Raw genomic sequence first — 72,089 nt, forward strand, 5'->3', positions numbered from 1 at the left:
TTCACAAGCAGAATCCGACATTAGAAACCAACGGGCTAGCCTTCAAAAGATTGAAAAACAAATAAGCCAACTAGCCCAAAGTTTCTCCGAGAGACCACAAGGTGCATTACCTAGCAATACCGAAACCAATCCAAAGGCGCAAGTACACTTCATAACATTAAGAAACCGGAAAGTAGGTCCCGAAGAAACATCACTACCCCCCACCAATAACAATCCACCCAAAGAAACCACAAACCCACCTCCAACTTACCAAGAAACAACTACCCCATAAAATTCCGAACCAACCGAAAACCCCTCGGTACCCTACCCCGGTCGGTTACTTCGCCAAAAGACCGATGAGCAATTCACAAAATTCATAAGCTTACTAAAACAATTGCATATCAATCTTCCATTTGTAGAAGTCCTAACTTAAATGCCAAAATATTCAAAATTCATGAAAGACTTTCTTACCCACAAAAGAAAAATTGAAACATTGCATTTGGTCAACCTAAGTGAAGAATGCTCAGTCGTACTCCTCAACAAACTCCCACAAAAGAAGATCGACCCCGGAAGCTTCACTATCCCTTGCTCCATCGGGGGGTCACCTATACGAAATGCATTAGCCGACCTTGGGGCTAGTATTAACCTCATGCCCGCATCAATTTTTGACCGACTTGGACTAGGAAAACCAAGCCCCACAAAAATGAGCATACAACTCGCCGATAGGTCGGTCAAATACCCACAAGGTGTCACCGAGAATCTCTTGGTAAAAGTCGGACAATTTGTCTTCCCGGCCGACTTTGTCATACTCGACATGGAAGAAGACACCGAAGTTCCGCTCATTTTAGTAAGGCCATTCCTCGCCACCGCTCGTGCCATGGTGGATATGAGTGACAGAAAACTGACATTGAGAGTAGGAGACAAGGAGATGAAGTTCGGGGTTGGAAAAAGAGTAGAGGATGATCCGGTCAACTACATGGATGTCATAGACTCAAGCTTGGATGACGTTCTCCGACGATGCAACACGGGATGCGAGACATCCCGCTCGGGTAACATGTGACAGGCTTTGGGTCCAGCCAAGGACCCTTATAAACGTGGCGCATTACGGAGGCATTCCGCGGAACTATCCTTAATATTATTTTAGTTTAACTTTTATGTTTTCTAGTCTAGTCTTACTTTTCAGGAATAAAACACACTCGAAAAAATGAAAACTGCCGAAGGGACGTTAAAACCACACCCCATTCACGTAATCAATGCCTCCCGACAACTTTTTTCAGCTTCCCAGCATGTGCAGCACGGGGCCGTGCCCAGCCCAACACGCCCCGTGCCCAGGATCCTGCATAATTTTTTTTTATCAGGTAACTGACCACGGGCCGTGTTCACTGAACACGCCCCGTGGTTAACCTTCTGTTCAATTTTGATACTGGCACTCTGACCACGGGGCCGTGCCCGGACAACACGGGCCCGTGGCCAGGTGCCCAGTAACACAAAATCCTGTTTTTTAAACACTTTTACACATTTAAATCAACCGAAAAACATATTTTTGGACACATTGAGGACAATGTGTAATTTAAGTGTGTGTGGGGGGGGGGGGAGCTAAAACCTTGAATCTTTCAAGCTCTAATAACAAGCCTTATACAAAACTCGTATTGGAACCGCTAATCACCCCAAATCTTTAAAAAAAAATTTACTTGTCTGGTTTAATTTGGGAATAACAAGTTCTAAAAAGGTTATGTTTTTATGAATTTACAACCGATAGCTTCGTGATAAAAAGAACCAAACAAGAAAATTATAAAAAGGGCATGACAAATCTTTTTTAAAATTTGATTATACATACTTGTTCACACTATAAACCCATTCCCACAATAAGTGAATTTTGAGCCTTTATTGAGCATACATGCATGCATCTTTAAACTAAATGCTCATTTTCGTTTCTTGTGTGAATAGTCGCTTGCTTCTTACGACTCTAGAACTTGCCAAGACGATACATTCCCGGTCCTTACCAACTTAAACCCAAGTAAGTAAATGATGGAGGCATTAGGACTAACTCATTTTCATTCAAAACCATTGTTTTCCTTCTTTTTACTCCACCACCTAAAATCCCCCTAGTTAACCCCTCTGACCCTAAACCTTTACGTTTCAAAAACCTGCAAAACAAACATCCATTACCCACCTAAACCTTTTTCTTTCAAAACCCATTTATTTTAGTAAAAAGCTCGGTTATCTTGTGACAAAAAAAACATAGTTCTTACAATAACCAAACAAGTTCCTCAAAAATCTTGTTTGAAAGTATTTAGTTTGAATAAATGTCACTAAAACAAAAAGTTTTACGACAACCAACGCTTTTTACACTTTCACCATTTTTGCTAACTACTAACCCAAAAATCACCTACCCTTAGCCCGAGCCTAACCCTTTCCAAAGTCCAATTGATATTTACAAATGTTTATAGTTAAAAAGGAGGAGGTTTGATCGCTTGGCAAGTATATGGTAGAAGTAAGTTCCATGCCGGAATCGAGTGTTATCACAAAAATACATCTTCAGCCGAGTATTGAGTGATCTCTTATGAGGTACGTAAACTTGTATATAAATAAATAGAATTTTAGAGAGGCAAGTTATGCCTAAATAAATCATGACAAATAGGATTGTAAATAAAATAAAAACGAAATTAAAATAAAGATCTTGGATTTCCGACACTCAAGACAAGCCACAAAACTTCTTCTCTACATATTCCATTTGGGTGTGTAAGTCACATTTAAAGAGTTTTTCTTGAGGACAAGCAAAGATTCAAGTGTGGGGATATTTGATGTGTACAAAATGCAACATATAAATTTCATCAAGTAAGGCATAAAACTAACCCTTTTTTAGTATTAATGTTGAAAAAAATACATTTCTTTGATCCTTTTGAATTTACAGGACCAAATGAGCTTAAAAGAACAAAAGAAGCAAATAAGCAGCCAAAACAACATAAATACAAAAAGAAGGAATAACGTGGCATGCCCGACCCCTCAGCAACACCCCGAACACAAAAAAAAAAAAAAAAGAAAACAGAAGCTGACCAAGGGGTCGTGCCCAGCCGGGCATGGGGCGTGGTCAGACCCTACCCTTAAATACAAAGCCTGCAGAAACTTCTAAGCCCACAACGGTGTAGGTCCCCTTGTTCGTATGGATCTTCACAGAATTGTCAATCCAATCAAGAGTGCGGAATCCTCTTGATCAGAATGTCACAGAAACGAGTAGAAACAGAAACAACAATTCACAATCAACCCGATCTTTATTGATTATCTATCAAACTGATTACAATCAATCAAGATCCCTCTCACACACACCAAATTCGTCCAAAGCCCTAATGCCTCTCACGAATTCTCTCTAAAACTGTTTTGGCTGATTAACCTAAACCCTATAGCAAAGCCTTGTTTATATAACACAAGGTTGCAACATTAGGCTAGGGTTTCCTACATGGGCTAGGCCCAATTCGTCCCCCCATCACCCAATGTGGGTGGGTTTGGTTAGCCCAAACATTACAACTAACTATTAAAAAGCTAAACCCGCTAACCGTTTATCATTTAACTAATTACAAGATATCCAAAGACCAAATCTAAGCTGTTGTCACAAATATGCACCAACAAAATCCCCCTTGACAATAGCTTCAAAAAATAACTTTGTCTTCAGTCATCTTGCAATCTTCATGTAATCTTGTACTGTCTTGCAATCTTCATGTAATCTTGTACTGTCTTTGGTCTTTGGATAGCTTCAGCTTCAATAGCTTCTGTCAGCAACAGACTCCCCCTACGATGATGCATCCAATTACCAAATCTTCAAAACGTTAGCACTTGAGTAAACTCCAGTTTAGCATTTGCATCGCAATCTTCAAACTCTTCAATCTTGTCTGCAATGTAGAAATGAGGTTCTACCATGCATCCAATCAAACTCTCATCTTCTCAGCAACTTCACAGCAACATACTGCTTCAATCTGTAGACTATAAAACAAACATCTCGAGAAACCAGAAGAATTTTTCAACAAAGTTAAATAAATTATTATTATTCAAGAGATAGTTAAACTGTATCACAGATTAAGCAATTTCCAATTTTATCACCAACACGCAAAACTTTTGTCCAACACACAAGAACCTGCATGATTTAAAATTTTGAGAGTGAATTGCAAATTTTGTCCTTTATCTTTATACCCTTTTGCAGGCGGTGTCCTTTATGTTTAAAATTGACGAGTTTTGTACTTTAGGTTTTAAAATCCTGCACGTTATGTCCTTTGAGCCAAACTCAGTTAATTTTTTCTGTTAAATCTGATCACTCAAGGGCAATTTAGTCTTTTTACCAATTACTTTAAAATATGTTAATAAATAAAACAAAAACAAATTTAAAAATAATACAATATGTGTATATACATTTATATATAAAGAAACAACACCCTCTTTCTCTCTAGCTCTTTCTCTCTCTCTCTACCTCTCTCCAGCCACCACCAACAACCACCTCCGACCACCACCCTCAACCACCTCCGATCCCCTCTACTTCTCTCAATCGTCGCCGCCAACCATCACCACCACCCACTAACCAAATCATCTCATTTGAACAAATAAAAAATCCCCAAATCCCCAATCTTTTATTCCCACTCCAGTTCATTCCCAATCCATCTATATAATACTTTCCGTATCCAACTATTCAGATTACTACAAAAGCAGAGCTACATAAATCCACAACACCCTCTAAACTCTCTTAAATTCACTCTGTTTAAATCAGAATTTCTCAACATCGGCATTGAACCGATTTGTTCCAGAACTCATGTTTGTTGACAGATCTAGATCCGCGATCCGGTAGATTTCACCGATTGACGCTGGAATTTCTCTGGTTCAGTAACGCTCTGCATATTCAGATGTAGTTGCAAGTTATTGATTGTGTGATTTCTGAATTAGTTTTTGGTGTAGTTTGGTAGTTTAGAGATGGTTGGGATTAGGATAATGGATTTTGAGTTTATTTAACAAAAACATTACTGAATAGTGAATGCTAATTTAGTTTTATTCTTACTTGTTGATTGAGCAGGGTTCGCATAAATATACAGGATTTGTTGAGGATTGTTGTTGTGATTATGAGACAGTTGATAGTGTTAATGAAGTTTTACATCCATTGTTACAGGAACTGGTTAAAACTCCTTTCTTCAGAATTCAGATACTTCAAGGTATTCTTTAAATTGGTATATGCTGTTGAGTAGAATATTTTTAATTAAATAAGTGTTCTTAAAATAAAGCTCATGTGTGGCTATGCTATATCATCATTTTTTAGGGCTTGTTGAATTGAAGACTGCAGAGGTTTTTTGAGAGAGAGAGAGAGAGAGAGAGAGAGAGAGAGAGAGAGAGAGAGAGAAGACGAGAGAAAGAGCGTGAGATTTGTTTAATCAAATATTATTATTTATTTTTACAAAGTAGTCCTTGTATATAAGTTTTTTACACAATAACCCCTGAAAAGGTGAAAAGACAAGGATACCCTCATGTGCAAGACACGTGACAATAGTTAACTGAAGAAACTAACTAGGTTAGGCCTAAAGGACATAACGTGCAGGATTTTAAAACCTGAAGTACAAAACTCATCAATTTTAAAGATAAAGGACACCGCCTGCAAAAGGGTATAAAGATAAAGGACAAAATTTGCAATTCACTCAAATTTTGAACTCACTTTCTAGCACTGTCTCCCCCTATCAGTAACAATTCCTCCAAGAATAACAGTTTTCCATACATTAAGAATTGTAAACAGAAAAAAGACACTATTTTTGGATTTTTATACTTTCTAAAAGCAAGTAAATACAAAAGCAATAAACACTCAATTTTTGTGAGAATCGCCGGTAAGAAGATCATATCAGCACAATCAAACTGTTTCACACTATTAGATAATTCTTTATTTAATTTTTCATGAAAAGTAGTCCAAGACGATTACCAGTATGTTTGTCCACTTAAACAAAATGCATGAACATTTCAAGTACCATTACCATATGATACGTTAAGGTAATTTTATTACTGATATACTAGTGTGTCCCACTTCAGGATATACCCCCGCGATCAAGGTATGCACAAAGATTCATCGTAGTAGGTGAATATACTGAATTCATCCGTTTTGTTTTTCAACGATAGATAATTGGTGATCAGGTCAGTACTTCCGTACAGCAAAGAGACCAAAATATCTAACGAGGGCTAAGACAAATACCATTTTTGATACGAATTATGCATTTTGCGCATTTTGAATGACTCTTTAGGAGAGCTTCTTCATTTATGGGATTGGACTTTTTTTTTGCTCTTTTAAGATATCCTGGTTATGCCTAGGTCAGCATGTATCTGGATGCAACAGAAGGACAACCCTGATATCCCCAGATGAAATAACAGTATAAAGACCCAAAACCTCAGATTTTGGCAATCTATCAACCCAAGATTTAAGGTCATTAAACCATACACCACTGTTGTGTTCCCCACTCACACACAGTTCATTTAGGTTTATATCACATTGGTAAGTTGATTATTTCATGCTTTTTGCCTACTAATACATCGTATGATGAAGCTGCTATCACACTTAAGCAATTTAATTCATTTTCAGTGTGACAGTCTAACTTGCTGATGTATTATCATTTCTTCTTTTTCACACAGTGATAACTCATTTTTTATTTTCTACTTTTTTATGTTTTTGATTTTTCAATGTTTTTGTATTTTTAATGTAACAACTCTCACCAAAACTATTAATTATTATTTTAATTGTCTAATAGGAAACCCTAATTGAGACCCCCAAATGATCCTGCATAAGCCCTAAAATTTTCAGAACAATCAAAATCAGGATCAGAGCCCCTAAAACTCAGGGGGGGGGGTATTCCCTGTTGACGATTATCCACATAATTTGCTATCAAAATCGAATTTTATCATTCCGTCAACTCAGCTAAGCTAGTTAGGGACGTGGCTACCCTATGGTAGAGTGAGACCCCTCGCGTCACGCGAGGCACCTATGTGACCCCTCGCGTCACACGAGGGTGCCAAGTTTTCAGTATAAATAGAGGGGTGTGGGACTTGAATTCTGGCACTTGTTCGACGAAAAAATTCATTATACACACTGAGATATCGTTTAATTACTACAAAACACACACAATCACTAAACGCTGCCGCGAAAAACAGGGTAATAACTCGATCGCTATTACGATTCAATGTCTGATCGATTGAAACTATCCAACGGATGTTTAAGTGCTGCTTAAATTGGGTTTATACTTTGTCATTCGTCGTAAACTCGATGGATGTTTAAGTATTGCACTTTGTCATTCGTCGTGAGGGTTTAATCTCGTGAGTTATCGTAAATGTTGTATTAGTTACTGACCTAGTTTCGTGTGCATTTTTATTTGAATTTAGGTTAATCAGGCTATAATCAGTAGGTTAAACGCTGCCCGTCTAAACTTGCAATGTGAGTCATTCTCTTTTTATCAAATGTTTTACAATACCTCAAATTATTTCAAAGGTTATAAAACATGAATGATTCACTCAGTATTTCCCCGCTGACAAAAAATATTTTTAAAACATGTTTCAGGCGACCTGTTGTAAATCAAGGAAAACGTGCTACGGAGCACTAACAAGCTTGAAGAGGTGGCTCAGTTAAAATGAATAAACATGTTTTAAATAAATCAGGGAATTTCCTAGTAAAATTCCTCTATTGTAAATTACGGGGTTTATCCCGAATTATGAAATAAAATAATCGGGCATTTCAAGTTTTTAAAAGATCCTGTTAAAATATTCCGCTGTCGCATCAATTAAATACCACGGGTTCCTGTCCCGCGGCTCCTGACCGGGTCAAACCGGGGCTGGGGCCGTGACAGGAAAATGTGGTATCAGAGCCACTGATTTAAGCCAATTAAGTATTTAAGAGAATACTTAATTTTACTGATTGCCATTTTGTGATTACATGTTTTATTATTTGAATATTTGTTTACAGTATGGGTAAACAAAGACTTTCGGACATCTACCATAAATTAGATACTTCACCAAAAGAAAAAGGAACTTCATCCTCAAAATACCCAGCACTGAGGACGGAATATTTGTCCGTAAGGCACAGTTTGAGAAACCACTTTCTCCTAATAAAAGAAGTTTGATTATTAGTAAAAGTCAGGAGAAAAGAAAGAAATCACAACCAAAAGAAGTGAGGGTTAATCAGGAAATCCAGGAAATAGGCAATAATCCACCATGGGAAGACGAATTAGATGAAAAATGGGCAGATCTCTATATGTTAGCCACTGTAGCAGTAAATACTAACCTTTAAACTATCAATACCCTTACCCAGTATTAGCACCCATATCAGCTACAATCCAAAAACTCTCAAGAAAATTTTTACCCAGTAAATAAATAAGTTTACAATAAACCCTAGTATGTTTTAATTTTTAGTTGTCCTTTGTATTAAATTAGTCCCACGGTATGCAATAATACTTGAATGTTTATCTGTGAAATTTTATTATAAAATTTTAACTTAGCATTTTGTGTGCATTTTTGCATATATGCTAAACAGCATGAATGAGTTATCTGAAGCCCTAGAGAATCTCAATCTCTATCCTGTGAACATATCCAAAGACTTTACTGGTTACATCGCCAATGTGGAGGAACATATGGAATTTCAAGCTCCACCTCCGGAGAAATCAAAGCCTAGGAAAAGGAGAAGATTTGTAGGATGGAGGAAAGTTCGTAGGAGGAACCCAGCAACTAGAAAAGTTCCCAAAATTGAAAATCCCATTGATAAAGGAAAAGGGATCGAGATTAAGGAAAATGCTAGGCAAGTAGAAATAGAAATTGGGGAAAGTTCTAGGCAAGTCGAGGAATTGCCACTACAGGAGGAATTAGATCGAGTACTGGCAAGTTGCGATATTCTCAGGCCTATCAATAATAACCTCTACCCATATCCTGCTGAAACTCAACTTCCAATAAACTTAGAACCAGCCATTCCAGACCCTCTAATCCACACCCAACCTTTAGGAGAAATGGACGAGTGGTGGACTAACGACTGGCAGTTTCAAAACCTCCTTAATAACCCTTATACCTTTTTCCCTCAATTTGACCCAGAACCTATACCAAACCCACCGATGAGTAATGAAAACCTAGCTGAACTCCGCCATTTTGGCGAGGAGCTGGTGACTGCAAGGAATAGGATCCGTGAGGTAGGAGAAGAAATCTCCTGGAAGTACGACGAGAGGGAACGTCGCTTCTAAAATGCCAGCTGACAAGGGATAGTGTGGTTGGGAGGTTGTGTTTGTATAATAAACAATAGTAATAAAAATAGTACTCTGTAAAATAACTAAAAAATAAAACTTTGTAAAATAACAGTGTGTACGGATGCCTAATATAATCTATAAAAATGGAAGTCAAGAAATCGAAAATTTTGGCTATACATGTGTTGTAAAATTAGTGTGAATATGTGTAATTGTTTTGTTATATTTGGTTATCAATTATTTTATGCTAATTATTTATATAAATTAATTATCAGATGGCAAACGCTAGTAATGAACCAGTTAACGAAGTTAACCAATCAGAGCAAAATCCGGAAGGTCAATTTATGACTAGGCAAGATATCGAAAATATCGTTGTTCAAGGGATAGCCAATGCTATTCCAGCAATTCTGGCTGCTACCCAGAAACCTGTTGAACCTCAAGAAATTATCCTAGTAAACGTACTCAAGAAGATAACTTCAGTAATAGTGTAAACGGAGGCGGCAACCATACGAATCACGATAATGATCCACAGCAGGCCCTACTTCTTAAGAAAATGAAAGCTGCAATGCCTGGTTGCACTTACAAAGAATTATTTGCTTGTAAACCAGCTGGATTTGCAGGCAATGAAGGGGCGACTGCGACACTACGTTGGTTGGAGAAAAGCGAAGCAGTAATTATGATAAGTAAATGTACTGAGGAGGACAAGGTCATGTATGCGTCGCATCTTTTTAAAGAAGGGGCGCTAGAGTGGTGGAATACGGTACTTCAAGCCAAAGGAAGAAATATGGCCTATGCCATGAATTGGGAGGAATTTAAGCAGCTAATGGAAACAAAATTCTGTCCCGAATATGAAAAGGAACAAATGGCAAATAAGTTCCTGAACCATCAGATGATGGGGGTAGATTGTCGAGGATATACTTCGACGTTCTTCGAGTATGCGAGAGTGGTACCAACGCTGGCTTCGCCGGAACCGATGCTTATTTCCCGCTATATTTGGGGGTTGATTGGCGAAATCCGTAATATCGTTAAAGCTGCGAGACCTCGCACTATTGACGATGCGGTAGAATTAGCTAACACCCTAACTGACGAACTGGTACGCACAAGTGAAGAAAATCGGAAAAAGGAAGTAGCCCAAAAGATTACCCAAGGATTCCGTGTGGGTAACCGTAATAATTTTCGGAAAAAGGGAATTTGGCAATCTTCCACTGTTCCATTTTGCAATGCTTGTAAAAGGAAGCATTTTGGAAGATGCAAGGGGTATTGCAATTTCTGTAAAATTCCAGGGCATCAAGAAGAAGATTGCAGAAAGAAGAAAGCCATGGTCTGCTATAATTGTGGAGAGGCTGGACATCTTAGGCCAGACTGCCCAAAATTGGTCAAACCAGCAGACAACAAAGCCAAGACAGCCGATGGAGTTACTAAGAAGAATGCCAGAGCATTCCAGCTGACCACTCAAGAAGCAGAACTCATTCCAGATGTGATAGCTGGTACGTTCCTAGTGCACAACGTGTATGCAAAAGTATTATTTGACTCTGGTGCAAACCAAAGTTTTATAAATACTTCATTCTGCCAAGCTCTTAATTTACCCTTAACCAACCTTAGGCAGATTTTTACAGTCGAAACGGCAGATGGAAATTCTGTTAACATAGATAAGGTTTTGCGAGAAGGAAAGATAGAACTCTTAGGTCATAAATTTTCTGCAAACTTGTTACCTATGAATTTAGCCGGATTCGATGTAGTATTAGGAATGGATTGGTTAGTAGCCAACATGCTCGAATTCTCAGCGATAAAAATTCCATAGAAATCATACACCCACAGGAGAGGTAATCTCAATTACAGGAGATAAGCCACGAAAGCCACTGAAATTTATTTCAGTAATGAAATTGGCCAGTTATTCAAGAAAACAAGAAGTAGTGTATATGATTTCAGTAATCAATAACACGAAAAGTAAGGAGCTTAAGGAAATTCCAGTAATCTCAGAATACCCTGATGTATTCCCAGAAGAACTACCTGGATTACCACCCGACAGGGAAGTAGAGTTTAGGATTCATCTGATTCCTGGAACTACACCAATAGCTAAAGCACCTTACCGGTTAGCACCCACTGAAATGCTAGAATTGAAAAAGCAGTTAGATGAATTGCTAAGTAAAAGATTCATACAACCTAGTTCATCCCCGTGGGGAGCTCCAGTATTGTTTGTGAAAAAGAAAGATGGGTCAATGAGAATGTGTATTGATTATAGGGAATTGAATAAGGTTCCAATTAAGAATCGATACCCATTACCTAGGATTGATGATCTTTTTGATCAACTCCAGGGAGCTAGGTATTTTTCTAAGATAGACTTACGCTCCGGATACCATCAGTTGAAAGTACAAGAAGAAGACATACCTAAAACTGCTTTCAGAACTAGGTATGGTCATTACGAGTTTACAGTCATGCCCTTTGGACTAACGAATGCACCTGCGGCATTCATGGACATGATGAATAGGATCTGTAAACCGTATTTGGATAAATTTGTAATTGTCTTCATCGACGATATACTTATTTATTCCAAAAGTCAGGATGAACACTGTCAGCACTTGCATGCACTCTTAACTTTGTTAAGAAGGGAAAAGCTTTATGCCAAATTCTCGAAATGTGAATTTTGGCTACAGGAGGTGCAATTTTTGGGGCATATGGTAAATCACGAATGTGTTCACGTAGTTCCCTCCAAAATAGAAGCAATTACCAAATGGAAGGTCCTGCAATTGGCTACGGAAGTTAGAAGTTTTCTAGGGTTAGCCGGATATTATAGGCGATTCATTAAGGATTTTTCTAAGATAGCCGTGCCATTAACTAAGTTAACCTGTAAATCAGTTAACTTTGAATGAGGACCTAAGCAAGAAGAGGCTTTTAATATTTTAAAGCAAAAGTTAACAAATGCTCCAATTCTAGCTTTGCCAGAAGGAACAGAAGATTTTGAGGTTTACTGTGATGCTTCTAAGCTAGGATTAGGATGTGTGTTAATGCAACGCAAGAAGGTAATTGCATATGCATCCAGGCAATTGAAAAAGCATGAGGAAAATTATACAACTCATGACTTAGGGTTAGGAGCCATAATTTTTGCCCTTAAGATTTGGAGACATTACCTGTATGGAAGTAAGTTTACTGTCTATACGGATCATAAAAGTTTAAGATACATATTTGGGCAAAAAGAATTAAAAATGAGACAAAGGAGATGGATGGAAATCCTAAGTGACTACGACTGTGATATTCAATATCACGAAGGAAAAGCAAATGTAGTCGCATATGCTTTAAGTTGTAAGTATCATGAAAAGCAAAAGCGAGTTCGTGCTCTTAGATTAAATCTGCAGTTAGATTTAATGGAACAACTAAAGAAAGTTCAAGAAACAGCAATCGAAGACAATACTGAAGGAATGAAAGGACGAATAAAAGAGTTAGAGCAAGGAAATGATGGAATTTGGAGATTCCATAAGAAAAGAATTTGGGTACCTAAGCAAGGAGAATTAAGAAATAAGATTTTAGAGGAAGCTCGTAAATCTAGGTATACCATACATCCCGGAAACAATAAAATGTACCAAGATTTAAGAAATAATTTCTGGTGGATAGGAATGAAAAAGGATATAGCAAAATATGTTTCTAAGTGTCTTACTTATTCGCAAGTAAAGGCAGAACATCAGAAACTTTCGGGACTACTACAACAATTAGAAATGCCTGTATGGAAATGGGAACTCATAACAATGGACTTTGTTACTAAGTTACCCAAAACCAGAAAAGGTAATGATGTGATTTGGGTAATTGTGGATCGATTAGCCAAATCAGCTCATTTTCTACCCATGAAAGAAACCTTTAGTATGGAGAGGTTAGCCAAGTTGTATGTAGACGAAGTAGTATCCTTACATGTAGTTCCACTTTCCATTGTCTCGGATAGAGATAGTCGTTTCACTTCCCATTTCTGGACGAGTTTCCAGGAAGCAATGGGAACCCGACTAAATTTAAGTACTGCATATCATCCACAAACAGACGGACAAAGTGAAAGGACGATACAAACTTTGGAAGATATGCTCCGGGCATGTGTGATAGATTTTGGTGAAAACTGGGATGATCACCTACCTTTGATCGAATTCTCCTATAATAATAGTTATCATACAAGCATCAAAGCTTCCCCATTCGAAGCACTGTATGGAAACAAGTGTAGAACTCCAGTTTGTTGGGCAGAAATAGGAGAAAGTCAATTATCAGGTCCTGAAATTGTACAAGAAACTACCGACAAGACCACTCAAATCAAGGAAAGACTGAAAACGGCTCGAGATCGCCAGAAGAGTTACGCAGACAATCAACGCAAGCCACTAGAGTTTCAAGTTGGAGACAAGGTACTCTTGAAAGTTTCTCCTTTGAAAGGAGTAGTACGGTTTGGTAAGAAAGGAAAGCTGAGTCCAAGGTACGTAGGACCATTTCCCGTAATCCAACAAATAGGACCCGTTGCTTATCGTTTACAACTACCAGAAGAACTAGCTGGAGTACATGATGTGTTTCATGTATCCAATCTCAAGAAATGTCTATCTGACGAATCCCTGGTAGTACCTCTTCAAGATGTAAAGGTAAATGAAAAGTTGAAATTTGTTGAGAAGACACTGTAGATAGAAGACAGAAAGGTTAAGTTTCTCAAACACAAACGACTAGTGCTAGTCAAAGTCAAATGGGATTCAAAGAGAGGACCAGAATACACTTGGGAGCTAGAATCAGAAATGAGCGGAAATATCCTCATTTATTTCAGTAAATCTCGAGGACGAGATTTTAATTAAGGTGGGGAGGATGTAACAACTCTCACCAAAACTATTAATTATTGTTTTAATTGTCTAATAGGAAACCCTAATTGAGACCCACAAATGATCCTGCATAAGCCCTAAAATTTTCAGAACAATCAAAATCAGGATCAGGGCCCCTAAAACTCAGGGGGGGGGGGGGGTATTCCCTGTTGACGATTATCCACATAATTTGCTGTCAAAATCGAATTTTATCATTCTGTCAACTCAGCTAAGCTAGTTAGGGACGTGGCTACCCTATGGTAGAGTGAGACCCCTCGCGTCACGCGACGCACCTATGTGACCCCTCGCGTCACGTGAGGGTGCCAAGTTTTCAGTATAAATAGAGAGGTGTGGGAGTTGAATTCTGGCACTTGTTCAATGAAAAAATTCGTTATACACACTGAGATATCGTTCAATTACTACAAAACACACAAAATCACTAAACGCTGCCGCGACAAACAGGGTAATAACTCGATCGCTATTACGATTCAATGTCTGATCGATTGAAACTATCCAACGGATGTTTAAGTGTTGCTCAAATTGGGTTTATACTTTGTCATTCGTCGTAAACTCGATCGATGTTTAAGTATTGCACTTTGTCATTCGTCGTGAGGGTTTAATCTCGTGAGTTATCGTAAATGCTGTATTAGTTACTGACCTAGTTTCGTGTGCATTGTTATTTGAATTTAGGTTAATCAGGCTATAATCAGTAGGCTAAACGCTGCCCGTCTAAACTTGCAATGTGAGTCATTCTCTTTTTATCAACTGTTTTACAATACCTCAAATTATTTTCAAAGGTTATAATTACAACGATTAAGTCGTGGTTATCTTAATCACTGGCTAGTGGGGTATTGTGCACATTACTAATTTCTCACGGGTTAGGCTAATAAATCCTCACCGTGATAAATGTCACTACTTGGGGAAAGACCCAATAGTGGTATCGCCATTGTCAGCAAGTGACAAAGTGCCATATAAAAATAAGATAGAAGCCATTGTAATCGCTCTTATGCTGTAATTTATAACTATGTGTCATTTTATCAAAATGAATGATTCACTCAGTATTTCCCCGCTGACAAAAAATATTTTCAAAACATGTTTCAGGCGACCTGCTGTAAATCAAGGAAAACGTGCTACGGAGCACTAACAAGCTTGAAGAGGTGGCTCAGTTAAAATGAATAAACATGTTTTAAATAAATCAGGGAATTTCCTAGTAAAATTCCTATATTGTAAATTACGGGGTTTATCCCGAATTATGAAATAAAATAATCGGGAATTTCAAGTTTTTAAAAGATCCTGTTAAAATCTTCCGTTGTCGCATCAATTAAATACCACGCGTTCCTGTCCCGCGGCTCCTGATCGAGTCAAACCGGGGCTGGGGCCATGACATTTTATTTTTAAGAAAGCAGTAAACTATTTACAAAATTCTTATGAAAAACCAGTTATTCAGGATTCCTCATCCCGTTGAGTTCAACTAAATGTTCAAAGCGAGCCCTGTCAAATGCTTTAGTATAAAGATCTGCCAGGTTATCTTGTGTGTCGACTTTATGAAGTTCAATTAGTTTCTTTCAACACTTTGAACTTCATTTTAAATCATTTAATATTCACATGTCCATCATCATAATTTTCAAACTCTGTCAACAATCTCACATCCCCCGTCATCTGCCTAGAGCAGCCACTATCAACATACCATAAGTTGATAATCCTCCTTAGTAGCTCCTGCACACACCAACTAAGAAATAAGTTAGATTGGGGGACCCAAGCCTTCATGGTCTTGGGTCGTCCAAATTCACCAACCACTGGAACATCCATCCAATATCCATTACTCCTAACTAGAGTCTTGGATCTCAGACCTGTTGATGGAATTTGATTTTGATTTCCACTAGGTCTTTGGTCCTGAGGGTTCCTATATGTGTTTGGACTATTTGACCTTTGAAAATTTTGATTTTGATACCTTGAATTTTGATTCCAAGAAGCTTGATTGTTATAATTTCTAAAGCCATTGTTATAAAAAGTTCAACCACCATTATTTTGGTATCGATTTTGATATTGACCTTGACTCCTGAAATTATTAGAATTATAATTGTTCATTCTTGGTGAACTGCTTCTAGGTCTCTCATATCTGCCTGGTGGAGATTTAGGCTGAAATCTTGGTTGATTTCTTTGAAAACGTGGAACTTGTGGAGTTCCTGTTCCAGCCTTATCTACACCAACAGCAACATTCTCTGGTTGCTGAGGAGCAGATTTCTTTGGAGAGTTTGACTCTCTCTCCTTTTTATCACCACTATTCTCTGGTGAATTCTCTCTCTTCCTCTCACTAACTTGTGCTTCACTCTTTTTGTTAGGAAAGCAGCTAGCTACATGTCCCTTTGTGTGACACTTGAAGCACGATCCCCTTTTCAAAGACTTCTTAGCTGGAGTCTTTGAGGTAGATCCCTCATCAGATGGTGATGATGCCTTGGATGAATCTTGTTCAGTTTGCCTAATTTCAGATTTTTCTATGTTCTTATTTTTTGCAAACTCTACATTCGATTCATTTTCAATAACAGTGGTTTCGTTTTTCATATCACTACCTTGAACAAAATTAATCTTTTTAACAAAAGTTTGATTTTTACTCTTAGGAGGTGAATTTTTCCTTTTCAAAGATTCCCTGTTATTGTTCTTGTTAGCATCATCACTCTCAGGCCCATCACTTTGACTTGATGCGAAACTACTTGGTGCAGTTGACATAAAGTCTGTTAGATCATCTTCATCAGGCAGGAATGAATAGTCATGACTAAGAGGAGGTGGGACTTCATTAAAGCCCTGGAAGCCCACACTGGTCTTGTCATTACTCTTCTTTAACCCACCCATCATGTGCTTCATAACAAAAGTAGAGTCCCTGAATTGACCTAATTTCTTTTCAAGTTCAACAATTTTGAGTTGTGCATCTAACAACTCTTTGCTTTTTCAGAAATCTCTTTTGTTTTCTCAGCCATCATGTCATGAGCTAAGTCTATAACTTGAAGTTTTTCATTTAGTTTGCATGTTAAAGCTTCAAGTATAAAGATTCGTTTCTTTTAGCAAAAAAGTTTGATTCTTTTATGTTAGACGTCTCGCTTACCAGACTTTGGTTTTGTGTTGTCAACCTATCAACCTCACCCTGTAATTCACGACATTTTAAACATACAGAATTAGATTGTACCTCTTCCTCATGAACTTCTGTAGTTTGATCAGCAACGATCTGTTCAGCTTCACTCTCTTTCTCTACTTCAACATCCACTTTTGCTTCAGCATTCTCCACTTTAACCTCAGCATCATTCACAGTAGTTTCAGCCTCATCAACTGGCACTATCTCTGCCATGAATGCCTGGGTGGCATTCTCATTATCTTCCAGATGAACACTCCAATCATATGGCCCTTCTCGTGCTGTAGAGATCGCAACTTTATTGCTTTTGACATCTTCATTTCCTTGATACCTCTTTTGTAATGCATCCCACATATCCTTTGAATTAGTGTACTTATTGAAGGTATGCTTGATGCTATCAGGTAAGGAAATTTTTATCGCAGCCAAGGCTCTCTATTCAGCCTCATACATCCTTTTATCATTCTCTTGCATGTTACATTCTAGATTTTGAGACAAAAACGATATGGTTTGACCCGTTTCGGCTAATATATGCAAATTATATGCTGATCCGAACGCGAAAAGTGCGTAACGGGTAACCAAATGAGTCATATGTAAGTTTTCTAAGTTAATATGCCTTAAATATGTTGTGACATCAGTAAGATATCTTCTATTCTGCCCAAAACGGATTTAAACTCAAATTACGCCCCGTAGGGGTATTTTAGTCATTTTAAAGGTTTAAAAGAGTTTAAATATAATTCTAAGTTTCGGGTCTGATGTAAAAAATTACTTAGTTTACTAAGTTTTATCAGTATGGTATAACTTATACGTGAAATTTATTACTTATAACCAAACTATGTACCGAAAGGGCATTTTGGTAATTTCGCATAGGCTTAAAATGTCAAAACTGGAAATCTGAGTTTAAGACTTTTGCTTACTGTTAAAACATAAAAATTTACTGAATATATCAGTAGGCATCAACCCTTATATGTTTAAAATAGTTTTAATACATACTATGCGTTAAAAACGCTTAAAAAGGCGATTTTGGGCTAATTCCGGGTTCTACATCGAAAGCTGATATTTTTATTATTCCAGAAGGCTTAAAATATCCTATTTATCATATTGGATCAGTAGAAAAAGGTTTGGGGTCAAAAGGATTTGTAAAACTCATTTTATAGCCCAAAAGGGCAAAACCGGTAACTACCGAATCAAGCTTAGTACTCTAGGTTATGCTCAGTCTAAAAATAAATAAAAATCTCTAAATATCCCAAAATATTATTTTATATCAATGGGTAAAAAGTTTGGTATCAAAATCGGGTTTAAATAGGCTGTACGCTAATTACGCCATTTAATTAATAAAAAAGCTCCTCCTTTACGCTAATGAGCATAACTCCTAATCTAGACCTCAAACTGATGTCAAATTTTAGGGACAAGTTTATAAATCAGTAGTGAAGGTTTCTATTCTTTCACTTTTTCAAAAATCACATTTTGAGGTGATAAGTGCATAATAGTCAACATTTAGAAGATTAACAGAAACATACATATAAATCGGATAACTAATGAACCAAGTTGTATAATCACAACGGGTTATACTTATAGGTAACTTGGTCCTATTAAGGCTCTAAGGCATTTCTAAATCATGCTTAAATTGGTCAGAACTAAAAGTCAAAGCAGAAGTCAAACTATGCGACTTTCGGTCCCAAACCGAGCCTAAACTGAAAATTGTCGAGTTGAACATGTTTAGACATGTTCTTACATTAATTACCAAGTTATATTAGTGTCAAAACAGGTTGCATAGCTTCTACATTGCTAATTATGCATTAATTTGAAAATTAGCTTTCTGTTGACTTTTTAATATCAAGTTTGACTCGACAATTGACCTAGTTAGAGTGGGAATCAGAGGGTGCCCTTTTAAGGGTTTATTGCCCACATAATTACCAACTCATAGGTACTTTCAATTTGAAATTTGACTGGACAAGTTAAGATTAATGACGACGTCAAATCTTAATTACGACGGTTTGACTTTACGCTAATAAACTAAGCAAAACTGAATTAATGAAGGTTAAGTACACTTACAATAGTCCTAAGCACGACTAATGATCACTAGGAATGAGTCTTGAGCTCCAGGAACCTCCAGGAAGTGAGTTATGAAAGTTTCAAGTGAATGAGCAATTAACCCCTTTTAAAACCATCAAACAAGCCCCTTGAATCGAAAAATGGTAAGTTTAGTCGGTTAAACCGGCTGTAACAGGCAGCTGTGATGAAATTCTGCATCTGGCAGTGCCAGGCGGCCCACGTAAGGGTCCTGCCTGGGCTTACGCGGCCCGTGTGAGGCCTGGGTCCAGGTAACAACTTTCAAATATTGCACATTTGGTCCCTGGTCCTTCCAAACTTGATTTCCACATGGTTTCTTGCACTTTTAACCCCCAAACTTGACTTTTAAGGACCCCATGTCATAACCCAACTTTGTTTAGTCCCTGGTTATTCATACGTTCACCGAAAAGTCTTAAATTTCAACGTTGACGCTTTTAACCCCTCGCATACGAATATTGTCATAACTTTCTCATACGATAACGAAACTTGGTGAAATTTTTATCACACATTCTCATGAGTATAATTTATCATTACAAAGCTTCGGGTTTGCTAAAAGGTCACTCAGAGGTATACTTTAAACATGTTGACACATTTAACCCCTATAGTTTGTAATTCCTCACTTTCTTTCACAATTAGCTTTGTATGATCCATGATTTATTCGTTTAAGGGTATAAACATCATGTAGGGTCATTGAAAGATATATTTATCCGTTATGACATTTTGAACCCTTTTATACACACAGATTCCCTGTTTGTCAACTTTAGTCCCTCTAAATCAATCCTTTACACGTTTTAAGTCCATGACACGTGTCGATATATTATTGGACATGAATTTTCGAGGTGTTACATCCTCACCCCCTTAAAAGAAATCTCGACCTCGAGATTTACTGAAACAAATTAGGGTACTTTTCTTTCATTATGGACTCTACCTCCCACGTGTATTCGGGACATCTGCGGGCATCCCATTTAACCTTGACAATAGGCACATGCTTCCTTCGAAGCTTCTTAACCTGTCGATCCTCAATCGACAAAGGTTTTTCCACAAATTTCAAGCTCTCATCTATATGCACATCTGTATGCGGTATGCTTAGCGATTCATCAGCTAAAAATTTCTTCAGATTGCAGATGTGGAATACATTGTGAATACCACTGAGCTCTTCAGGTAAGTTTAACTTATATGCCACTGATCCAACACATTCGATGATCTCGAATGGTCCTATATACCTTGGGCTTAGTTTACCTTTCTTACCAAATCGCATCACTCCCTTCTAGGGTGATACTTTTAGCAAACTTTATCACCAACCTCAAACTTTAGAGGTTTTCGCCTTTCATCAGCATAACTTTTCTGCCTATCCCTGGCAGCTTTCAGGCGGTCACGAATCTGGACAATCTTGTCCATCATTTCAAGGACTATATCGGGTCCTGACAATTGAGCTTCCCCTACTTCTGCCCAACAAACAGGCGTTCTACACTTTCTACCATATAATGCCTCAAAAGGCGCAACCTTAATGCTTGTATGGTAGTTATTGTTATAGGAGAACTCGATCAATGGCAGGTGGTTATCCCAACTACCACCTAGGTCAATTACACATGCACGAAGCATGTCTTCCAAAGTTTGGATGGTACGCTCACTCTGCCCATCCGTCTGAGGATGGTAAGTCGTACTATAATTTAAACGCGTGCCCAAAGACTGTTGGAAACTTTTCCAAAAGTGTGACGTGTATCTGGTATCTCTATCAGAGATAATAGCCACTGGTACTCCATGCAGAGATACTATCTTATCGACATACAATTAGGCTAACATGTCAGAACTATAAGTTTCCTTAATGGGTAGGAAATGTGCTGACTTAGTCAGTCTATCTACTATCACCCATATAGTATCATTTCCTTTCCTTGTCTTTGGCAGCTTGGTGATGAAATCCATCGTCACCATTTCCCATTTCCAAGTGGGAATTTCAGGCTGTTGTAGCAACCCTGACGGCTTCTGATGTTCAGCTTTGACTTGCGCACACGTCAAACATTTAGCTACGTAAGCAGCTATAGACTTCTTCAAGCCTATCCACCAGTAATTTGCCTTTAAATCCTGGTACATCTTATCAGCTCCTGGATGAACGGAATATCTAGAACTGTGGGCTTCCTGGAGGATTACATCCCGAAGTCCTCCATAAACTGGAACCCATATACGTCCGTTTAACCTTAGGATTCCGTCCTTGCCATAGGATAACTGCTCTTCAGTTACTCCTAGCTTTTCATCAGGATATTTAGCTTCCAAAACAACTTCCTTCTGTGTAGCTAACAACCTTTCATTCAAACTATTCTTTATCTCAATGCTCTTGGCATTGATTCTTATAGGCTTCACTCTTTCCTTTCTACTTAAGGCATCAGCGACTACATTTGCCTTGCCTGGATGATATCTTATCTCACAATCATAATCATTCAGAGTTTCCATCCAGCGTCACTGCCTCATGTTCAAGTCCTTCTGATTGAACAAGTGTTGAAGGCTTTTGTGATCCGAGTAGATCACACACTTAGTTCCATACAAATAGTGCCTCCACAGCTTTAGTGTGAATATAACGGCACCCAGCTCCAAGTCATGGGTGGTGTAGTTCTTCTCATGCACCTTCAACTGACGTGAAGCATAGGCAATGACCTTGCCTTTCTGCATAAGCACACATCCCATCCCGGTGTGTGATGCATCACAATATACCACAAACTCCTCTATTCCATCAGGTAATGACAACACAGGTGCATTGCTCAACTTTTGCTTAAGAATGTCAAAGGATTCCTGCTGCTTAGGGCCCCAATCAAACTTAATATTCTTACGTGTTAACGAAGTTAAGGGCGCAGCAATCCTTGAAAAATTTTTAATAAATCGCCTATAGTATCCTGCTAAACCTAGGAAACTATGAATCTCCGTAGGCGTATTCGGCTCTTGCCAGTTCATAATAGCTTCAATCTTAGCGGGATCTACTTGGATACCATGCTCACTAACAACATGTCCAAGAAATTGGACTTCCCGAAGCCAGAATTCACACTTTGAAAACTTGGCATAAAGTTTTTCTTGTTGAAGCAGTTTCAGAATGCATCGAAGATGCTTCTCATGGTTAGCTTGATTCTTCGAGTAGATGAGAATGTCATCGATGAAGACGATGACAAATTTATCCAGATAAGGCTTGCAGACGCGATTAATGAGATCCATGAATGCATTTGTGAGTCCAAAAGGCATCACTAGGAACTCGTAATGACCGTAACGAGTCCTAAATGCAGTCTTGTGTACATATTCATCTTTAACCTTCAATTGATGATAGCCTGACCTCAAATCGATCTTAGAGAAGTAGCTTGCCCCTTGTAACTGATCGAACAGATCGTCGATCCTGGGCAAAGGGTACCTATTCTTGATAGTGACCTTATTAAGCTCGCGGTAATCAATGCATAGACGCATTGATCCATCCTTTTTCTTGACAAACAAGATTGGCGCTCCCCAAGGAGACGAACTAGGTCTAATAAAACCTTTGGCTACTAAATCATCTAGCTGCGTCCTCAATTCCTTCATCTCTGTTGGTGCCAACCTATAAGGTGCTCTTGCCACAGGTGCTGCTCCGGGGATAATGTCAATTCTGAATTCTACTTGCCTATGTGGTGGTAAACCAGGTAGTTCTTCAGGAAAACTTCAGGGTACTCAGAAATGACGGGAATATCTTCAATCTTGGGTTTCTGCTCATCAATAGTCACCTGTGCCATATAAATGACACAACCCTTCTTCAAGCATCTAGATGCTTTGAGCATTGACACTTGCTCAGGCAATCCATACTGTGTATCTCCCTGAATGGTAAGCGACTCACCAGATGAAGTCTTGACCACCACTTGCTTCTTGTTGCAAACGATCTGGGCTTGGTTATTAGATAACCAGTCCATGCCTAAAACGCTATCAAATCCGGCTAACACAGTCGAGGCTGTCTCTATGGTTCCATCGGCTAATTCCACCTCATATTTCACACGTAAGGTTCTAGCAGATAGGTTTAACAACTTACAGAACTTATCATCAACAAAAGACTTATCTGCTCCAGTATCAAAAAGTACTCTTGCTTAAACATCATTTATGAGGAAGGTACCTGTGATCACGTTGTCGTTCTGGATAGCCTCCTGTCCGTTCATCTGGAAGACCCTAGCATTGGTCTTCTTGGTTTCCTCCGGCTTCTTGGCGTATTTAGGGCAGTTAGTCTTAATGTGCCCTTTCTCGTTGCAGCCGTAGCAGGTAGCATCTTTAATCTTCTTGCAGTCAATAGTCTTGTGCTCTTTAGACTTGCATAACCCACATGCAGGTGGTCCTGATTGAGACTTGGTCTCAAGCCTGCATTTTCCAAAGTGGCGTTTTTGGCAAGTCGTGCACTTTGGCTTTTCCTCTGTTCGCTGACTATTCTTTCCAGATCCAAACTTCTTAGAATCAGTGTTTCCCTTGTGCTTCTTTTCTGACCCTCGTGAGTTATCATCCTCACGCTTCCTCTTACTTTCTTCAGAATTCTTTAGCGTTCTCAACCTGACCGTATCTAAAATAAGGAACAAAGAGAGATCAGCTGCTGACCTAAACGTAGCAGGTCTTGAAGCCTTAACACCGGCTTTGATTTCTGGGGCTAAACCTCCAATGAAGCGAGCAATTCTCTTGGGTTCTGGTGTTACAAGGTAAGGAACCAGTCTAGACATGGTATTGAAACTAGTAAGATAGGCTTGGCAATCTAGGTTTTTCATATCCAACGATAAGAAATCTGACTCGATCCTTTTAACCTCATGTTGAGGGCAGTAGTTCTCTTTAATAAGAGCAACGAACTGTTCCCATGACATATTGTAGAGTGGGATCTTCCCAGCAGCTTGAATGAGAGACTTCCACCAAGCTAATGCCTCTCCCTTGAACGATTGGGATACATACTTCACTATATCCCTTTCAGCACAACCGCTGATATCAACAACAATGTCCATTTCATCTAACCAAGTCATACAATCTATTGCCCCTTTCTTCCCAGCGAAATCCCGGGGTTTGCATGAATCAAAGTACTTATAAGTACAAGACTTGGTACGCGCTCCATCATCGAACACTATCCTCTTGGATGGAACACTGTGTTGGTTTGAGGAATGTTCAACATCCTCTTTCTTGGGTTCATCTTTCTTAGAGGGTGGCTTGCTGTGAGCTTCTGAATGAGTCTTAGGAACAGACTTAGAGTGGGGTACTGAAGAAGTTCTACCATACGTCCCACTATACTCCCTGAATTGCTCCTCTACAGCTTTAGATACAGCTGTATCGATTAGTGTACGGAGCTCTCCTCTGGTTATATTAATCCTATCCTCATCGTGGTTTTCCAGAGGATGACTGTTCACTTCCTCCGACCTAGCCATGTAGCTTTAATTGCTACATAAAATTAAACAAGGGCAAGGTTGATACGGAAGCTTATACAGTTTTATCATTTTAAACGATTTATTAACCATGGTTTTTAATACACATTCTAGTTAATTTGTTAAGTATATAATTATTCAGGATCTTTATCATAAATCCTAAATTATAAGTTAATAATAGCATAAAAGGCCTAGTCACGTAGACAAGTTTAATTTAGAAGCCCAGATTTTATGGAATCGAGGCATTAAGGTTTGAATCAAAGTTCATTACCTTTTCTTGACAGGGAGTTGTAGGCTACCACTGTCTTTAGTCTCAAAGGACGTTAATTATAGCCCGTGGGCACTTCATCCTTAAGGGATGATTATATAAATAAGGGAATTTAGAATAACCCAATTTAAGAATGACTTATGTGATTTTATCGTATCACATTTGTTAAGCATGTTAATATGCTTTCAGATGTTTAACAAGGATTTGAATCTTTTGAATAGGTTTTACCATCTTGGCCATATCTGCAACGACATTTAGGCTAGGTTTTACCTTTAAGATTCTTTTTAATATTTAACGCAGAACAATCCTAAATTGAGATGTTAACAAGGATCTGAATCTAATTGTGGAACTACCGTCTTGGCCCTGTCTTAAGGTGACACATGGCTAGGTCTTGTCCTTTTTAGATTTTGCCATTTTATTATAATGGTAGATCTAATAATAGGAACCTAAACGTTCCACTAAAATTTAAGCAAGTATATGGTTGCCCTTAAACGGGACTTCTAACAAAAATGACTCGCCCATGCAGGGGCTAATCAGAAAAATAACAAAGGAAACAAATAAAAGATTAAAACGAATTAGGATTAGTCCTATGTTCTTGTCTAGACTCAAGAATGTGCAACTGTGTAACTGAGATTAAACACAAAAGGCTAGTGTTTAATTCACTCAATGTTAGCTCTGATACCAACCTGTCACACCCCGATATTTCCACGTATTACCGGTGGGCCCGGTGGGGAGTATCGTGACGTAGTTGATATATAGTCAAACAACACAATATTTAAATGCACAGCGGAAGCAAAATATAGATTCATTTCAACTAAATAAAATTGTAATATTAAGTATCACAAAATAGTTGAAACAGATCCACAGGCGGATCAAAATAAAAAGGAAACTGTTCAATAGACTTTAAAGGCATCTAAAGCTTGCGAGACTTGAGTAATGATGTCTGGAGTAGCCAGCCTATTTCGTCTAGTACCTACACTTAGCCTTTTTGGAAAATACGTCAGTTTACACTGGTAAATACAACTTAACTGACTCATTTTGAAAGGATTTTGAAAATTGATTTGAATGCACTTCGGCAAAAATATATTTATAACTTGGGACGATTATTAAAAATAATCTTGTATACAGTTTTACTCATTTGTCGTCCATTATGGCCGGTTTGTAGGGCCAGACTTAAGTTAACTGACACGCCATAGGTATAATGCCCACAAGGTTGATTCCTTTAAGTGAGTTACCAGTTTTTAGATAATGCATCTGTCAGGTGTACGCCTACACCCCGTGCTTAGGTCGTGGTCATTTCTTTGAATGATGCCAAGGATATCCGAGACATGGTCATTTAACCCCCAAAGCCATACACCAAATAATACATATTAAACGGGTCATGTAAATACATTAATCATAATATGATTTAAATGACTACACACCCGACCAAGCGGTACTTTTATAGTACCGTATCCCAAGCCCGTATAGGGAAAATAAGTTAAGAGTATTTACCTGAGCAAAGTATAAATCAAATACAGCAAGTGCACGTATCTTTTACTGGGCTCCTAATCTGGAACGAAGGTTTCTAATAACCTATTAGAATCCTAACGGGTCTTTAATTAAGCTTAGACTTAGACCGGTTAGTTTTCAAAAGGAAGATACGGTCTAAAATGCATGATAATGCGAAGACTGGTTCAGAATGTGGTTTTGACCCGACAAGCTTGTATGCTTGTTTAATATGGGTAACTTAAATACATTCTGGATTTTGAGACAAAAACGATATGGTTTGACCCGTTTCGGCTAATATATGCAAATTAATTACATATGTCGATCCGAATGCGAAAAGTGCGTAACGGGTAACCAAATGAGTTATATGCAAGTTTCCTAAGTTAATATGCCTTAAATATGTTGTGACATCAGTGAGATATTTTCTATTATGCCCAAAACGGATTTAAACTCAAATTACGCCTCGTAGGGGTATTTTAGTCATTTTAAAGGTTTAAAAGAGTTTAAATATAATTCTAAGTTTCGGGTCTGATGTAATCAGTAAAAATACTTAGTTTACTAAGTTTTATCACTAGGGTATAACTTATACGTGAAATTTATTACTTATAACCAAACTATGTACCGAAAGGGCATTTTGGTAATTTCGCATAGGCTTAGAAGGTCAAAACTGGAAATCTGAGTTTAAGACTTTTCCTTACTGTTAAAACATAAAAATTTACTGAATATATCAGTAGGCATCAACCCTTATATGTTTAAAATAGTTTTAATACATACTATGCGTTAAAAACGCTTAAAAAGGCGATTTTGGGCTAATTCCGGGTTCTACATTGAAAGCTGATATTTTTATTATTCCAGAAGGCTTAAAATATCCTATTTATCATATTGGATCAGTAGAAAAAGGTTTGGGGTCAAAAGGATTTGTAAAACTCATTTTATAGCCCAAAAGGGCAAAACCGGCAACTACCGAATCAAGCTTAGTACTCTAGGTTATGCTCAGTCTAAAAATAAATAAAAATCTCCAAAAATCCCAAAATATTATTTTATATCAGTAGGTAAAAAGTTTGGTATCAAAAATCGGGTTTAAATAGGCTATACGCTAATTACGCCATTTAATTAATAAAAAGCTCCTCATTTACGCTAATGAGCATAACTCATAATCTAGACCTCAAACTGATGTCAAATTTTAGGGACAAGTTTATAAATCAGTAGTGAAGGTTTCTATTCTTTCACTTTTTCAAAAATCACATTTTGAGGTGATAAGGGCATAATAGTCAACAGTTAGGCGATTAACGGAAACATACAAATCAAGTTGTATAATCACAGTGGGTTATACTTATAGGTAACTTGGTCCTATTAAGGCTCTAAGGCATTTCTAAATCATGCTTAAACGGGTCAGTACTAAAAGTCAAAGCAGAAGTCAAACTATGCGACTTTCGGTCCCGAACCGAGCCTAAACTGAAAATTGTCAAGTTGAACATGTTTAGACGTGTTCTTACATTAATTACCAAGTTATATTAGTGTCAAAACAGGTTGCATAGCTTCTACATTGCTAATTATGCATTAATTTGAAAATTAGCTTTCTGTTGACTTTTTAATATCAAGTTTGACTCGACAATTGACCTAGTTAGAGTGGGAATCAGAGGGTGCCCTTTTAAGGGTTTATTGCCCACATAATTACCAACTCATAGGTACTTTCAATTTGAAATTTGACTGGACAAGTTAAGATTAATGACGACGTCAAATCTTAATTACGACGGTTTGACTTTACGCTAATAAACTAAGCAAAACTGAATTAATGAAGGTTAAGTACACTTACAATAGTCCTAAGCACAACTAATGATCACTAGGAATGAGTCTTGAGCTCCAGGAACCTCCAGGAAGCGAGTTATGAAAGTTTCAAGTGAATGAGCAATTGAAGAACCCAGCTTATGACCTTTATATAGGTGTTTTGATGCAAGTAGATCATGCCAAGCAAGTCTATGGATGTTATGGGATCATTCCAAGTGTCCCTAGGCCTTTTAAAACCATCAAACAAGCCCCTTGAATCGAAAAATGGTAAGTTAAGTCGGTTAAACCGGCTGTAACAGGTAGCTGTGATGAAATTCTGCATCTGGCAGTGCCAGGCGGCCTGCGTAAGGGTCCTGCCTGGGCTTACGCAGCCCATGTGAGGCCTGGGTCCAGGTAACAACTTTCAAATATTGCACATTTGGTCCCTGGTCCTTCCAAACTTGATTTCCACATGGTTTCTTGCACTTTTAACCCCCAAACATGACTTTTAAGGACCCCAAGTCATAACCCAACTTTGTTTAGTCCCCGGTTATTCATACGTTCACCGAAAAGTCTTAAATTTCAACGTTGACGCTTTTAACTCCTCGCATACGAATATTGTCATAACTTTCTCATACGGTAACGAAACTTGCTGAAATTTTTATCACACATTCTCATGAGTATAATTAATCATTACAAAGCTTCAGGTTTGCTAAAAGGTCACTCAGAGGTATACTTTAAACATGTTGACACATTTAACCCCTGTAGTTTGTAATTCCTCACTTTCTTTCACAATTAACTTCGTATGATCCATGATTTATTCCTTTAAGGGTATAAACATCATGTAGGGTTATTGAAAGATATATTTATCCGTTGTTGACATTTTGAACCCTTTTATACACACAGATTCCCTGTTTGTCAACATTAGTCCCTCTAAATCAATCCTTTACACGTTTTAAGTCCATGACACGTGTCGATATATTATTGGACATGAATTTTCGAGGTGTTACAACGGGACATAACAGTTCGCATCCCACAACGACCACCTCCATGTGCAAGCCCCATAGCATCTAGCGACCTGCAAAGCATGTAACAACAAGTCAACAACAAAGTTGAGTGAGTTCACGGTTGGTTGTCCATTTTAGAGTTGTTTCCAAAAACGTAGTTTAATCTTAATCAGCTATCCAGCCGTGGGGGTTACCCCATAGTTCGAAAACATTTATCAGTTAACCATCCCATGTCCACCTTCCCTGGCTATCCAGCCTGGCACTCCGGCCGTGGGGGCTACCCCATTATTTAAACTACCAGAATCGTTTATCATATCAACTACTAACGAAAATTACTTGTGCCCTAGTGTCGGTGTCTATCATCACCGACGTGCCATAGTCCATTAGTACACGCCCGTCCGACTGGCACGGTGTGAGGTTTGTTAAACCTAATAGCGCTATTAACTAACGCGTCTATCACATAACAAGCATCATTTCAATAGTTCACGGTGTGAGGTTTGTTAAACGTCCTAGTAGGATTACCACTTAGTTTATTAGTGACTTCAAATAAGTACAAAGTTCCTACACGCGTCTATCACATAACAAGCATCATTTCAATAGTTCACGCTCATATCAACATTCCACCTATAGCTACTCAAGAACAGGCATACAATATTGCACAATAATACTTTCATTGGCATATAACATGTTAGATCATTCTCAGCTAACATATTCGACATTTAGACACGCAATTTACTACTTATGTCATTTCAGCTTTAATATCCAAAACTGTGCTGTTTTCGGGCATTTTAATAAAATAGTTAACTTACTCCAAAAATTCCCAACTTTTTACAGAAGGTTCTAAACGATCCAAATATTATTGTGTAAAAATCTCGGGATCCGATTCATTACCAATATTTTATAAAAATCCATTTACCAGACTGCAATCAGATTCATTACTTTCTGACTGCAGTCCACGGAATAATTTATTAAAAATTCATCGTAAGTCCGATTGATGAAATTCTAGTGGGAGAATTACAACGACATCCATCTACAGTACAAATTTCATGACCTAATTCTACACAGATTTCAAGTTATGACGAAAAACATAACACATATTTTCTGCACTAAAAACGCAGCTTGAGCTGCTGTCCAAAAACAGATCTTTAAAAATAGTAAACGAAGTCCAAAAATTATGATTTCAGTGCCATTAGAACCGTATTTCGAAATAGCCTGTTATAGACTCAAGAAAATCAATTTTTCGTTAAATATTGACCTGTTTACAGCCAACTGAAGTTGGCTGTAAAAGCTTGGACAGAAGCTGTTTTCAGCTTTTAGCTTTCTAACTCGTCTTCGATTGATTCCGTTAACATGTTTAGTGATCACAACAACATCAAACATCAATATTTACAAGCAAATCATCAGGTAATCAACAAGAATCAAAACAACTTCATATTAACATCACTTCATCACATTTCAACAACATTTCATCATTAGGTTAGCTCTATGTTCAAAACTTTGTTTATGATCCTTTAGTGTTCATGGATTCTCATCATAAAATAACTATTAACCACTCTAAATAACATGAAAATGAACGGATCTAAGTTCTTACCACTAGTTCAAGACTAGGGAAGTTCAAGTGAAGAAAAGTGGTGGATAAAAGAAGATGAGAGAGGTCCTTGAGCTTCCGAGCACACCAAGCTTCGTTGTATGATCACTAACACCTTTCGGCCGAACAAGCAAGAGGGAAGGAGAAAATGGAGTTTGTTGATTGTGAATGATGAAGAAATGGTGGTTAACTAGTGGGTTATATAGAGATTTTTCATCATGCATTATCCGTTAGTTCTTTTGTCCCCTAAGTACTCTACCATTACAATAAACAATTCAAAAGAATTAAGTGGGTGTGTCCCACTTTCACAACCGGTTTGGGGGGTGTGCTTGGTTGGGTTGTAATGGGTGGTTAGGGATATAGTTGGAAATCAAGTGTTTAGTTAGTGTGTTATGGTGTGTTATTAAATATATAGTGTGTTAGGGTGTTCGGGGACCCTAACTAGCTCAGAAAAATAAGAACAATGTGTTTGACAATATTTTTGTGTTCCGGGTAAAGTCCGATTGTTCGGTTGGGTGTTGTTCCGTTAAAATGCTTAACTAATCCGTAAGGTGTCTTTTATAATATTTTTTGTGACATTTTTATTTTTCAACACTGAGGAAAGCATACCGGACTATTTAGTAACTTTTCTGTACACTACTAGTATGTTAACAAGCACATGTCAGTATTACACAGTAATCAGAAAGCAGTTAAGTGATTCAGCACAGTCATCATGCACTTTAATTATCATTAATAAATCGTACGGATACATGGAATTATGAGGGTTGTCACAGATCTCTTTATTCCAACAGCTAGTCTTAGCCTTTTGATTTGTTTATGTAGTTTTTATTTAATGGAAACACTTAATTATCACATGAGAGTAGATAAAACTGTGTCTAATTACTTTTGATTTTTGTAGACTGTATGAGGCTTAAAATAAATAAAACTACGTGTCCATCAATTAATTTTCAATCCTTTTCTGGTCACTAAGGTAGCAAGAATCTGCTATCAGGACCGTGATTGGGACAGAGAGAGGGACAAAGGGAGAGATTGGGGAAAACGCAGAGACAGATTGTCACACCCCGATTTCCACGTGTCTCACCGGTGGGCCCGGTGGGGATTACCGTGACGATGTTGGCAACAATATAGTCAAACCACACAATTATATAATGCACAGCGGAAGCATAAGATAAATATATAAATTTCAACCTCTGATCGTAATATCAAAATGTATTACAAGGGTTGGATATATCCACAGTGGATCGTAAATAGATATAAAATATTGTTCCATCAGATACTGCAATCAAGCTTGCGAGACTTATCCCGACGCTAGGGAGCTAATACCAGCCAATTACGTTTAGGTACCTGCACTTAATCTTTTTGGGGAAAATACGTCAGTTTACACTGGTAAATACATTCAACTGACACATTTGAAAATGTTTATTAAAATTGATTTGAATGCACAAGGCACAAACTCTTTTATAACTTGGGAAAATTCATAATGATCTTGTGAACGTTTTACATGTTCTTTTATGCGTTCAGTAGCCCGGGTCGTGCCGGGTTAAAGATTTATAGACACACCACGTTTGCGTAAAACCGTAGTATAAAAACCAACGGCTACGTCTTTTAATTTTAATGTCGACACTTTATACCGGGTGTACGCCTACACCGGGATGTCGATGGTCGTGGCCATTTCGTAAAATGATGCCAAGGATATCCGGGACAACGGTCATTAAACCCCCCAAAGGCTTATAAGCAACAAAACTGTTTAAATGAGCCAATCATATTTAATCAATTAACCACCTAAGCGATGGAATTATATAATGCTCAATCAAGCGGTATTAATATACCGTAACCCAAGCCCATATAGGGGAAATAAGTTAAAGTATTTACCTTTGCAAGTATAAATCCTTAATTTAGATCAAGTCACCGATAGCTTTTACTGGGGCTCCTAATCTGGAACGAAGGTTTTAATTAACCTCTTAGAATCCTAACGGTCCTTGTATTAGCCGTAATTTAAACCGGTTGATTCCGATATATAGATATGGTTAATTCGCACGAAAGAGGCGAAAACCGAGAATGGAGTATGATTTGGACCCAACAAGTTCAGAGACTTGTTTTATATGGGTTTATAGTTCATACTCTGGATTTTGGGGTTCAAATAATATAATTTGACCCATATCGGCTATTGCACGAAAACTAGTTCCATGAGCCGTACCGTGTGCGCAAATAGGCGAAACGGTTAACCATAAGTGTCCTACGCTTATTTCCTAAGTCAATATGCCTTAAAAGTATTTTGGTATCAGTAGGATACCTTCCGTAATGCCCGTAACGAGTTTAAGTTAATATTATGCCCCGTAGGGGCTTTTCGGTCATTTTAAAGACTTTTGAAGAGCTTTTCGGGTTCTACAGGAAATCTGAGTTTCCCGAACAGTTTATAAAGTTTAAAATACTTTATTTATTATTTAAAATCAGTGGCAACTGGAATCGGGTCAAAAGACCTTGTAGAACTCCCGTTTTGGCCAAAAAGGGCATATTCGGTATTTACCGAACCGTAGCCATAACCGCAGGTTATGAGCAAGGTAAAAATTATTAAAAATCTTTAAAATTCCCAAAATATTATTTTACCACAGTGGGTAAAAGTTTTGGTGACGAAAACTTGGGTTAGATGGGCGTTATGCTAATTGCGCCGTTAATTACAAAACTTTCTTAAAAGTGCGCCTTTTAGCATAACTCTCATTCTAGACCTCGGATTGATGTGAAACTTTACGGACATGCTTATAATTTAATAAGCAAGGTTTTGGTCCGTTCACGGGTCCGAAATACTCGTTTTAATTTTAAAAGGCCGTTACGGTCAACTTTTAGGCAAATGACGGAATTGCGCAAAAGACTCGGATAACTCATGAACCGACCACAGAGGCGTATACCAACATGTGACCTGGTCCTAAGAGAGTCCTAAGGTATATTTATACCTCACTAAAACGGGTCAGAACTGAAGTCAAAGCAAAAGTCAAACTTTTGCGACTTTCGGCTCCGAACCGGTTCAATATAGTAAATGATCGATTCAAACGAGCGCAAACAGGTTTATATACTTATTATCATGTTTTATGATTGTCAAAACAGGTTCCATAACATATACATTACAGATTATGCATAAATCGCTAAAATAGCTTTCTGTTGACTTTTTTTAACCGCACGTTTGACTCGACATTTGACATAGTTAGAGTGGTGATCAGGGGGAACCATTTTAGAGGTTTATTACCCACATAAATACCAACTCATAACCACTTTTGATTCGTCATAAGATTGAACCATTACTGATTTATTGTAAAGTCAAACCGTAGTTACGACGGCTTGGTTCTTAGCCATTTAATAAGGAAATGTGAAACCACAAAGGGTTAGTTCACTTACAGAAGTTGTGTTCTTGCTTATAGAGCAGAGAAAGATGCTTGGAGCTTCTTAGAATGATCAGTAGTTGTGTTTTGAGTTGTGTGAATGTTGTAACTACAACATTGCTATTTATAGTGCAAAATGAACCTCAAGATCATTCCACATTGGCCTATACTGATCATGGATCATGGGCAGGTGTCCCTAAGGTGTATGGGTCGAGTAGGGGGCGCCCATGCTTCATTAATTGAAGATTTGATCGTTCACAAGCTCCAAAAGGCAAGAAACTACAACTTTCTGCATCTGGGCACTTTACGCGACCCGCATGGGAGTTCCCATGCACTTTAACGCGGGTCGCCTAAAGTTCAAATTTCAGGCGTGTTATTTAGGAGGCTCGCGGCCCGCTTACACTTAAGCCTAACCTTCACGCGGGTCGCGAGAAGTCTGTTTTTCAGATTTTTAAAATCTTTTGTCATGATTATCAGAATCCGGTAATTAATAACGAAATCTTTCGTAATGATTTACCTGACCTTTCGGTTTTGAAGGGGTAACTTTGCGGTTTGGCCCTCGGTTATTTACCGATAGGGGCCTCGTGTTAATTACCCGCATTATTAAGTCCCCGGTTTATTTATTAATTATACTGGAAAGCCTTAACTTTCACTGTTGACGCTTTTAACCCTTCTTCTACGAATTCGATCGTAACTTTCTCGTTTCATATCGAAACTTCGCGAAATTCATATATATTATTTTAGTGAGGGTATAATACCGTTACAAAGTCTTTGGAACGTTAAAGGGTCACTCAGAGGTATTATTAAACTTGTTGACACAGTTAACCCCTGTAGTTTGTAATCTCTCACTTTCTTCTGCGTTTTGTTTTTGTACAATCTATAATTTATTCGTTTGAAGGTTTAAGCATTATTTAGGGATACTATACAGTATATTTACCCTTGTTGACATTTATAACCCTCGAATTTATATACTTTCAAGGTTTGTCAAAATTAGTCCTTTATTTATTATAGATGCCACGTGTAAACAAAATGACACATGTTAACACATCATTGGACACAAAAATTCGAGGTGTTACACAGATACTGTGAAAGAAGCAGAGACATGGACAGAGAAAAGGACCTAGACAAAGATCGTTACCGCTCAAGAGCCAAATCTGGACATAGATCAAGGTCACGGTCTCGTTCACGCTACATAAAGTATGGGTTATCCTTACCTTTTTATAAAATCCTATTCAACTTAATGTTATTCTTGAGTTTTACCTTCATAAACTTCTAAAACGGTTTATAAAATAAATGTTATCTATCACACCGGTCATGGAGGAGCATGTTAAATTGTTTCCTGTTTAATGTCTTGCTAATTACTGGACATGGAACTTGTGAACTACTTCTAATTGCTAAATTAGTTGGACATCTATAGTTTTGATGATGTGTTTTTCTGTTTACTAGAACTATGGTTTTAAAAAAACGGTTGAGGCACGCCTCAGGGGGTTTTTAATGTGTGTGTGCCTCTGAAGGGCTGAGGCGCTAAAAAGGCTGCGCCTTAGGGGGTTTTTAACGTATGTGCGCCTCAGAAGGGCTAGGGCGCTAAAAAGGCTGCGCCTCAGGGGCTTTTTATATTTGTTTTTGATGTTTTTGACTTTTTGTGTCAGTTTCAAGCCATTTATGTCGTTTTTATGATTATTATTTTTATAAGTTATATAGTTTAATATTTATTTTTAATTTCGCCTCGGTTTTCCTTGAGGCTTATGCCTCGTGAGGCGAAGGGAAAACGCCTTGAAACTCGTTTCCATTTTTTTAAACCTTGACTGGAACATTTAGTATGTGCATATCTATGCTTAAGAAGTTAACTTAGTTTTTGGTGTTTGTAGCAAAAGGGTTACTGGTTTTGACATTATTCCTCCGGCTTCTGCAATCTTGGCTAGTGCTGCAGGTACATGTCCCAACACTTGTAACTGAGAAAACAATTATGCTATGCAGTTAATATCGGCGTTTTATAAATTCTGCATGATATTAAAATAACCGATATCCCACCGAGATAACCTATATCTCAAGTATCGGTCCTTGACCGATATCCGATATTTTACCGCATTAACTGCATAGCAATTATGATAACTTTCATTTTTCTCTTTGATATAAGTGTTTACAGGTCAGGCAACTAGAAATGCAAGGCGGATTTATGTTAGTGATCTTCCTCCAAGTGCTAATCAAAAGGTCTCTCTCAAACCCTCGTATTCTAGGATATTATATGTAAATTTCATAACTAAATCTGACTTTGTTGTGAAGGAAAAACATAAGTCTACTGAAAGTTATCTGATCATCATCATCTTTGCAGACTGTCACAACCTTCTTTAGTCATGTAATGGCTGCCATCGGTGGAAATGCTGCTGGTCCAGGTTAGCGTTGTCCTGAGTACATTACATCTTGGTTTTAAAAAATACCAACCCTTTAAACTTCATATTCTAAAAATGTTGCATTTGATCAGGTGATGCTGTTGTCAGTGTTTACATTAATCATGAAAAGAAGTTTGCTTTTGTTGAAATGAGATCTGTGGAGGAGGCCAGTAATGCAATGTCTTTGGATGGGATTATATTTGAGGTATCCTAATAGTTGTTTTCTAGAAATTGAGGATTTTTTTATTCAATGTGCATGATCACTAAATATCAATTTTCAGGGAGTGCATGTGAGGGTCAAGAGACCTAGTGATTACAATCCATCACTAGCTGCTCCTCTTGGCCCAAGTCAACCTAATCCTAACCTAAACCTAACTGTGGTTGGCCTTGGGCTTGAGCATCCTTTCCGCATACTTGTTAGTGGGCTACCATATTATTTTACGGAGGCTTAGGTTAGGGAGTTGCTGGAGGCTGCCGGGGGGGGGGGGGGGGGGGGCTCTAAGGGTTTGTGATCTCATGACAGACAGAGAATCAGGCACCTCAAAAGGTTATGCTTTCTGTGTATATCAAGATGTATCTGTCACAAATAGTGTTTGTGCATCTCTTAGTGGTCTCAAAGTTGGTAGCAAAATCCTTACTGTTAGACGGGCTAACGATGGTCAAACCCAACCAAATCCTGAACAGGAAAGCGTACTGTCATGTCCCGCTTAAAAATCAGATCTTTTCATCGTGATTCCGGAACCTTCCGGGCTATTCAAGGCACACTAGGGGCTGCTGGAACATTCCGAAGAATGTTACACAAATCTGGCCTCAAAGACCATGCTACAAAGTTGCGGAACTCTCTAGAATGGGCTGGAAATTCAGCCATAAAAATCTACCAAGGAACCCTCTAGAATCTCAACTAATATCATGATATTTATGAAGGATTTCTCTAGATATCAAAGATAGATATTATGTAAAGAATGATCTAGATTAAGAACCATCTAGACATGAGGCACTAGTATAAATAGGCATAAGTGGCCTCATTTGTAACCACTCAACTTGTTGTAATCACTCTCACTTGTAATACTTGTTCAAGTAACATAAACACCGTCTTTCTTGTAGTATTGCACTACAAAACTTGCTCTTGTGTTTACTCAAACAAAGACTTCCGCTGCGATACATAACCAAACCCAACCACAAGGCTTAACTTAGGAGCATTCTAAGTGCCGCACGAGAGTCAGAAAGTTACTCTGTGACAAGTGGTATCAGAGCAATGTTCGATCCATTGAAGATGGCTGAAATAGAAAAGATGCAACATACAACGGGTGCCGGAGACGAAACACGTGGACGTGAAGACACTCGAAAAGGTGAAAGGAAGACCCGAGAAATGTCCAAAGACTTGGTTGCAAGTCTGGATAAACGAATTGAAGACGTTGAAATATCGATGGCTGAATACAACAACAATGTTGATGCTCTAAGGGCTGAATTCGACACCTTCAAGGAACACGTCACTAAATCACTACAACAATTAGAATCTTTGAGTAGTGATATCGACGAGACGAAGGATACCTTCAAAGCCGCTATTGCAATATTGCGGAATGAAATGAAAGAAATGTTGATGAACGAGTTTGGTCAACTCAAAACCAACGTAGAGAAGGAGCTTGCAAGCTGCCATGATAGCTTCAAACAAATGCAAACGGACTTAAACATCCTCAAGCAAGCTGTTGCAAACGGAGCCGGCGGCACAAGCAACATTGTTCCCAAAAAAGTGAAAGTCCCGCAACCAACTCCATTCACTGGAAAGCGAGAAGCACGAGCGGTAGACGACTTCATTTGGGAAATTCAACAGTACTTTGAAGGCATAGACATCACGGATGATGCTAAAAAGATCAAGACGGCGCAACTATACTTAAAAGACACAGCTGCATTATGGTGGCGACGAAAACAAAAAGAAATCGAGCAAGGTACGCGCTTCATCACTACTTGGGCAGATTTCACTAAAGAAATCAAAAGGCAATTTTATCTGGAAAATGCTGAGTACGAAGAGAGAATTCGACTTCGTAATCTCAAGCAACGGGGCACTGTCAAAGATTACATAAGTGAATTTTTAAAACACTTAAGCTTGAAATTCCGGATATCTCGCCCAAAGACTCACTTGCATACTTTATCGATGGCTTACAATATTGGGCGAAAAACGAAGTCGAACATCGTAACGTTCAAAACTTATCATAGGCCATCATTGCTGCCGAATCTTTACATGATCGTACTGAAACACGATCAAAGTCCACACAAGTGGAAACCAATAATGCAAAAGGTGGGGGAGCCAGACCCATCAACGAATTCCGAAAAGAAGACACCCGGAAACCACTCCAACTAGCCAACGAACCCTATAAGGGTTGTTTGATATGTGATTGGCCACATAACCCACGTTTTTGCCCAAAGAAGAATAGCCTTAACGCAATGGAAAAGGCTAATGATGAACCCGCTCCAACTGAAGAGGCTCGCTTGGGGTCAATACAATTACAAGTCCTTAATGCCTTAACCGCATATGATGGAAAACACTTGAGACTGGCCGAATGTGAGCAAACCAAAGCCTACCCGCCAACCACAGCAGAAGATAATGCAAAAGAAGAACCCAAAGGACTTCGATTCGTGCATATCGAAATAAATGGTCAACCCGGAAAAGCACTCGTCGATACAGGGGTAAGCAACAACTTCATCACCCCAGAAGATGCTACGAGACTTGGTCTACCGATCACATTTCAAAAAGGATGGATCAAAGGAGCCAATGGAGATCCCGAGCCAATTCAGGGGCACTAATGGAACGCCAAGATGAGTATCGGGACGTGGTGAGGAAGGCTAGACTTCACCGTAGTACCCCTAGACGACTACGACATCATCCCTGGGATGGATTTCTTCCGTCAAACCAAAGCCGTCATAGTACCGTTTACAAACACCATGTACCTGGCCAAAAAGAAACATGTATACACTGCCAATCTAGAGACCAAACTAGTGCAAAAAGGAGAGACCATATCTGCTTTACAACTTACAAAAAAGATGTTGAGGGTAGCCAAGAATCGCAACGAGGGGGTTGCGAATTTAGGTGGGGGAGAATGTCACGTCCCGCTTAAAAATCAGATCTTTTCATCGCGATTCCGGAACCTTCCGGGCTATTCAAGGCACACTAGGGGCTGCTGGAACATTCCGGAGAATGCTACACAAATCTGGCCTCAAAGACCATGCTACAAAGTTGCGAACTCTCTAGAATGGGCTAGAAATTCAGCCATAAAAATCTGCCAAGGAACCCTCTAGAATCTCAACTAATATCATGATATTTATGAAGGAATTCTCTAAATATCAAAGATAGATATTATGTAAAGAATGATCTAGATTAAGAACCATTCTAAGTGCCGCACGAGAGTCAGAAAGTTACTCCGTGACAGTACTCTCACATGTCCAACAACAAATTGCATTGCAGGTGAGGAATTCTCCTTTGCTTCTGCACCTATTTGTGGTCAAAACAGAAATGTTGCACAAGCCTGAACACGTTTTTTTTCGTTTTAGTTCTTCGTTTTAATTCTTTTAAGTAGCACTATAATTAATATTGTTACTTTTTGCAGAGATTGATGTTGCAACCTTGGGGCACACCTCCCATCAAGGTTTTATGTTTGACACACGTGGTGACCAGAGATGAGCTGATTAACGATGACGATTATAAAGACATAACAGAAGACATTAAAATAGAATGTGCAGCTTATGGTAAGATGAGAATTTTTTTTTTTTTGACTTGTTATCTTCATAAACCATAGTATTCTTCATATATAATATTTAAGCTAGAAATGAATAAATATAATATTTGAAGTTAAAGGTCATATATGAGATCTCAAAGTTTTAGAAAAATAAGGGTAAATATGTCATTTGTAAAATAAAAGCAATTTCATTCCAATCATCAGGGCAAATTACATAAGGATAGCAGGTAGACGAGCAACAAACTACGCCGCCATCCCTTTTTGAATAGAAAACCCTAATCTACTAAAAACAAAGCCTCGCCCCTGAGGGGTCGAAAAGTTGCTATGGACCACACGCTGAACTCTAGAAAAGAACCGAACTGCCTCCGGCGCCAAGGAGCCGAACGTGTCAAACGCCAGGGGGACAAAGGCATGTTGATTATCCTCACAAGCTTTCGCGTGCTTTTCCACCTTCTTTGACTCTGCTTTCAGTACCGCTTGCCCCGCCACAAATCCATTTTCCCGGAACCCGGCTAGTGGGGATACACCTGTGAGATCGACACAAGCATGTTTCCCGCCCTCCACGTTTTAAGTCCATGACACGTGTCGATATATTATTGGACATGAATTTTCGAGGTGTTACAACGTGACATAACAGTTCGCATCCCACAACGACCACCTCCATGTGCAAGCCCCATAGCATCTAGCGACCTGCAAAGCATGTAACAACAAGTCAACAACAAAGTTGAGTGAGTTCACGGTTGGTTGTCCATTTTAGAGTTGTTTCCAAAAACGTAGTTTAATCTTAATCAGCTATCCAGCCGTGGGGGTTACCCCATAGTTCGAAAACATTTATCAGTTAACCATCCCATGTCCACCTTCCCTGGCTATCCAGCCTGGCACTCCGGCCGTGGGGGCTACCCCATTATTTAAACTACCAGAATCGTTTATCATATCAACTACTAACGAAAATTACTTGTGCCCTAGTGTCGGTGTCTATCATCACCGACGTGCCATAGTCCATTAGTACACGCCCGTCCGACTGGCACGATGTGAGGTTTGTTAAACCTAATAGCGCTATTAACTAACGAACCGCTCGCCATAGCCTCGGTGATTAAGTCGATATAAAGGGAGGGACTTCGCTGATAGAGTTCTAGTCCAGTAAGTCTAATTCCGTCCCAACAGGACGAGGAATTCTCATTCCTGAACACGTACCAAGGACGAGAAATCCCTATTCCTGAACCCATTCCCATTCCTACCGGGAATTTCCATGCTTTGTAGAAAAGTGTGAACTCACCTCGGTTTGCTCGGTTAGATTCTCAAAAATAGCTAACACTCAAATTCGGTCAATCACGTCCTAGTAGGATTACCACTTAGTTTATTAGTGACCTCAAATAAGCACAAAGTTCCTACACGCGTCTATCACATAACAAGCATCATTTCAATAGTTCACGCTCATATCAACATTCCACCTATAGCTACTCAAGAACAGGCATACAATATTGCACAATAATACTTTCATTGGCATATAACATGTTAGATCATTCTCAGCTAACATATTCGACATTTAGACACGCAATTTACTACTTATGTCATTTCAGCTTTAATATCCAAAACTGGGCTGTTTTCGGGCATTTTAATAAAATAGTTAACTTACTCCAAAAATTCCCAACTTTTTACAGAAGGTTCTAAACGATCCAAATATTATTGTGTAAAAATCTCGGGATCCGATTCATTACCAATATTTTATAAAAATCCATTTACCAGACTGCAATCAGATTCATTACTTTCTGACTGCAGTCCACGGAATAATTTATTAAAAATTCATCGTAAGTCCGATTGATGAAATTCTAGTGGGAGAATTACAACGACATCCATCTACAGTACAAATTTCATGACCTAATTCTACACAGATTTCAAGTTATGACGAAAAACATAACACATATTTTCTGCACTAAAAACGCAGCTTGAGCTGCTGTCCAAAAACAGATCTTTAAAAATAGTAAACGAAGTCCAAAAATTATGATTTCAGTGCCATTAGAACCGTATTTCGAAATAGCCTGTTATAGACTCAAGAAAATCAATTTTTCGTTAAATATTGACCTGTTTACAGCCAACTGAAGTTGGCTGTAAAAGCTTGGACAGAAGCTGTTTTTAGCTTTTAGCTTTCTAACTCGTCTTCGATTGATTCCGTTAACATGTTTAGTGATCACAACAACATCAAACATCAATATTTACAAGCAAATCATCAGGTAATCAACAAGAATCAAAACAACTTCATATTAACATCACTTCATCACATTTCAACAACATTTCATCATTAGGTTAGCTCTATGTTCAAAACTTTGTTTATGATCCTTTAGTGTTCATGGATTCTCATCATAAAATAACTATTAACCACTCTAAATAACATGAAAATGAACGGATCTAAGTTCTTACCACTAGTTCAAGACTAGGGAAGTTCAAGTGAAGAAAAGTGGTGGATAAAAGAAGATGAGAGAGGTCCTTGAGCTTCCGAGCACACCAAGCTTCGTTGTATGATCACTAACACCTTTCGGCCGAACAAGCAAGAGGGAAGGAGAAAATGGAGTTTGTTGATTGTGAATGATGAAGAAATGGTGGTTAACTAGTGGGTTATATAGAGATTTTTCATCATGCATTATCCGTTAGTTCTTTTGTCCCCTAAGTACTCTACCATTACAATAAACAATTCAAAAGAATTAAGTGGGTGTGTCCCACTTTCACAACCGGTTTGGGGGGTGTGCTTGGTTGGGTTGTAATGGGTGGTTAGGGATATAGTTGGAAATCAAGTGTTTAGTTAGTGTGTTATGGTGTGTTATTAAATATATAGTGTGTTAGGGTGTTCGGGGACCCTAACTAGCTCAGAAAAATAAGAACAATGTGTTTGACAATATTTTTGTGTTCCGGGTAAAGTCCGATTGTTCGGTTGGGTGTTGTTCCGTTAAAATGCTTAACTAATCCGTAAGGTGTCTTTTATAATATTTTTTGTGACATTTTTATTTTTCAACACTGAGGAAAGCATACCGGACTATTTAGTAACTTTTCTGTACACTACTAGTATGTTAACAAGCACATGTCAGTATTACACAGTAATCAGAAAGCAGTTAAGTGATTCAGCACAGTCATCATGCACTTTAATTATCATTAATAAATCGTACGGATACATGGAATTATGAGGGTTGTCACAGATCTCTTTATTCCATCAGCTAGTCTTAGCCTTTTGATTTGTTTATGTAGTTTTTATTTAATGGAAACACTTAATTATCACATGAGAGTAGATAAAACTGTGTCTAATTACTTTTGATTTTTGTAGACTGTATGAGGCTTAAAATAAATAAAACTACGTGTCCATCAATTAATTTTCAATCCTTTTCTGGTCACTAAGGTAGCAAGAATCTGCTATCAGGACCGTGATTGGGACAGAGAGAGGGACAAAGGGAGAGATTGGGGAAAACGCAGAGACAGATACTGTGAAAGAAGCAGAGACATGGACAGAGAAAAGGACCTAGACAAAGATCGTTACCGCTCAAGAGCCAAATCTGGACATAGATCAAGGTCACGGTCTCGTTCACGCTACATAAAGTATGGGTTATCCTTACCTTTTTATAAAATCCTATTCAACTTAATGTTATTCTTGAGTTTTACCTTCATAAACTTCTAAAACGGTTTATAAAATAAATGTTATCTATCACACCGGTCATGGAGGAGCATATTAAATTGTTTCCTGTTTAATGTCTTGCTAATTACTGGACATGGAACTTGTGAACTACTTCTAATTGCTAAATTAGTTGGACATCTATAGTTTTGATGATGTGTTTTTCTGTTTACTAGAACTATGGTTTAAAAAAAACGGTTGAGGCACGCCTCAGGGGGTTTTTAATGTGTGTGCGCCTCTGAAGGGCTGAGGCGCTAAAAAGGCTGCGCCTTAGGGGGTTTTTAACGTATGTGCGCCTCAGAAGGGCTGGGGCGCTAAAAAGGCTGCGCCTCAGGGGCTTTTTATATAGACATATAGACCGTGGAGATATGAATGGTGAAAATCTTTTATTTTATATAGACAGTAAAATAATGCCAAGACACCACGGACAAACGATAAGGAAAGATCACCTTCAACATAAGTAACTAGTTATTAAAGTCATTAATACAAAACCAAATAAAAAGTGCAAAAGATTAAAAATAAAAAGTATTATACTAAACACTTGTCTTCACCAAGTGATGTAAGAGACTTAGGCAAACATGGCCTTGATTGTCAAGAACTCTTACTATCAATCTTGGATCCCGAGACGACTCACACACTCTACGATGGACAATGGATGATGGTGGTGGATGATGGTGTTATGGTGGTGGTGGGTGGTGGATGAAGTGTGAGAGAGGTGATGTGCCAAGGGATGAGAGAGAATGGAACCAAGCTCCTCTATTTATAGGCTGAACAGAAGGCTGGACACGGCCCCGTGTCCGCTGGACACGGCCCCGTGCCCGTCTGACATTCTCTCTCTTCATTAATTGTAATTCGCAATTACAATTAATGCGCCTGCTGTACTTTCACCACGCCCCCGTGCCCGCTGGACACGGCCCCGTGGTGGGCAATGGAAGCTTCTACTGGTTTGTCTTTTCTGCTGCTTCCTGGGCACGCCCCCGTGTTCGCTGGACACGGGGCGTGTTCAGACTCTGTTTTCTCTACTTTGCCTTGGGAGGTGCCGTTGAGGGTCCGGGCAGTCTACTTTTGTTCCTTTTCTTGTATTTATGGTAGAATTAGTTGTCTTTTTACTTCTTTTGTGATTTTGAGCTCATTTCATCCTGAAAATACAAAAGGAAGACAAAAACACTCTTTTTCCAACATTAGTACTTAAAAAGGGTTAGTTTTATGCCTTAATTGATGTGATTTATATGTTGCATTTTACACACATCAAATACCCCCACACTTGAACTTTTGCTTGTCCTCAAGCAAAACTCTTTAAATGTGGCTTACACTCCCAAATGGAATAGGTAGAAGAGAAGTTTTTTTAGCTTGTCCTAGAGTGTCGGGAATCCAAGGTCTTTGTAAGTTTTATTTTTATTTATTTACAATCCTATTCGTTATGATTTATTTTGAACGTTTCATAAGATAAATTACTTATTTGGGCATAGCATGCCTTATTAAAATTCCATTTATATACAAGTTCACATACCTCACGGGGGATCACTCAACACTCGGCCGAAGGTGTATATTTTAGTGAATCACTCGAGAGCGGCATGGAACTTACGCCTTCCATAGGCTTGCCAAGCAATCAATCCTCCTCCTTTTTAACTTTTTACCTTTGTAAATATCAAGAGGACTTTTGGGTGAAGGGTTAGGCCTGGGTTAAAGGTGGGTGGTTGGGTTAGTGGTTAGTAAAAAGGGCGAAAATCGTAAAAAGCGTCGGTTTTCGTAAAATGCCTTGTTTTTAGCGACTTTTTATTTTGAAGTATTTCTCCAAACAAGCTTTTATATAGCTTTTGTTTGTTTTTGACTTCATCATTTTTTTTTTTAGTGAGGCGAGTTTACGAAAAACCGAGCTTGTTACTAAAATAAAGGGTGAAAAATAAAAAGGTTTTTGGTGGGTAAAAAGGGTTTTTGGGGTAATGAAATGAAAGGTTTAGGCTCAAAGGGGCTATCTAGGGGGATTTTGGGTAGGTGATAAAAAAAACGAAAAATAATGGTTTTGAAAGAAAAATGGTTAGTCCTAATGCCTCTATCATTTACTTACTTGGGTTTAAGTTGGTAAGGACCGGGAATGTATCGTCGTGGCAAGTTCTAGATTTGTAAGAACCAAGCGGCTATTCACACAAGAAACGAAAAATGAGCATTTAGTCTAAATATGTATATTTTTATGCTCAATAAAGGCTCAAAACTCACTTTTGTGGGAATGGGTTTTTAATGTGATCAAGTATATATAATCGAATTTTTAACTAGACTTGTTATGCCGTTTCATAATTTTCTTATGTTGGTTCTTTGTATCACGATGCTATCGGTTGTAAATTTGTAAAAATATAACCTTTTTAGAACTTGTTATTCCCAACTTAAACTAAGACAAGTAAATAAATAAAAAATAAAAAAAAGTTTTTGAAAAAATTTGGGGTGTTTAGCGGTTCCAATAGAGTTTTGTGTAAGGCTTGTGTTTAGGATTTGCAAAATTCAAGGTTTTAGCATCCCCCCCCACACTTAAATTACACATTGTCCTCAATGTGTCCAAAAATAATGTTTTTGGTTGATTGGAATGTGTAAAAGCGGGTTTAAAAGCAAAGTTTTGTGTTACTGGCATCCTGGACACGGCCCCGTGTTGACCGGGCACGGCCTCGTGGTCAAGTGCCAGTAACAAAAATTAGAGAATTGAAACAGAAGCCTGGACACGGGGGCGTGTCCGCTGAACACGGCCCGTGTCCAGTTACCTGAACTGGGTGATTTTCTGCAGGGGGCTCAGCACGGGGCCGTGTTGGTTGGGCACGGCCCGTGTTGAGCCTTCTGTGATGGAGATTTTTGTCGGGTTGCTCTGTTCTTCGTGCATGGTTCCATTTTTCTCGTTCCCTTTTTCATCCATTACCACCATGAGTGTGTTTTATTCTGCAAAAACTTAAAAGATTAAACTAAACTAAGGATAGTCCCGCGGAATGCCTCCGTGGTGCGCCACGTTTATAAGGGTCCTTGGCTAGACCCGAGTCGAGGTTATATATCTAGTGGGATGCCTGGCTTCCCATGTTACACCGTCGGAGAGCGGTATCCAAGCTTGAATCAATAACCTTCATGTAATTGACTGGGTCGTCGTCCTCTATTCTCTTCCCAACTCCGAACTTCACCTCATCATCCCCATATCTCAAAGTGAGTGTCCCGTCATTCATATCTACCACTGCTTGTGTTGTGGCAAGAAAGGGTCTTCCTAGTATAAGGGGGACCTCGGTGTCTTCCTCCATATCGAGTATGACAAAGTCAGCTGGATAAACGAATCTGCTTACCCTTACCAAGACATTCTCGATGACACCTTGTGGGAATTTGACGGATCGATCAGCGAGTTGTATGCTCATTTTTGTAGGGCTCGTGATTCCCAAGCCAAGCCTCTTGAACATTGATGAGGGCATAAGGTTAATGCTAGCCCCTAGGTCGGCCAAGGCATTGCGAACGGGCGATTCCCCTATTGAGCACGGAATCGTGAAACTTCCGGGATCGATTTTCTTTTGGGGAAGTTTGTTGAGTACGAGGGCAGAGCATTCTTCGCCTAAATTAACTAATTGCAAATTTTCAATTTTCTTCTTATGCGTAAGGAAGTGCCTCATAAATTTAGAGTATTTGGGCATTTGGGTTAGGACTTCGATAAAAGGAATATTGACATGCAATTGTTTTAACAGACTTTCGAATTTTGCGAATTGCTCATTTGTCTTTTGACGAATTAACCTACCGGGGTACGGAACTCGAGGAGCCTTGGTATGCTCTGGTGATGGAGGGGAGTTCTTCTCCTGCAGAGGTGTTGGCACTGTTTCTTCTGTAGGTGGTGGTACTTCTGCAGGCCCTACGGTGCGGTTTCGTAGTGTGATGAGGTGAACTTGCGCCTTTGGGTTTGTTTCGGTATTGCTAGGTAATGCGCCTTGCGGTCTCTCGGAAAAGTTTTGAGCTATTTGATTTATTTGTTTTTCTATGTTTTGAATGCTAGCTTGTTGATTCCTAAAACTAGATTCTAATTGTAGAAATCTTTCCGAGTTTTTCTTATCAGTGTCAGAGACGAGGCGAGATATAGTATCTTCGAGCCTTTCTCGTCCACCTTGTTGTTGAGTGAAATTTTGTGACTCATTTCTTGATTGCTGAAAGTTTGTTCGTTGGGTTTGTTGATTACTACTATTGCCGGGTTCCCTCCAACCAAGGTTTGGGTGGTTTCGCCATCCTTGGTTGTAAGTTCCCGTTGGGGGACCCGACGGCCTAGGTCTGTTATCAATGTAGTTTACCATTTCTTGTTGATCGTCCGTTTCTTTCATGCAACTCCAATTTTCATGTGACCCACCACACCCTTCACAAGCCATAACCGAGACTGTTTTTGTCATTTCTAATTTTTTTATTTTTGAAGAAAGGGCCTCGATTTGGGCTTGTAAAGAAGTGCTTTCGTCGACCTTATGGGCGCCCGGGGCGATAGACTTATTTCCCCGGGGGGGGGGGTGCCATTGAAAATTGGTTTGAGCAATTTCCTCAATCTGATTATATATTTCATGTGGGCGACGGTTACCTAAAAGTCCCCCGGAGCTAGAATCAAGTGTCTGCCTAGTGTGTGGCAACAATCCATTGTAGAAAGTGGACACTTGTTGCCATATTGCGAGGCCGTGATGGGGACACTTGCGTAATAGCTCCTTGAACCTTTCCCAAGTTTCATATAAGGATTCCCCGTCCTCTTGTGAGTATGTATTAATTTCAGCCATTAATTTAGCAGTTTTAGCAGGAGGGAAATACTTATATAGAAATTTTTGGGCTAGTTCATCCCAGGTGTTTACCGATCCAGCTGGGAGGGCGTTGAGCCAAGCTTTCGCTCGGTCTTTTAGTGAGAATGGAAACATACGGAGGCGGATGGCGTCGTTTGATGCTCCATTGATCCGAAAGGTATCACATATTTCTAAGAAATTAGTTATATGTAGATGGGGATCCTCGTCCGCAAGACCGTGGAAGGTTGCGGAGTTTTGGAGCATTTGTATCAGATGCGGTCGAAGTTCGAAGTTATTGGCTTCGACATTCGGAGCATTGATAGCGGCGCCTAGATTACCTACGGTGGGCCGTAGATAATCCATAAGGGTACGTTGGTCCGCCATTGGAGGTGGATCACCCGAAACCTTCTCTTGGTTTTTGGCTTTTAACCTTTTTCTGAGAAAGCGTTTGGGTTCTTCTAGCGGTTCTTTTATGTCTTTATTGGAACTGGAGCTCATACACTACGTGAGGTTGGTGTCGGGTTCCAAGTCCTGCAATAAAAACAGAAAAGAATGTTGGTCAGAAGGTTCACCACGGCCCCGTGTTGAGTGAACACGGCCCCGTGGTCGGAGTTGCAGTGATTGTTTTCCAGATCCCAGTTACTAGAAGTTGGACACGGCCCCGTGTTGCACCGGCACGGCCCCGTGGTCAGCCTTCTGTAACTTGAAAAACAAAAAACTGCCAGTAATGATGCTGAGCACGGCCCGTGTCCGACCAGGCACGGCCCCGTGCTGAGCTCTGCAGAAGCTGAAAAACTAAGAAAAAATCCTAAAAAATTAAAGAAAAATAAAAATATGATTAGGCCGTTGATTCCTAACTTTCTTAAAATCCTTGTGTCCCCGGCAGCGGCGCCAAAAACTTGATGTGCGTTAGGTGTAATATATTTTTGATGAGTATTTAAGCCCCTTTTTTTACACTTTTAGCCAAGTTTTAAATTTATAAAACACGATATTCACTAACACTAAACACACATATGGGCAAGTGCACCCATCGTGGACGTAGTATAGTGTTGGTAAGATACCGAGGTCGTCCAAGGACACAAGAGCTTTTAATACCGGTTTATCCTCAACGTCTAATCAAATCAGAAAGTGAGAAAAAAATGTTTTAAACTAAGAAAAATAAAAACTAACTAAATGCTGAAAAATAAAAATAAAATAAAAACAGATAGACAAGATGAATCACTTGGATCCGACATGTGTATTAGTATAACCTTTGATTATTTTCGCACTTTTGCACTTGTTTAAGAGATTATCTTAGTTATTGTAGTAGGCCCCTCTTTTGAAGGCGACGTTACCCTCAACCCAGTAGTTTGAGTCAGCAAGGATACAATCCTAAAGGGTCGGATTATTGAAAGATAATGAATTAAGTTATTAATGCAAATTGTGGTAGGCCCCGCTTTTGGCGGTGACGTTACCCTCGGCTAAGTAGTCTGAGTCAGCAGGGATACAGTCCTAAATAGCCGGGTTATAGTATTAATAGTAGTTAACTTATGAGGGGGTCAAAGAGTTTGGATCCCCGCCATCCAATACCTATGGGCATTGAAGGAGATCCTACTAAAATTGACCCAGGTCCCAAGCAGGACCTCTAAACGCTGAACAAGGGCAAGACCCTTACTAAACCGTTCCCTTAACCCCCGACCAGGTAGCCAACATACCTCCATATAGACCGTGGAGATATGAATGGTGAAAATCTTTTATTTTATATAGACAGTAAAATAAGGCCAAGACACCACGGACAAACGATAAGGAAAGATCACCTTCAACATAAGTAACTAGTTATTAAAGTCATTAATACAAAACCAAATAAAAAGTGCAAAAGATTAAAAATAAAAAGTATTATACTAAACACTTGTCTTCACCAAGTGATGTAAGAGACTTAGGCAAACATGGCCTTGATTGTCAAGAACTCTTACTATCAATCTTGGATCCCGAGACGACTCACACACTCTACGATGGACAATGGATGATGGTGGTGGATGATGGTGTTATGGTGGTGGTGGGTGGGGGATGAAGTGTGAGAGAGGTGATGTGCCAAGGGATGAGAGAGAATGGAACCAAGCTCCTCTATTTATAGGCTGAACAGAAGGCTGGACACGGCCCCGTGTCCGCTGGACACGGCCCCGTGCCCGTCTGACATTCTCTCTCTTCATTAATTGTAATTCGCAATTACAATTAATGCGCCTGCTGTACTTTCACCACGCCCCCGTGCCCGCTGGACACGGCCCCGTGGTGGGCAATGGAAGCTTCTACTGGTTTGTCTTTTCTGCTGCTTCCTGGGCACGCCCCCGTGTTCGCTGGACACGGGGCGTGTTCAGACTCTGTTTTCTCTACTTTGCCTTGGGAGGTGCCGTTGAGGGTCTAGGCAGTCTACTTTTGTTCCTTTTCTTGTATTTATGGTAGAATTAGTTGTCTTTTTGCTTCTTTTGTGATTTTGAGCTCATTTCATCCTGAAAATACAAAAGGAAGACAAAAACACTCTTTTTCAAACATTAGTACTTAAAAAGGGTTAGTTTTATGCCTTAATTGATGTGATTTATATGTTGCATTTTACACACATCAATCATCAAACGGTACTTAAGGATTGACCGGTACTCCACCGCTGACATTCGTTGACCCAAACCTTCAATAGGAATAACAGTTAAGAAATCTTGAGCGTGAGGCCTCTGTAGGCATTCAATGACGGCTTTTTGGCGGGGTGACACATGGAAATCTTCTCTCTAACTTTGTGCGATTCGACAACAAAGGGCATTCGCCAAAGTTTTCTGTGGCTTTTTGGGGGCGGTGTCCTTGTTAGAGAAACCGCCGAGATCAAAGTCAGGTAGAGATTCATGCAAGCGTTCCAAGGCGCTGGCATAATCCGGATCAGTGTTAGCAACCCCACTGTTACGTAAGATGTGGTCCTGCAACTCCCAAGATTGAGACCTGGAAGCCACAAAGGCATAGGCAGCCACATCCCGGGCCGAGAGAAGGCCCAACCCACCAAGCCTCATTGCCAAGGTTATGATTCGCCACTGTAGATCACCAAAAAAAGGACCCCCACATACGACAATGTCTTCTATTGCCTCCCGAAGACCTTTATCAAAACATGAAACAGCATCATCCACAAAGGGGGGCTGGCAAGTTCGCAAACCAAATAGCAACTTTGCAACCCCCATACAAGATCTAAGCAAGAGGAGTTCGCTTTGAGGATCCCACAACAAGGGAAGGTGTCCCATAATGTCAACAGCACGCGTTGCCCTCTTAGACGCTAGACCACTAATAAAACTGGCATCACGGCTGACTGCCCCTCCTAGCAGTTTGACACCTTTCTCCATCCTCCCAATCTCACTGGGGAAAAGCCCTGGCCGGACCTTCATCCCGTTGCATGTCGGCCAAAATACTTCAGTTTTTCTAATATTAAATTGTAGCCCCAAGGCTGGACCCTCTGAACCGATGATGTCGAGAGCTTTAGCAACCTGAACAGCGTCCCCGATAATTGTCCAGTCATCCAAGTACCAAGCATGGAAGGGGAGTTTACAGTTTTCCTGCACCTGAAGCACTAAGGGGTGTAAGGCTAGGGCAAAAAGCAAAGGTCCCAAGGGATCCCCTTGCTGCACACCCGTGAATGCCCCGATGCGGTCATTCCCCACGTATAGCCTAGCAGGCTGAGCATATAGAAATTGAACCCATGGGAATATGGAGGGGCAATGGCGATGGACCTCGCGAAGCAAAACTGAACGGTCAACTAAGTTGAAAGCGTTGGAAAATTCAACCGTAAGCATGGCCAGCGAACCATCCGAATGAAAAGAATTAAGAAACCTATTAGCGTTGTATAGCCTAATTGTATTTGACACTTCCTATATATATATATATATATATATATATATATATATATATATATATATATATATATATGATATTTTGCAAGTTTGTAGGGGTATATATGAAATTGCCCATTTTAAAATTTGGCCAATAGTTTTTCAACCAGTTGATTTTTGTTGTTTTACGCCCTTCTGCTATAAAGAATCTTTCCCTATTCAGACAGAATCCCTCCTTACGACCACTCTATGTCCATAGTTGTTATGCTTCTGTAGTTTATGATCTCTAATTGAGTAATTTCAATTCATTTTGCAGGTAGGTTGGTCAAAGTGGTCATTCCACGCCCAAATCTTACTAATAATGGTGAACCAATAGCAGCAGGGGTTGGCAAGGTTAGTTCAGTCTCATCTTTTCAATAATGTAATTACCTAAAAGACTAGGGGGTTGTAAATGAGCTGAGCTCGATCTCACCTAAGATTATTCTTGGCTGGTTCAACTTCAAAGAGCTCGAGCTCGGCTCTTTTTGATCTTAATGTCAAAAGCTAAAGCTCCACTTGTTTTGTTATTTTATAATTTTAATTCTATGGTTTATATACACATGTAACATTATAATATAGTTATTTTATAATTTTAATTCTAAGGTTTATATACATATGTAACATTATAATTCTTTATATATATATATATATATATATATATATATCATTGTTATTTATTGTTATTCAAACGGTAGATATGATACTATTTATTATTTTAGATAAAAACACATTTTATGTTTAGATAGATAGATAGATAGATAGATAGATAGATAGATAGATAGATAGATAGATAGATAGATAGATAGATAGATAGATAGATAGATAGATAGATAGATAGATAGATAGATAGATAGATAGATAGATAGATAGATAGATAGATAGATAGATAGATAGATAGATAGATAGATAGATAGATAGATAGATAGATAGATAGATAGATAGATAGATAGATAGATAGATAGATAGATAGATAGATAGATAGATAGATAGATAGATAGATAGATAGATAGATAGATAGATAGATAGATAGATAGATAGATAGATAGATAGATAGATAGATAGATAGATAGATAGATAGATAGATAGATAGATAGATAGATAGATAGATAGATAGATAGATAGATAGATAGATAGATAGATAGATAGATAGATAGATAGATAGATAGATAGATAGATAGATAGATAGATAGATAGATAGATAATGAAACCAACTTCAGTTTCTTTTCCTTCCATTTGTGTAGGTTTTTTTGAAGTTTGTTGATACTAAAAGCTCAACAAATGCTTGGGGAATTTAATGGACGGATCTTTGGTCGTAACCCAGTGGTGGCGAGCTTTTACTTGGAAAATAAGTTCAACAAAGGCGAGTATGATGTATAGTATTGAGACTTTTCGTTTTCATTTTCCATATCATAAAATTTAGCGAGTGTCAGTAGCATGTGCTCACAAAGCATACTCAGATGTGTTGAATACAAACATTTGTAACCTCTTGGAGCGTTGCGAATGATGTCTATAAGAATGACATGGCAATGGGCATTGCCAGGTATTTCTTCAGTTACTCGTGTATTTGACTATGGGTTCCAAAACAACTTACAATAGGTGATAAAACAAAATAATGGTGTGTGCGTGAAAGAGGGCTTACTATAACAAACATGTAAGAAACTATTTTACCTTATTTGATGAGATCCTAGAGGTGGAATATCATAGCACTTTAGGGCTTCCGTTAAGACTCATTATGGCTAGAACTTATTATGACATGCTAAAACTCATTTGGTCTACGATCACTCATTCAGACACATGTATGTTGTATTATAGCCCGTCATTACCAATCTTGGTTAAACATAAGAAAAAAACCACAAATATGGAAGGCCTCCTACATTAGATTTACACATTGCAGTTTAGTTTTTAAACCAGAAACTTTCATTGAATCGTTAGGGAACATTTAAATATAACATCGAATATCGAATACATAACATAAGATCATAGATCTCAATACATAACACAAATAATCACAATTTCTTAAAAAAGAGAGAGAGAGAATGATAATTTTGTTCAATATTAATAACGGGGGGAAGTTTAGTATTTAAAAGTTGGGCTGAGAGACTTTTTTTTATTAGTTATTTTATATTTTATGGAAGTTTAGTATTTAAAAGTTGGGAAAACTTCATAGAATAGTAACCAAGTTTTCTATTTGTTTCACTAAAGTCACTCCATCTTTTTTTTGTTTTTCTAAAGTCACTCAAGTTTTATTATGTGTTCCAATCATGCGTATTTTACAAGTTTCCGGGTCACCTTGATGATGTGTCAGGTAATATTTTCTTTTTATTTTCTAATTGCTTATTTAGTATAAATATTGATTAAAATAACAACCTCCATTAAAATAAGACCGACCTGATCAAAACCCTAAGGTCGATCAAAATCAATGGCGCAGAGAATCACTCAACCGAAACCTTCGTTAACGGAATCACAATCGACCCAAACCTTTGGTAGATTCGATTTTGGTTATGGTTCCCCATCCGGTTCTGGCGATTTTGGATTCGAAGTAATCGAAAGGGAAAGGGTTGAGATCCTGTCAAAATTTTAAGTTTGTCTTCATAATTATCAGTTGAAGGTTGATTGTTTGATATAAATGTTTCCTAATTGTCTGTATACTTTTGCTTATATGTCAATTCGTATGATTGTGATCAATCACTGTTATTCTTTTTTGTTCACTTGATCTAAGATCAATGTTTATATATTCTCCGATAATTATAACTGGTTCTTAGATATTTTTACGATGAGTTGGAAATGTAACTTCAAAGCTTTTGCATCTATGGAGGATAAATACATGGTTTATTTTTTTTAAGCTTTCTACAATCTACAGTGCCTATAAATTTCAGAAATTCAGAAAAGGTTTTTGGAGAGACACTGTGTTATGAGAATGGATGATGATGATGATGATTACATTTACCTACGATCTTGTACCTAAAATTAAATTTTATGTTTGGATAAATAAATAGATTTTGATTTTAAATAATAAGAATACTAATTTTTAGACTTAAATAAATAAAAAATGAATTCTCTTCTATTTTTTTATAAAGTGTCGTGTTTTAATCAAGAAAAAAAATAATTTAAAAGCTAAATTTAATATATATAATGCACATAGACATTAGGAGTTAAAAGAAAAGGTTCTAATATGCCACGTCATCAAGGTAACTTGATAACTTGCTAATTGCGTAAGATTAGAACGGTACATCAAACTTGAGTGACTTTAGAGAGACAAAAAAAGTTTTAGTGAGTTAATTGAAACAGTTGACAAACTTGATTACATTTTTATAAAGTTACCCCTTAAAAGTTGGATTATAGATTCTTATTAAAAAAGAAAAAAAGAAAAGAAAAGGGAAGGTATATTAGTTTTATTATTGTTGTTGTTGTTGCTGTTGCTGTTGTTGTTGCTGTTGCTGTTGTATCTATTTTATAAATGGTAATGTAAATAGAAATAAATAAAGTTTAATAGTTGTAATGTATCTCTCGAATACCCAAATCCCTGATGACGTTCAAAGGGTCTTCGCTGACGTCAAGATATCCCAGCCTTCGTTGCTACAAAAAAGTAAACCGTTAGCCTCGTCACGGAGGGCCCGGGGAGGGGGATCCGTGACCAAGCTCCTCCGGTGTGAGAATAAGTAAACTTGTCGGAGAGTATGAGAAGCTTATTCCGACGAGTGTGATCGCCAGAATGTTCCTCTATGGTGTGAATCTAATAAATGTGTGTGTGTATTTAATGTGGAAGGATATTGGTCGGAATAAATGAGGGAGTTATTAGTGTAATACCTTGAGTCCTCTGTGATCACCTCTCTTCTCTCTTATATAACTCTGAAACCTTATCTTTCATGTGGGATATTTTAATGAGGTGATCTAACGGGTTTCAAGAGTCTTCGGGGGGCTCAGACACGTGTCTGACCCCCAACAGTATGATTGTAACCTTATTTAATGTTTCCGGCTTGGAAGTACAATTCCAGCCAAAGATCCCTTTCTAGTCATGCATTAAATATCGCCTACGTTCTCTGATCCCTCGTTTCCCGCTCATTTTTGTGTAAGGGAAACCCTAATGGGCAAGTTAAACTACCTTTGGGCCTTATCTGTTGGGCCCGCATGATGGCAACCCAAGTCGGGTAAATGGAGCAATCCATTGGCCCGTCGTCAAGTCATCTTTAGTCCCTGGTTTTGAGACCCAAGGCTCATGATCCGGGGCTGAGTTACATCTGTTCTTAAGAAGTAGTTTTCTTGGTTTGAGAATGTGGGCCCGTTTTTTTAGCTAATCATTATTCGCCCCCTATCAGTCTGCCGAATATTAATGGCGGGGTTTAATCCCCTTAATACACGTGCTCCCTTTTTCAAATTTTGAAGAGATGGTAATGTGACGGCTCTCATCTTGTCAGTTACCTCTTTAAATACCCCCATTTCCCTTTACATTTTTTCCTTAACCTCCATTGAACCTTTCTTCTCCTTTCTTTCTCCTCATAGTTCTTCGATCATCGCTTCTTTGTTTACTATGAGTCGCACCGGTCGTTCTGTGATCCGATCAGTTTTGACAGTGAAGGATTTGAAATCCTTTGCGGAGACCTATAAGATTCCTGAGCGCTTTTCTCCCACCTTGCCAGGCCCTAATGAGCCAGCTGAATGCACTCCCGACAGGATTGTTCTTTATACTTTGGCGTTTTCCTTCTGTGGAGTTCGGTACCCTCTTTCTCCCTTCAAGATAGCCCTATTGCGACACTTCAGAGTTCATTTCTCTCAATTGCACCCTCTAGGGTTTATGAGGGTGGTACATTTCGAGTTATCTTGTGTGGCTGTCTCTGGCGAGCCGTCTGTCCCCTTGTTTTGCATGTTTTATAAACTGATTTCTGATGGGGATTGGTTTACTTTTGCTAAGCGAAAAGATAGTGTGTCGAAACCCTGCTATACCTTCATGCCGACCTCCACTTACCCTAAAGAATGGAAGAGTAGCTTCATCTTCGTTTCTGCTGCCATGATACCAGAGTCTCCACCACCGAAGGATGCCGAGGCTGCTATTGAAGATAGTATTCCCATTTTGTCTGCTGACGAGATCGTCCAATGGAAGCGTATGTATGAAAATCCGACGAGCGCTTTTACTTTTTCTGAGGGAATCCTGGCTATGGGAGGGTTCAGCCCTTCCGGCTCAGTTCGCCACAAGGCCTTTTTTGGTAAAAAAAAAGGTATCTTTTTGCCCTTGATTTGTTGTATCTGTTTTTACTCCTTGGGATCCGTGCAGTCATCTTTAGTGTTTCTCTTGTGCAGAGTTGACTGTGTGGAAGCTGCTCCAAGGGGATTCTAAAGATGTTAAGTTTGTGGTTGGTGATGAGGTTGAGCCGGGTTTGAACCGGGGTGTTGAAATGCAGGTTATTGGGGGGTCTGTTCAGGCCGGGGGCTCCGTTGCTGTGAAAGAAGGTGAGGGGACTTCTTCTAATGGGGAGGAGAGTTCCTCTAACCCCTTTCCCGTTAAGCGTTCTAGCATTGACGATGATGAAGATCTGGAGAGTCGTTTGGCTCGTAAGAGGAAAACTGTTAGCCCTAAGCCAGTCCCTGATCCCCGTGACATCCGGTTGAGGCTCCGGAGTGCTAGTGGACAGAAACCCCCTCCTTCAACAAAAGTTGCTTCCGAACTTCCCCCTATTGGGGTTAAGGGTTCTTTGTCTAAGCACCTGTGGTCCTCCAGCCTTGTGAGTGCACCCTTGTTAGTGAGTTTATTTTTTCTTTCGCCTGCTGCCTTACATTTGCTTCGTTTTGGGGAGATTTTTGATGTTCTTTTTTCTTTCTTTGTCTGAGTAGGGAAGTTCTCATGATCCAATAGAGATCCCTATTGGCCCTTCCTCTTCTCGTGTTCGAGACAAGACTCCGGAAGTAAGCAGTGCTCGTTTTACCTTGGCTTTTGAAGTTTCTCCTCATCATGCCACTGGGACCAGTAAACCTTCTCAATTTGAAGGTCTTGCTCATTGATCCCCTGTGGCTCCCCTGTTTGCTGATGCCCTCCCTTTACCCTACGTTCCTAAGTGGAAAATTACTTAGTTTTCGGTGGTAGGGACCCCTGAGACTGCCCGAGACTTTTTGAGTCATGCTGTTCGCCCGAGACTTTTTGAGTCATGTTGTTCCTCCCTCCCATAGGTTCATGAATTCTGCCTTGAGGGATGATCTTTTTGACGATTAGTACAGCATGTCACTCTGTGAAGGTTTTTTCAGGGGAGCTGGCATGCTACAGCGGGTTGATGATCTGAGGAGAGAAAATGAAGGCCTCAAGAATGACCTGAAGACTTCTCAGTCTGTTGCTGCTGAGCTCCGGTGTCAAGTGGTTGAGGCTGAGCGTAGACTGCAAGAAGAAAAGGTGCATGACCCCCCCTTTCTTTTTTTATTTGATTCCTTTTGTATTTTTTGCGATGTCTTTTGCTCAGGGGACCGGAGTTATGCTGGAGCGGAGGGAGCAAGCCTGGGAGAGGGAGATGGCAGCTTTGGTAGAAGAGAAGGAGGAGCTAGCCGCTGAGCTGAAGCATCAAAGGGAGCTTGACTCTGTTTCTCAGAAAGATCTGGATGTGATGTATGCTGAATATGGGATGACATCTGAGGATAACCAGCGGTTGGCTAAGGAGAAGCATTGGTTGATTACTAAAGGCTTCAGAGCCTTTCTTACTGCCGTTTCTCAGTCGGAGGAGTTCAAGAGTGGTCTTGAGCAGGTGTATAGGGCTTACCGGGATGTTGGATATCAGTCAAGGCTGAAGGATGGATATATTTATTCTGCTCAGGGTTTGGACAGGAAGGAAACTCCGCTTTACAATTCCAAAGCTAAGAAGCGGTTGTCTAAGTTGGACAAGGAGTTTGGGAGTAAGACCCCTGTCCTTCTTGAGAAGATCCTTGAGCATCTCATGATATCCATCGATGAATTGAAAGCCCTGTTTACTCCTGCCGGTCCCTCGTCTCCGAAGTCTTTGTTTAGGGGTGGCTCCTAGTAATTTCTGAACATTAACCCACTTCGATATGGTTGTAACCTGAACAATTATACACTCTAGGATGCTTTTAACTTTTTGATGCTTGGGGGAGAACCTTTGTGTAGGGGTTCTCCTGGTATTTAATCATATGACTTATGACTGTACATTGCTATCCTACTTTTGCTTGTTTTCTGGTGTGTTTTTTCTTTTTGCAGGAGTTTTTGCCATGGATCAGGTTGGCGTTTTCCTGAAGACCTTTGGTTGTTTGTTAGAAACTGTGCTTTAGTCTGCCTATCATACCTTCTAGCTTGTGTATTAGCTTTTTTTGTAAAGGCCAATAGGGCTTCCTATCATGCACTCGTTTTGTAATAAAAAAAACCTCTTTTTTGTAGTTTGTTTACAAAAGTGTGTTGTGTTTATGGTTTGCTTTATAAACCAGGATTGAATGTTTGAGGACAATCGCTGGACAAGTCTATAATGTGAAATTATGTTTTTGGCTTGTTTGTCCATTTCCTTTGGGTTAGCTAGACCCTATTTTGCCCCACAGCCGGGCGTTTGGCATGTTTGATATAACTTGTACACGTGTGTTTGTTTGTTGTTAGGTTTATAGCTCTTCCAGGCACGTCTGCCTTGGTATAACACCTGTTATTTTGCCAAAAGGGGACAAGTGAATTGTCCGTTTGTCATTCATTTCTTGGGGACCAAGTCCTCCATTACAAGTTCTTACAAAAGGTTTTTTCTTGGGGTAAGCCCCTGATTAGCAGTTAATCATTACAAAAGTGGCTCCCTGGCAGTTTTTCCTAGAAGGCCTTCTTATGCTTCATATGTGGTACTTTCTGAGTTGCATGAGGTTCCATGTCCTTGGAATTTCCTTGCCTTGAAGCGTTTCCAGTTTGCAACTTCCATTGTCGTTTGCCCATGTAACCCGGTAAGGTCCTTCCCAGTTGGGCCCTAGTTTTCCGGTGTTCTCCTGTAGGCTGACCTCGTTTGCTTTTAAGACCAAATCCCCCGGGCCGAGGTTAAGCTTTTTCATTCTGGCATTGTAATAGCCTTCGAGCTGCTTTTTGTACTTAGCCTCTCTGACCGCTGCCACTTCCCTTCTCTCTTCGAGCAAATTCAGGTTCATCCGGAGGTCCTGTTCATTTTCGGCCTCCCTGAACTTCATTCTGGCAGTTGGGGACCCTATCTCAGCTGGGATGACAGCCTCTGTCCCGTAAGTTAAGCTAAAAGGAGTTTCCCCGTTGCAGTGCTTAGGGGTGGTCCTGTATGCCCATAGCACAAATGGCAATTCCTCTAGCCATCCTTTTTGTTTCCTTCCGAGTCTCCCTTTCATCCCCTTGATAACGCTTTGATTTGCTCTTTCCACTAACCCGTTGCTCTGGGCATGGGTGACAGAGGTAAACACTTGGTGTATGTGCATCTGCTCGCACCATGGCCTGAAGGGTTTTCCAGCAAATTGTACACCATTGTCGCTCACGAGCTCCTTCGGGACACCATATCTACAAATAATGTTGTTTAGCACAAACCGTCTCATCTGCTCCCCGGTTATTTTTGCCAAGGGCCTTGCCTCTATCCACTTGGTAAAATAATCAATGGCAACCACCACGTATTTGACCCCTCCTGGACCCTCTGGGAATGGTCCGATTATGTCGATGGCCCATTTTTTGGAAGGGCCAAGACGTTGAGACAGGTATCATCGGGTGTTTGTGGCGGTGCGTCATGGGTGCGTGGACTTGGCAATTGTCACATCTCTTGATCTCCTCTGATGTTGTCTCAAACATTCTGGGCTAATAGAACCCCCCATTCATTTCCTTTGCTACTACTGTCCTTGGCCCAGAATACATCCCGCAAATCCCTTCATGTATCTCTTTGATCACATACTTGGCCTCCTCATTATCGACACATTTCAGGGATGGACCCATGTATGATCTTCGGTAAAGCTCTCCGTCAATTAACTCATATTGTTAAGCTTTGACTCTTACTTTTCTAGCTGCCCAGTCCCCTTCGGGTAATTCCCCGTTTCTAAGGAATCTTACAATCGGTGTCATCCACTTCTCTTGCTAAATGGTCAAACGCCACGGAGGCCAGTTTGCTGAGGGCATCGGATTTCTTGTTTCTTCCGCGGGGGATATATTCTATCTTGAAGGTCCGGAAAGCCTTGCCTGTTTCCTTTACCTTTGCCACATATTGAGCCATTGTGCTATCTTTGGCCTCGTATTCTCCTTGGTATTGCTTGACTACTAACTGTGAGTCTGTACTGGCTTCCACATGTTTTGCTTTCATCTTTTTAGCTAGCCTCATCCCTGCTAAAAGGGCTTCGTACTCTGCGGTATTGTTGGTATTTTCAAAGTCTAGCCTGATGGCGTAGGTTACCTCAACTCCTTCAGGACTTATCAACGTAATGCCCGCTCCGCTACCCTCTTCGCTGGAGGCTCCGTCTGTGAGTAGTTTCCACACAGCCTCGTCTTCCTTCTCTTTTTCTTCCCTTTACAAGGCTTCCCATTTTAAAAGCTCTTTTTCTTCATCCTCAGGGACTTCTGCCAAGAAGTCGGCCAGTATTTGTCCCTTCATGGTTGTCCTGGGTTTGAACTCCAAGGAGTGTTCCCCCAACTCTACTGCCCATTTGGCCAGGCGGCCCGATGTCACACCCCAACCGATGGCGGAATCATCGGGGCATGGCACTGAGCGAAACAGATTGTCCAGAAGTTTCCATAACAACTATTATCACTATTCAATTTATATAATACATCCCATACCATACCTTAAATATTAAACAAATTATTACAGATAACAACCAGTCAAATATTCTGTTCCGACAACTCGGATTTTAAATATAAAGAAAATAAATATTGTTTGTTTGCTTCTAAAGACCCCTAGCTTGATCTTGACAGACAACTATTTGTTGGGGGCTCTAGAGCTTTATTCTATCCTCGCTTCCCTAGCAAGTAAACACCTTAAACACCTGTTACATACGTTAAAATACTGTCAATACATAAATGTAAAGGTGAGCATACAAGTTTGATAATAGCATATAGAGTTCAAAAAAGTTTACGCATAACCAGCACGTACACAGAGGAAAACGAAGCATGTTAATTATCGACATGGATCTATCGATACCAGTGACTGCGGGTTGACTACCCGAGGCAGTTCGCAATACATGATTACCACCATAATCCATGCAAGTAATTAACCTTAACATCCCTCGTGATAACGGGTGCTGAGTCCAAACTATAGTACTACGTCGTTAAGGCAGGTAGACAGCATTCCACGTGTAAACACAACAACAAGCATTCATTTAGTCACGTAATACATGCATAACGGTTAGCGTTTAAAGTAGTTGAGTAGTGTGCTCGATTGTGATTTAGATAAGTAACGTATGTAACACCCAAAAGTGCTAAAGCAAAAAGGGTTCGAGTATACTCACAGCGGTTGATTAATGGATTAAAGGGAGCGCTTGAGAGTAGGGTTAGCCTGAATAGTTCGATAGTATAACGATGAGTAACGCGTAAAGATGGAAATAAGTGATGATGGGTCGAACAGCCTGGTCGATCGAACGGTAGGTTCGATCGAACGGGTTGTTCGTTCGGCTGGACAGTCCGTTCGGACAGCCTGTTCGATCGGCCGGTAGGCTCGATCGGTTGGACTGTTCGAGTGGATTGTTTCTTCCTTTGAATAGGATGTGTTTGTGTATGATGGCTTGTCCTTTCGAAGTTTTCGTTGCAGTATTTGAGAACACTGAAGTGTCCTTACCTTTCAGGTCGATCGATCGAACAGCCTGTTCGACCGGCCGGCTTAACCGATCGGTTAGGTACTTCAGAAATGAGTCCTCAGTGGGATGTCACCTGATCGGATGGCATGTTCGATCGGGTGGCACTCCAATACGTCGAACAAGTTGAAAATCGATTAAGGGTTGAAGCATAGTATCTCATGATCCGAAGAGTAATGTTATCAACAGTCGTTCGATCGAACATCACTTCGTTCAATACTCTACTTCATGAAATTGTCAAAGTGTGGGGCCATGTGCTAGCCGATCGCCTGGCCTGGTCGATCGGCTGACATGTCCGATCGGTTGGGATGTTCGTTCGAACAGCCTGTTCGATCGGTCAGCATTCTGACCTGGTCGGCCTGTTCGTCTAACACTTGGCTGTTCTGATTGTTTGACGTTATATCGAGGTATTTTGACAACGAGCTGAACCATGGAACCTTCGTTCTTACTTGTTTCCCTTTGCTCGGACAGGAATCACCCAAGTCTGGCCGGTGAACTGTTCGGAACGGTGGTTTAATGTTTAACCCGAAATCGGTGAACCTCGTAGATAGAATCCGAATCTTGATTCATTCAACCATTAGGATGATTTGTGAGTTGGCTCAAGCTCCGTTTTTACCGGTTTGAATGCATTGAGTGTAAAAGAGTTGAAAGAAAGTTGGAAATCCTCCTTTCAATCCTTAACATCATGTAAATGTTCAGATCTATAATAGATCTTAGTTTGTTTATGTGGAAATCGACTAGATCCAAGTGATTCTTGGTGGATTGAGGCCAAAACATGAAGTTCTTGAAGAACACCATGATGACATCATCCTAGAACACTTAGATCTTGATGATTTCATGGTTATAAATCAAGATTTGAAAGATAGGAAGGTGTAGGAGTGTGCATAGATCAAGAAAGTACAAGATTTAGGATGAAATCTTACCGGAATTGAGAGAAATCTGAGAAATGGTGAGGAGCACGAGCTGGTCGGACAGAGAGTTTCCAAAAGTGGAAAGAATGACAATGACAGGCCTATTTATAGGCTTCCAAAAGAGGAAAAGGGTTGGCCGATTGGCCAGGCATCCCGATCGGACAGCCTGCTCGATCGGACAGGTTGTTCGATCGGCTGGGAGCCTGATCGATCAATAGCCTGTTTCGAGCGTTCGGTGCGACGATTTCTGATATTTCGATTCCGAATGAAGACGACACGAATACGATAGTGTTTCCTATTCAAATTACTTTTAATCCCAACTACTATATCTCCATACAAGCATCTATAATTCACACTATCCTTATGCTACCTTTCATCATAATTCGATTTCGATTGAGTTTCGAGTTTCGATTCGATTTGATCACCACACATAACATAAAGTAAACACGCACAGGTAACACGTAAGGCACACACACACGTATAATAACACCAAAGCTTCATAATTCGAGTCTCGAGTTCGATTAATGATTCAATTAGCTTGATTATTGATTGATTGACTTTATCGCATTGTTACTTCCTACTATTCACAGTCGTAAAGCGTTTCGCGTCGATTAAACATTCGATCACTTCGATTTCTTTTTGATTAACAACACTTACTCCACATAATACAAAACATAAAATAGACTAATTACAGTCAAAGAAGTCAAACTTGACTTTGACTTTGACCTTTGTTAACACGGGGTGTTACAGCCTCCCCTTGTTTAGGGAATTTCGTCCCGAAATTAGGCTGAAAGCTGCACAGCACCGTGAATGATATTACCAATTTCACGCTTCATATCTTCATTTAGACAACTGCGAGTACTTAGCCTTCATGTCGCTTTCGAGTTCCCAAGTGAACTCCGCACCTCGTTTGCCTTCCCATCGGACTTTCACGATAGGGATGCGCGAGCGTCTGAGTTGCTTGGTTTGGCGATCCATGATTTCGACAGGCTTTTCCACGAAGTGTAGCGTTTCGTTGACCTGAAGATTGTCGAGAGGTACGATTAAATCATGATCAGCTAGGCATTTTCGGAGGTTCGACACATGGAAAGTCGGGTGGACGTTACTAAGTTCCTCCGGTAGTTCGAGTCTGTAGGCGACTTTTCCGGTCCTTTCCAGAATCTTAAAAGGTCCAACATACCGAGGTGCTAGTTTCCCTTTCTTGCCGAATCTGACCACACCCTTCCAAGGTGATACCTTTAGGAGTACGTAGTCGCCAACGTCAAATTCAAGGGGCTTGCGTCTTCTATTGGCGTAACTTTTCTGTCTATCCCGGGCTTTCGACAAGTTGTCTTGAATCTGGAGGATTTTGTCAATTGTTTCTTGTAGTAACTCGGGACCGGTTAGTTGCGAATGACCGATCTCGTGCCATACAATGGGCGATCGACATCTTCTTCCATATAAAGCCTCGAATGGTGCCATTTGGATGCTGGCATGATAACTGTTGTTGTACGAAAATTCGACTAACGGTAGATACTTGTTCCAACTACCACCGATTCTCTAACACACGCACGGAGCATGTCCTCAAGAGTACGGATCGTTCTTTCAGTGTGTCCGTCGGTTTGAGGATGGAATGCGGTACTTAAGTTCAGCGTAGTACCGAGAGCCGCTTGAAACGTTTCCCACAAACGCGAAGTAAACCGAGCATCGCTGTCTGAAATGATGTCACGAGGCGTACCATGATTACAAATGATCTCGTCGGTGTAGATTCGGGCTAGTCGTTCTACCTTGTAGTCTTCCCGTATCGGCAAAAAGTGGGCTGATTTGGTCAGACGATCAACTATAACCCAAATACTGTCGTGACCTGATGGCGTGGGCGGAAGTTTGGCTATGAAATCCATAGCCATACTCTCCCACTTCCATATAGGGATCGGAGGTTGTTCGAGTAAGCCAGAAGGTCGTTGATGTTCAGCCTTAACTCTTGCACAAGTCAGGCAACTTCCAACATAAAGAGCGATATCTCGCTTCATACCCGGCCACCAGTACTTGTAGCGAAGGTCCTAGTACATTTTATCGGCACTGGGATGAATAGAGTACCGAGATTTGTGGGCTTCGTCCATTATAACCTTTCGCAAATCGGTCCGCTTAGGGATCCAAATTCGGTCCAGATAATAGAAAATCCCATTTTCTTTGCTTACAAGCTGAGCTCCATCGTGATAGATTCTCTCCTTCTTCAAGGTGCATTCATTAAAGCAAGCATGCTGAGCTTCACGGATGAGGGTTTCGAGATCATGCTGGGCTTGGGCATTGCGAATACTGAGCAAATAACTCCGTCTGTTGAGCGCATCGGCAACAGCATTTGCCTTGCCTGAGTGATAACGAATCTCACAGTCGTAATCGTTAAGAAGTTCTACCCATCGGCGTTGACGCATGTTAAGTTCTTTTTGATTAAAGATGTGTTGTAAACTCCTGTGATCGGTGAAGATCGTACACTTGGTACCATACAGGTAGTGTCGCCAAATCTTCAATGCAAAAACAACTGCGTCTAGCTCGAGATCATGGGTTGTATAGTTCTTCTTGTGGATTCTGAGCTGACGAGATGCGTAAGCTATAACCTTGTCTCGTTGCATGAGAACACAACCAAGACCAAGGTTGGAAGCATCACAATAGACAATGAAATCGTTGCTTCCGTCGGGCAATGTGAGAATAGGAGCATTGCAAAGCATATGCTTGAGGGTTTGGAAGGCAGACTCTTGTTCAGTTCCCCAGACAAAAGATCTGTCTTTATGGGTAAGGGCGGTAAGCGGCACAGCGATCTTAGAGAATCCTTCGATAAATCGTCGATAATAGCCCGCTAGTCCGAGAAAAGAACGAACTTCAGACGGGTTCTTAGGCGTAATCCAGCTCTTAACAGCTTCAATCTTCGCGGGATCGACATGAATACCTTGACTATTGACGATGTGACCCAGAAATTGAACCTCCTCCAACCAGAATTCGCACTTGGAGAACTTGGCATAAAGTTGATTCCCTGAAGTAACTCAAGAACCAAACGTAGATGTTGCGCGTGTTCGGCTATCGATTTGGAATAGATCAAGACATTGTCGATGAACACGATGACGAAATGGCCTAGAAATGGCTTACACACGTGATTCATCAGATCCATGAAAACTACGGGTGCGTTGGTTAAACCAAAAGGCATAACAACGAACTCATAGTGGCCGTATCGAGTGCGAAAAGCAGTTTTAGGTATGTCTTCCTCTTGAATGCGCAATTGATGATAACCTGAACGCAGATCGATCTTCGAGAAACACTTAGCACCTTGCAGCTGATCAAACAAGTCATCGATTCGGGGTAGAGGATAACGGTTTTTGATTGTTAACTTATTCAACTCCCGATTGTCGATGCACATCCTGAACGACCCATCCTTCTTTTTAACGAAAAGGACTGGCGCGCCCCAAGGAGAGGTGCTCGGGCGAATAAAGCCTTTTTCAAGTAACTCCTGGAGTTGGTTCAAGAGTTCCCTCATTTCGGATGGCGCGAGTCGATAAGGGGCTTTGGCAACAGGGTTAGCTCCAGGAATAAGGTCGATACGAAAGTCGATATCACGACTTGCTGGTAGTCTAGGAAGATCATTAGGGAACACCTGAGGAAATTCGCGAACCACTGGAACGTTTTTGACTTCGTCCTTCTTTTTCTTTTCCTTCTCCGCTACTACAATGTTGGCCAAGAAAGCTCTGTATTCCTTGCGGAGATACTTGCTAGCTTGGACGCACGACATGAGTTTGAGACCTTTCGAAGCTGTTTCACCGTACACACATAATAGATCACCATTCGCGAGTGAGAATCGAATCATCTTATCAAAGCACACAACTTCAGCATGGTTTTCGCGAAGAAAGTCCATGCCTACTATGACGTCGAAACTTCCGAGTTGCATCGGAATAAGGTCGATTGGGAAGATGTGATTGTTGAGCTCGAGGGTACAATCACGGAGAACAGAGTTAACGGTGACAGTTCTTCCAGTAGCGACTTCGACTTCGAATGACGAGGGGAGATAAGAGCGCTTACGACTAAGGAGCTTCTCGAATTCAAACGACACAAAGCAGTTATCGGCTCCAGTATCAAACAAACACGATGCATAAATACCATTCACAAGGAACGTACCATTAACCACGTTGTTGTCAGCATGGGCTTGACGGGTGTTGATGTTGAAGGTTCTGGCACGGGCTGCTTGCTGCTGCTGCTGAGGCTGCTGTTGCTGTTGTTGGGGCTCTTGCTTCACAACTCTGTTCGGGCACATATGTGCAAAGTGGTTAGGATCACCACATGCAAAGCAGACTCGGGCATTGACCACGGGTGCTTGAGCTGCGGGTTGGCCTTGAGGGGCTGGGAGTAGAGCTTGTTGAGCAGTGGCTTGAACTGGGGCTTGACGAGGTCCATAGTGACAACTCGCAGTGAAATGACCGTAGAGGTTGCAGTGAGCGCGGAAACGACAGGCGAGTCCCACCGGATGATGATATGAGCATGTCGGGCAGAGCGGGTGGGGACCTGTGTAAGCATGCTTTGCTGGCGGTGCATTGGTCACTGGAGCCGGTCGGTGATGAGACTGCTGCTGAGCCTGTACGGCTTGCAGAGGGGCAGCAGTTGTTGTGACAGCACAATTCTTGTTGTTGGAGCTGTTGTTGTTGTGCTTCTTTCTTCGGCGTGATGACTTGGAGGGTTGAGCAGTGGAGTCGGTGGTTGGTGCAGTAGTAGCTTGATGCAAGGACTTGGAGGGTTTATCCCAGAAACCAGACTTTACCCGCTTGTCATTGATCTCAGCGGCAAGCAAGTAAGTCTCCTCGATCGATGATGTCTTGGCGGCGTGAACAAAGTCGGCAACACAATCAGGTAGAGCTCGAATGTATTTCTTGATTGCTATTTCTAGCGTCTTGACTTGATCGGGACAAATGATGCTGAGTTGTTTGAAGCAAGCAGTTAAAGCAGCGTTGTCTCCGTGCTTCTGCTTGATGCTCCAAAACTCGTCCTCCAGCTTTTGGCGTTCATGGGGAGGGCAGAATTCGTCCATCATGATGGCCTTCAGCTCTTCCCAAGTCAGCTCATAAGCTGCATCATTCCCGCGTTTGTTTCGTTCGGCCATCCACCAGTCTAGAGCTCGGGATGGAAGACGCCAGTTGCGTTTAGGGTACGGAGATTCTCAGGACAGCCGCTTTGGCGCAGAGTGACTTCAACCGAATCAAACCATTGAAACATGGCGGTAGGGCCATCTTCTCCGGTGAATTCTTTTGGTCCGCATGCCTTAAACTATTTGAAGCTGAAAACAGTCTTGGTAGCATCTTTGGGAGCTTCAGTTCTCGACTCCTCAGACGATTTGCTAACGTTCTCATACACCTCGCTTACAGCTTTTGCCACTCGCTTGGCGATGATAGCAGCAAGACGTTTATCTCTCTTTTCTTGGCGAGTAAGATGGTGTCAGGATCCATACGACATTGTCTGCAGCAGACATCGTCACAGGACTCAACACAACATGATTGAATCTCACCTCACACGTGTAGTTCTAACTAAAGCTCAGGAACACGTTAAGCACGAGTCACATAAACACATAAGCACCAAAATCACAGGTTCACGTAATCACGGAAGCACAGAAGCACATAGAGCGCAGAATCACAGAAGCACATGAGCACATAAGCACATACGCATTTAAGCACAGATGCAGTCAGAATACAGAAACCTATCTTTCCAAGTTCGCGTGTCGTTTGAGTAGCATCGTATAGTATGAACGTATATCGTAGCATAATGTCGCCTAAAATTGCAAGGGCTTATTAACTTCTTGAGATAGAATAGCAAGGCGAGTCGTGTGTGTCGATCGAGTGATAGCCAAAAATCGAGGAACTTTCAAAATCTTAAACACATAAACAGGTAATTACACATAAAGCACATAAAATCGACGAATTATCAGAGTAACAACTGCGGGCTCAGAACACAAAACCCGAGAATTAGATCGTCTGCGGCTACTAGACTTTGACTACCCAAAGCGATTCGACTATTCACAATAGACTTGTCGTCACATTTCGACTTTCAGGATCGTGTTTCTGCCTCGATTCTTGGGCATTCAACGCGCACTCCCTAGGTCATACTCGTGAGTTCAGGTCGTTGGAGTCCGTCGAGGCTTTGGTGAGATAAGATAACATCAGAACAAGCTGTCAAGGTTAGGGTTTCACCCCTAGCTTAGCAACTTCTTCCTCGTTTTAGCAAAATTTGAGGAGATTATTCATCAAAATATGGATTTCACTCCTGATTTGGTAAAATTATCCTCGTTCGTTATTGAAAGTAATGGGGAAATCATGGATAAATTGGTAAAATCAACATTGGTGAGGTAATTTAGTCGGGAGTTTGCGGTTTTCACACCTAATCCTGACTAAATCGCTTGACTCTATTTGAAAATTCGAGTGCAGTGATAGTGTAGAATAAGCGGGGGATAGCATGTAAACTTGGTCTGTTGGTTCCTAACTATAGTCTAGGTCTCTAAGACAGCGACCCGGACTAGGTCGTGTCTAGCCTAATTCCCTATAGTTATGGCTCTGATACCAATCTATCACACCCTAACCGATGGCGGAATCATCGGGGCATGGCATTGAGCGAAACAGATTGTCCAGAAGTTTCCATAACAACTATTATCACTATTCAATTTATATAATACGTCCCATACCGTACCTTAAATAGTAAACAAATTATTACAGATATCAACCAGTCAAATATTCTGTTCCGACAACTCAGATTTTAAATATAAAGAAAATAAATATTGTTTGTTTGCTTCTAAAGACCCCTAGCTTGATCTTGACAAACAACTATTTGTTGGGGGGCTCTAGAGCTTTATTCTACCCTCGCTTCCCTAGCAAGTAAACACTTTAAACACCTGTTACATACGTTAAAATACAGTCAATACATAAATGTAAAGGTGAGCATACAAGTTTGATAATAGCATATAGAGTTCGAAATAGTTTACGCATAACCGGCACATACACATAGGAAAACGAAGCATGTTAATTATCGACATGGATCTATCGATACCAGTGACTGCGGGTTGACTGCCCGAGGCAGTTCGCAATACATGATTATGATGTGCGTAAGTGTGTATATGTTTTAGATATATATTTTGAGCCCTTTTATACACTTTAGCCAAGTTTTAAAATTTATAAAACACGATATTTACTAACACTAAACACACATATGGGCAAGTGCACCCATCGTGGACGTAGTATAGTGTTGGTAAGTGTAACACCTCGAAAAATTTCGTCCAATAATGTCTTGACACGTGTCATAAGGTTCCGGTATGTGAAAACATACTTTAGAGGGACTAAAAGTGACAAACAGTGAAAACTATGGAACGTAAGGGTCCAAAGTGTCAACAATGGATAAATAGACTCTATGATAACCCTACATAATGTTCATAACCTTAAACGGGTGGTTCATGGATCATACGAAGCGGAAAATGCCCAAAAGTGAGGAATTACAAACTATAGGGGCCAAAAGTGTCAACATGTTGAATTTATACCTCTGAGTGAACTTTTGGCAGACCCGAAGCTTTATAATGCTAAAATATACTCACTAGAATATGTGGTAAAAATTTCGTGAAGTTTCGTTAACGTATGAGAAAGTTATGGCCAAAACCGTACTTGAGGGGTTAAAAGCGTCAACGTCGAATTTCATGGCTTTTCGGTTGAGCGCAAAGTTATCCGAGGACATTACCATGTTGGTAAATGTCCTAAGGTTCTTAGAAACCAAGTTTGGGGGTTTACGAGTCAAAATAAGTAGCCGAATCATCGCGTGCAAGTTCAGGGACCAAAGCTGTCAATGTTTGAAAGTTGTTGGCTGATCAGCAGGTCAGGCGACCCGCCTGGACAGACCCAAGCGGGCCGCGTGGGACTACCAGCATCAGAATTTCGTGAATTTTTCATTTCTGGCCCGAATTT

The 72,089-nt window shown here is 39.9% G+C and overlaps 2 protein-coding genes and 1 non-coding gene across 3 annotated transcripts; all 3 read left to right on the plus strand.

Annotated features, from left to right (window-relative positions):
• Positions 1 to 8,606: 8,606 nt before the first annotated feature.
• LOC110880513 (splicing factor U2af large subunit A) lies at positions 8,607 to 36,923 on the plus strand. Its single transcript, XM_022129030.1, has 6 exons — positions 8,607 to 8,803; positions 35,950 to 36,011; positions 36,228 to 36,292; positions 36,414 to 36,474; positions 36,564 to 36,676; positions 36,753 to 36,923. Exons 1-6 carry the CDS (start codon positions 8,607 to 8,609, stop codon positions 36,921 to 36,923), a joined length of 669 nt encoding a protein of 222 aa, XP_021984722.1.
• Positions 36,924 to 37,213: 290 nt separating this feature from the next.
• On the plus strand, positions 37,214 to 43,943 carry LOC110883944. The gene is made up of 3 exons (XM_022131609.2): positions 37,214 to 39,931; positions 40,074 to 40,212; positions 43,588 to 43,943. Exon 1 carries the CDS (start codon positions 37,727 to 37,729, stop codon positions 38,828 to 38,830), a length of 1,104 nt encoding a protein of 367 aa, XP_021987301.1. The 5' UTR covers positions 37,214 to 37,726; the 3' UTR covers positions 38,831 to 39,931; positions 40,074 to 40,212; positions 43,588 to 43,943.
• A 4,570-nt stretch (positions 43,944 to 48,513) lies between these two features.
• Positions 48,514 to 48,620, plus strand: LOC118483578. The gene has a single exon (XR_004870867.1). It is a non-coding gene; the product is annotated as a small nucleolar RNA R71 (small nucleolar RNA).
• The last annotated feature ends 23,469 nt before the right edge of the window (positions 48,621 to 72,089 follow it).

The sequence above is a fragment of the Helianthus annuus genome, chromosome 10 (genome assembly GCF_002127325.2).
Source record: "Helianthus annuus cultivar XRQ/B chromosome 10, HanXRQr2.0-SUNRISE, whole genome shotgun sequence".
NCBI classification, from domain to species: domain Eukaryota; kingdom Viridiplantae; phylum Streptophyta; class Magnoliopsida; order Asterales; family Asteraceae; genus Helianthus; species Helianthus annuus.

What these genes read in the sequence shown, in the direction of transcription:
- LOC110880513 (XM_022129030.1), top strand. Translation starts at nt 8,607, where the DNA reads ATGGAATTTCAAGCTCCACCTCCGGAGAAATCAAAGCCTAGGAAAAGG. An exon ending in GAAATTGGGGAAAGTTCTAG is followed by an intron (nt 8,804 to 35,949) that starts GCAAGTCGAGGA and finishes TGGTGTTTGTAG; the next exon opens with CAAAAGGGTTACTGGTTTTG. An exon ending in TGGATGGGATTATATTTGAG is followed by an intron (nt 36,677 to 36,752) that starts GTATCCTAATAG and finishes ATCAATTTTCAG; the next exon opens with GGAGTGCATGTGAGGGTCAA.
- LOC110883944 (XM_022131609.2), top strand. Translation starts at nt 37,727, where the DNA reads ATGTTCGATCCATTGAAGATGGCTGAAATAGAAAAGATGCAACATACA.